Source organism: Notechis scutatus, chromosome Z (genome assembly GCF_049901735.1).
Source record: "Notechis scutatus isolate UNSWTSFEM ecotype Mainland chromosome Z, rNotScu1.2, whole genome shotgun sequence".
Taxonomy (NCBI): domain Eukaryota; kingdom Metazoa; phylum Chordata; class Lepidosauria; order Squamata; family Elapidae; genus Notechis; species Notechis scutatus.
The window spans coordinates 102,588,004-102,659,377 of NC_142025.1; the positions used below are offsets into that span (position 1 = coordinate 102,588,004).

Sequence of the window (71,374 nt, forward strand, 5' to 3'; positions counted from 1 at the left end):
GCATACTAATCCATAAATTATATGCTGTTCAAAAAAATAAAGGGAACACCTAAACACAATGTAACTCCAAGTCAATCACACTCCTGTGAAGTCAAACTGTCCACTTGGGTAGCAACACTGATTGACAATCAATTTCACATGCTGTTGTGCAAATGGAATAGACAACAGGTGGAAAGCATAGGCAGTTAGCAAGACATCCCCAATAAAGGAGTGGTTCTGCAGGTGGTGACCACAGACCACTTCTCAGTTCCTATGCTTTCTGGCTGATGGTTTGGTCACTTTTGAATGCTGGCGGTGCTTTCACTCTAGTGGTAGCATGAGATGGAGTCTACAACCCACACAAATGGCTCGGGTAGTGCAGCTCATCCAGGATGGCACATCAATGCGAGCTGTGGCAAGAAGGTTTGCTGTGTCTGTCAGCGTAATGTCCAGAGCATGGAGGTGCTACCAGAAGACAGACCAGTACATGAGATGTGGAGGAGGCCGTAGGAGGGCAACAACCCAGCATCAGGACTGCTACCTCCACCTTTGTGCAAGGAGGGACAGGAGGAGCACTGCCAGAGTCCTGCAAAATGACCTCCAGCGGGCCACAAATGTGCATGTGGCTGCTCAAACATTCAGAAACAGACTCCATGAGGGTGATGAGGGCCCGACGTCCACAGGTGGAGGTTGTGCTTACAGCCCAGCACCGTGCAGGACGTTTGGCATTTGCCAGAGAACACCAAGATTGGCAAATTCGCCACTGGCGCCCTGTGCTCTTCACAGATGAAAGCAGGTTCACACTGAACACGTGACAGACATGACAGGGTCTGGAGACGCCGTGGAGAACGTTCTGCTGCCTGCAACATCCTCCAGCATGACCGGTTTGGCAATGGGTCAGTAATGGTGTGGGGTGGCATTATTTAGGGGGCCACACAGCCCTCCATGTGCTCGCCAGAGGTAGTCTGACTGCCATTAGGTACCGAGATGAGATCCTCAGACCCCTTGTGAGACCATATGCTGGTGTGGTTGGCCCTGGGTTCCTCCTAATGCAAGACAATGCTAGACCTCATGTGGCTGGAGTGTGTCAGCAGTTCCCGCAAGATGAAGGCATTGATGCTATGGACTGGCCCACCCGTTCCCCAGACCTGAATCCAATTGAGCACATCTGGGACATCATGTCTCGCTCAATCCTCCAACACCACGTTGCACCACAGACTGTCCAGGGGTTGGGGGGATGCTTTAGTCCAGGTGTGGGAGATCCCTCAGGAGACCATCCGCCATCTCATCAGGAGCATGCCCAGGTGTTGTAGGGAGGTCATACAGGCACGTGGAGGCCACACACACACTACTGAGCCTCATTTTGATTTAAGGACATTACATCAAAGTTGGATCAGCCTGTAGTCTTTTTTTCCACTTTAATTTTGAGTGTAACTCCAAATCCAGACCTCCATGGGTTGCTAGATTTCCATTTATAATTTTTGTGTGATTGTGTTGTCAGCACATTCAACTATGTAATGAACAGAGTATTTAATAATAATATTTCATTCATTCAGATCTAGGATGTCTTATTTTTGTGTTCCCTTTATTTTTGGGGGCAGTGTAGCTCACAAATTACAGTGCCTGAGTTCTCACATTGCATCAGTTCAAATATGTATATTCAGAAAGATATTTTTCCCATTAAAAATTCAATTTTAACATTAAAATTAAACACCAAAATGATGTATAGGAATCAAATCATTTTCTTCTTGGCTGCTTTTTAGTGTCTTTAGAATTGCCAAGTTCTTCCTCACAGTAGGCACAAAGATTTTAGTTCAGAATTTAAGGTGTTTTAAAATTTGCACTATCAAGATCCTGAGGGATTAACAATACATGTTTCCTAAATCAACCCAGAATATCAGATAAGATTCTTGAATTTCACTAGTAAACTTTAGTTATTATTCTGTGACTGTGCATTAGCAAAACCAGCATATCTTGAAATTGTTCTTCTAACATAAAATTACTTTATAAAACTAGTGGCCTTCAAAATACTGAGGCAAATACTGATTGTATTGTTTTGAGTTGTCAGTTAAATCCTATCCTGGATGTTGTGTTTGAAATAGGCTATTTATGGGTTGTTGTTATATTGTTCAGAGTAGTTTTTGTGAGATGAGTAGATGAATTTGATTAATAAACATTAATAGCCAAACCATCAAACACTTGTTCACATAATCATTTGTCTCAGTGTTACAAACAATACCATAATGTTATCAAATTTACTCTAAAATTGGCTTAGTAAAATTTATTGCTATAAAATAACTTCTTTCTTTTATTGATACAGTTGAAAGTTATAAAAGAAAATGTGGGGGATGGGAGGGGGAGAGGGAAAGCATAATTCCAATTCTATAACAATAAAAATATGCCATAAAATGAAGAACAAAACAATCAGCAGGTACAAATTATATTTTTATTTTTAAATTGGCATAAACCAGAAGAGAACTGGCACTACATTTGATTCTATGGTCCCATTGAAAAAGGCCAAATGATTTTGAAAGGGTGTATAAGCCCACAGTGAAGAAATATACAAAGAGAACAAATGAAAACCCCAAAATATAGTTCAAAACAAATAATTAAAGTCATCAATTTAGACATTGCAGTCTAGTTTGAAAATCTAAGATGTACAGAAGACATGATGTGAATAACAATGGCTACAGAGATGCATTTTAGCAGTTTTTTTTTTTTCATTTTATCTATTTAAATACAGGTTTAGGTGCTTTTCAGATATTGGAAAAAATCAAAGATAAAAGTGCATAATTCAAAGAAGGCAGAAAAAAATAAATCAAGCAATGACAAACCATTTATTTCAAGGAAGGGGTGAAAAAGCTAGAAGAGTTTTTTTAAAATCAGCTATTTTATTGTAACTTTATTTGGTCCTCTAAAAATATTTATTCACATTGTTACTCTGCATCTTCCTCATGAAAAGATAGCCTCTGCAGGATTGTCCACACGATTTTTGCCTAATTCTCATCAGTCAGAAAAACAGCTGCTTCTAAGCTTGTGCTTACATCTTAGCACCAAGAATGTGATGACCTCACTCCCTTCAGTCATTCCTCTGGGCACCCTTTAAAACTCACCTCAAGGATAAGTGGTCCCTAGGCACCTACAGTCCTCTACAAATTGCCTTCTGACAGGAAAGCCTGCTACCATTCTCACTGGCCTTTCTAGTGGCTCCAACAGAGTTCATGGAATTATGCTATGGAATGAGGAAACAGACACTCCTTCCTGGAACACCTTTTTCACTAGTGCAAGCATTTAAGGGAAAAACAGGCTAGGATTTTTAGGAAATAAGACTTTAAAACGTTTGTGCTTCTACAACATGAAAAGAATGACTTGATAATTTGATCACTATTTCTATATTGATTGGAATAATGTATAAGAGCTTCTTAATGTTATGAGGCAAGGAGCTCAAATCAAACCAGCAAACATATGCTAACTATGAAAGGTAGAAAATCAGAGTAAAATACTGGAACATCGCTTTACTTAAATTTGGAGGAACTATACACTGAGGTAAAAGGTTCTCCTTAATTCTTGCTTAATGAATACCCTTGCTTGCACCCCTTGTAAGAGATAGTTGCCTTTTATTCTTAACTGTATATGCTTTGTAGTGCAAAGAAAGTTAAGGAAAAAAAGTCCCAGAAACAGTAGAAATAATAAAGAGAGAATGCCAGCCCTTTACATGCCTCCTCTATGCAAGGGGAAAAGCAGAGATCAAAAAGCTATATCAAACAGCTCTGGAAGGGCAAAAAAATTCAAAGTAGTAAGAATTTATCATATTGATCCTTTACAATGGAGAAGTAACAAGAACAAAGCCAGAAAGAATAAGTGAATGTGCCTTTGATAACTGTAGCATATTTAAATGTTACAAATATCAGCTTTCGGGATACTTTCTGCTATGTGACAGAGAGCAGGTTGTACATTTGCTGAATAGGAGGGGTGGGGTGGGGTTTTGGGAGAGCTTTAAAAATAAGAGAAAGCAGTTTCTACTCAATGAATGATCTAAGAATTTCACACTTTCAGTAATCCTGTTGCCTTTGTGGTTCAATCACATTATCCAAACAACGTAAATTTCCAGTTTTGTAGCAGTTCTGATATTTTTTTAATAGCAAACTTCTATAAGAAATTTGATTTTGGTCCATGATATCATCCCATGCAGCAAAGAAACTGTCAACCTGACAGCAAAGAAGGAGAAATGGAATATTTCTACTGAAAGGACTTTGTTCCCCTGATGACTTCCTCCAAGGGTCAGGTCTACCAGGAGAAAGAGTGGAAGAGAGGGTAGACTGTAACCATTGCTTGGCTCAAATGGCACACAAAGGAATGAGGGAACTGTTTCTTAATCTGCCTATGAACTGACAAGATTTGAATCCTGGTTAAAAGCAAAAATCCTCATACAAGGAACTTATGAAAAACAAAAATGTGGTCCCAAAGATAGCACCTCTGTAGAAAGTATGACTCTTTTTGCTAAGGCTGATACAGAGAAATTTGGGGGATTTACCTATTTCCACATATTAAATACCAACAAGAATTAGAAAACTGGAAAAAGGAGAAGGAAACTGATACTTGGGCTTTACAAGGGCTTTTATGGAGGTTCTTAGTTATCCTGATTATAGTTGTCCCAAAAGTGCTTTAGAAAAGGCGGCTGAACTTTCTTGATGTCTTCAAGCTATGCAGGTTAAGTGTTCTAGTGGCAATTCTTCATGAGCATTCTTCTGATTACTGTCTAATCATGCCACGTATCCGAACTAGAGATTCACTCTGACTGAGTCGTGGCATCTAAGAGGAAATGCTAACATTATAATCAAGCCTGCTAAACCAGGGGTCCTAACCTCACAGAGCACTACTGGGCCTTTCATTCAGAACCGGGCCATGGAAGTGGTGGGTCAAGTGCAAATGCACAGCTCTACTTGCATGAGTAGTGAGTGAATGGTTCAGCTCCATTTGAGCGGAAGGCACATGTGCCCACCACTCATGCAAATGGGGCTCCACACACACTCGCTCACCGCTTGCGCATAACGATTTCCTCTCCCATGCCCATCCCCGCCTATCCACAAAGGTTAAGGATCATTGTGCTAAACCAGTGATGGCTAACCTTTCTGACACCAAGTGCAAAGCGTGTGCGCGCACACCCCTAAAGCATGTACGCCCCCGCACATATGCCCCACCTCCCGCATGCACGCACGATCCCCTGCGCGGGCATGCATGACCCCCGCGCACACAACCCCCATGTGTTCATCCCACCCCTGCACATGCGCACAAGTCCCATGTGTGCGCGCCGCCTCCTGTACATACACGGCAGAGACCCAAAGACCAGCTAGCTGGCGGGATGTCCATGGTGGTAGAGTTGAGGTGGGGCAACAGCTTGCATGCCAAGAGAGAGGGTTTTGTGTACCACTTCTGGCATGCGTGCCATAGGTTTGCCATCATGGTGCTAAACTATTCCATCTGTATAGAGTACCTTTATGCTAGAAACTGCTGGAGCTTCCATATCTTCCATATAGACTACACATATGCTCACTGCTTTGAGTCCACAAAAAACTCTCCTGCTTTTAAAAAATACTTTCATTTCTTTCAAATGAATATTTAAAATTCATGGAAAGTTAGATAGAATAAATGAGCAAGAGTCAACATTGCAGAGATCCTGATAATCTTTTTCAATAAAATGCTCAGATTTTCCCCAAGTTACTGAAAGTGTGACATTCCTCTCCTTCCCCACCAGCCAAATAAACAGCTTTTCAGCCTTCTTACACTACTTCCTAATCCATGTAGCAATTGAAGTAGGATTTATTTCATTAAGTATCAATTTCAGAAAATATAGCTCCAAGGAGAGGGAGGAGAAGGGCACAGTGCTATGTTCCACGAAGGCCAAGGAAAAGGATGGAAGGGCAATTACATGATACCCCTCCCAAGTTCGTATGCCTCCAAATCAAGGCTAATTTGGTCGAGAAAAAGATGAGCATGTCAAAGATTCATAACATAATAAATGATGGGTAACAAGAGAGAGCAAAGAAGTGATAAGGGAACAAAAACCCCAAAGAGCCCTTGCCCTGCTGGCTTTCAGGGTAGCACTACAACAGAGCTCATATAGCCTCCACATAGTTAGCTGGAAGCATGCCTGTGTCACCGGTCCGTTCAACGGTGCCATACATCCAGCCATCATCAATTTGCTGCACATTGATTATGGTATCACCATCCTGGAAGGAGACCTCATCTTCATCGGCTGCACTGTAATCATAGACTGCACGGAACCGTTTCTGGGAAAGGGAAAAGAGAAGAAAGTAAAGTATAAATCAATCCTCACAAATAGATATTTCCAAAACGGTGGAAAAAGGAGAGAATGATTTTTTAAAATATATATTTAGGTTCAATGAATTTTATTTGGTAATATTTGTGCAATCTAGGAGCTTCAAGAAAATGCAGGATGTAGGGCTAAGCGGCTACAGATAGAGGCTGATAGAAGAGTTTATTTCTCTGCCCACCCTAGTTTTCAAATAATCTGAATCTCCAAATATTAGGGAAGTAGAAAATGAAATTCAAGCAGAAAGAAACAGTTTACCGCTTTTCCTTCTTACAAACTACAAATTAACAAGATCTTCCCGTCTCCTAAGGTTTCTACATTTTCCTGTTGCTTACAGCACACTTAGTATATTTTTACATTATGTCTAAGAATGTAAGCATATCAACAGGAAAGTGGAATTAGAGATAAATTCACATCTCTCAGAGATAAAATACAGGAAGGCACCCAACCTGTAAGCCAAATAAAACCACATAATTATCTGCCTGGACAGCCACTTATTCCAGGAAATTTTAAATATGCTCTATGTCCTCCTCTATAGTCCTCCTCCTCCTCTCCTGTGCTATATGTTTCTGCAGATTGCAGCAAAGGATTTTTAAGTCTTCCTGCTCCACATTCTCTAGTGTTTGCTTAACTGATTATTTGGAAACAATCAGACGGTGGAAAAAAGAATATTGCGCATTCTAATGCTATGCCTCCTTTTACCAGTGCTCCAGCAACCTACTGAAAAGTATGAAAAGATAGATTTAAATATTTGGCTCTTATTAGCTCCCATCCTAAGTAAGGTTTCTGGCTTGTTCTGGTAGATGCTAATTTTTATGATAACCCCCCTATTGTTACATACAAACAGAATTCATGTTAATATATTATACTTAAAATTTTTATTTTCTATATTGTTTACAAAACTGAAATATACAAAATTAAAAACAGGCAAAAATTAAGCACAACACCTAGAAATGCTACACACTATCCATTTTGGAGGAACTTTCGTCTTACTGTTTGGTTTATGGATGAACTGTGCTCCACTGTGCAGATCAGCATGAACTGAATGAAACTTGAATTAAAAGTTTTACTGATTATCTGTGACTTTTCTAACTAAACAAGCTAAGAATTAAAAAGATGAAACCATAATTTCAAGATTCAACTGAAATCAGAGAATCAATAGACAGCTGGAGGCTAAATATCACAGTATTTTGAGCTGCCTTCTGTAGCTTTCACATGCAGAGATGAGACTTATTCCTTTCCAATATTGTACATTAATTGCTGCAATTAAAGTAATTTTGTTTAATATATATCTTTTCTGACATGGAAGCACCTTTCCTTCTATCTTCACCTGAACCTTAGAGATATAGACCACATCATTGGATAGTGGTTAAGATTTAAGACTACTTATTTCAGAATAAAATCTGAAATATTTACAAGAAATTGTATATACAGTAGAACCTTGGGTCATGAACGTTCCTGTTCGCGACTAAATCGGGTGACGACCAACAATTTGGGAAAATTGTTGCTTCTGGTTCCGAACAGATCCTCGGGTGCCGATCAGTACAGTTGCGACGATTTCCCCTTCCGTGCATGCACAGTACTATAGGCGCATGCGCAGATGGTTGTGCTTCCTGCCACGACCAGATCAGGTTGTGACCGTAGTCCTGGAATGGATTACGGTTGCGACCCGAGGTTCTACTGTACATGTCAATGCAGGACCATACTTACTCCTCCTCCACTTGGGGCACTACGCTGTATTGAGACTGGTGCTGCTGGTTCCTTAAAGACATAGGACTGAGAGGCTGGTTGTTGTGATGGCTGCTGATGATAAACTAGAATTGGGGGGAGGGGGAACAAAGACATTATTAACCATTGATTATAACTTGAATCTGCACTGGATAACTATCAATGCAAAATTCCTGATGAAAAAGTGTCTGAGATGCAAAATTTACAAATTGAAAAGCTTTGAGATAACAGAATCTGGTAAAGGAATAAGTACAGCCTTTTGCTTTCATCTTTGTTTCTATTTGTCATTATGTTTTAAAAACTGCAATATTAAATAATTTTGTGCTATTTATTTGTGGAATAAGTTTACACGCCATGCTGCAAATTTCTTCTGGCTGTTTTTTGAGTCTCATGTCATGATTTGGGGGACAATAATTTGTAATCAAATGGAACAATTTGTATGCTATTAAAAGTTAATAATGTTAAGCCTTAATTTTATATTGGTTCTTCATAGTCTATGCATGAATTTGAATACTAGTCAGTGATTATAATAAACTGAATAGATTAACTGAGAATGTAGCTTATAAGAAAATGGAAACTATTACCAATAACACTTCTACTTACAATTATTAGTCCTACTATTTTCATATTTTTGGTGACAACTGTTTATTTTGCCTAATATTACAGATAATCACTCCAGTTTTGCACACAATATTGGCAGGCTTCATCTACAATAATATTCTTGCATTTTAATATCAGATAGATAATCTGTGGGAGTAAAATGGCGTATTTAGCATCAACTAGCATAGTCTTTCCAGTTATGTTACCTTTTTCCCTGTCACTCTGCTACTTTTCTTTTAGCACATGCTCCATCTCCCACTTCTCAGTGTTATGGAACTGTTTCATTTCACTCATGTATCTTATGATTCTTCTAAAAACTGAATTTTGATGTGATATAATACTAGCATGCTTAGGATTATGAAGACTAGGATTCAAGTACCTCTTCAATTATCAATAGTAACTTTGGGCTGCTACCTTTTTTCAGCTCAATCTATCTCACAGCTAAATTAAATAAATGAGGCTGTATCCCAGAATGAGCTCCTTATATTGCATTGTAAGAAATAAATAACTATAAATTATAAACACCGCTTTATAACTATAAGCTGAACAAAGGCAATACTATGTTATTTGTGCAAGACGAAATTATTGCAAGGCAAATTAATAGTTATCTTCGTGTAAATACATTGATGGGATTTGCAACAATATCTTTTTTCCTCTTGCTCATTACCAGGGTTACTTGGCTGGGCATGATGAGGTTGTTGATGTGATGGAGGTGGCTGTTCAACTGGTCTCCTGTAATTGGCACCTTCTTGAGAATTACGGCGTTCCAGCTCCCCTCCCTCCATTCCAGGAGCACCCATCTTACTCTTCTCAAATTCCTCATGATATTTAATCTACAAAACAAGGAAAATATACTATCAGCAAGAGCACTGTGACAAATGGAAAAGCCTTATAATGTATTTGCCACATTAGTAGAAATTTTTCTGACTTCTTGCTGACCTTTATTATATCATGCATTTTTGTTTTCCCTGTCTTAATGAAAATTCATTAATTACAATTGGTTGGTTAACTTCCACTGAAAGTTGCAGATGAATACACGAATAGTTGAAGGATTGAGAGTCAGGAATTGGGTTACTGAGGAGTAAGAATACTAAAAGTTAATCAATTTTTCCTTTTTTACTAATTCTACATTTGTTTATCAAAAGCTTAACATACCAAATTGCTTTTGTTACATATTCTCTACTCAGCATTCATCAGGAAAATGTATTATGACGTTCAGCAATTGTTTATCAAATTCCAGTATAGTCTTGGGCAGTTCCAAGACATAAACCCCAGAAGCAGTCAACTCATTTTTCACAAACACTGGTTCCCTCCTTAAAATAATTCTCTTTAACCTTTCTCTCCACGTGATGAATTACTGTAATAGACAGTGTGAACCAGAAGATGGAAATAGAAAATGGGTTCATTCCTATACAACACAGGTTTGATTGCGTCACATGACGCATCAGGATGTTTTTTGCCTTTGACATAAGAATTTATTTGTCATTACACTCGCTAGCAGGTGCAACGAAATGAGGTGCTCTTCCACAAAGTAAAACTGGACAAACACCACTAAAAGAAAAAAATTGAACTAAACACAACCAACCATACAATAATCTCTATGCAATTTAAAAATGTAAATACCCCATTTCTCTCAGCCATTTAAATTCCACAAAAATCTTATGACCCTGCATTCAAACTCAAAACTGCACTTGGATAAAAACTGTTCTTAAATCTGGTCGTCCTTGTTCTTAATACCCTAAATCTCCTTCTCGATGGTAATAGTTCAAAGAGCTGATGTCCCAGATGAGAGGAGTCATTCAATATATTAAGTATCTTCCTCTTACATCTATTCCTATACAGTTCTTCCAAAGAGGGGAGTGAGAAGCCAATGATGTTTTGGGCCGTCTTGATCACCCTCTGAATTGCCTTTTCTCTGCCACTGTGCAGCTCGAGAACCATACACAGAGACAGTAGGATAATAGACTCTCAATTGAACTCCGATAGAAGGTAGTCAGTAGACTCTCAGCCAGTTGTTGTTTCCTAAGAATCCTTAGTAAATACAACCGTTGTTGTGCCTTCTTAATTAAAGCAGCGGTGTTTGCGCCCAAGTCAGGTCATTTGTAATGATGGTCCAGAAACTTACATTCAACCACCTGTTCCACACGAACTCCTCTATATACAGTGGCTGAATGTCTGCTCTTTTTTCCTATAGTCCACTATAACCTCCTTGGTCTTCTTAATATTAAATAGAAGATTGTTATTCTTGCACCAGCGGGATAGCTGTAGTACCTCATCCCGATATGCAGACTCATCATCCCCAGAAATAAGTCCTACAAGCGTAGTATCGTCTGCAAATTTCATTATCCTATTGTTGGGATGTTTATTTGTGCAATCAGATGAATAGATGGAGAACAGTAGTGGACTAAGGACACAACCTTGTGGAGTGCCAATGCTAAGTGTCTTGACAGTAGAAATATAATCATTCAGTTTAACTCTTTGTGGACGATTTGTTAAAAAATCCAATATCCATAAACAAATAGAATCTGGAAGATCTAGATCTTTGAGCTTGGCTATTAATCTGTGCAGTATGATGGTATTGAAGGCAGAACTAAAATCTGCAAACAACATTCTTACATATTTCCCCGGTGTTTCCAAATGGGATAAGGCCATGTGAAGCACAGTAATAATTGCATCCTCGGTTGATCTATTTTCTTTGTAAGCAAACTGAAGCCCATCAAAGGAATTGGGAAGGCAGGAGATAATATAATTTCGAACTAGCTGCTCAAAGCACTTCATTAAGATAGAAGTTAGTGCCACCGCCTATAGTCGCCGGACCATTTGTGGGCATCTTTTTGAGCAGTGGAACGATGGTGGAAGCCTTGAGACAAACAGGAACCACGCATTGTATCAAGGATCGATTAAAAATTTCAGTCCATACCCCAGCTAACTGATCAGCACAATCTTTTACCACCCGACCAGGAATTGAGTCGGGCCCAGCTGACTTTCTGGAATTAACCGCCTTCATTGTCTGCCTCACATCCTGCTCATTCACAATGAAGGGGAGGCTCTGCTGAGTAAATGATGGCAAAGGGACAGTTTCAGTTTGATGGATCTCAAATTGGACAAAAAAATTGTTCAACTCCTCAACCACCGCCGCACTACCATCCGAAGAGACCTTTTTTGCTTTATAGTTCGTTAGTTGTTGAACCCCCTGCCAAACCTGCCTCATGTTATTACTGAGAAAGCAATCTTCAATTCTCCTCTTATATTCGGCCTTAGCTTGCTTAATACCTCTCCTCAAGTTCGTTCTTGCAGCCAGGGTGAACGTGGCCTGTGTGTGATGCATCCAGCCCGTGGACCGCCAGTTTGACACCCCTGCTATATAATATTGTGGAGTGTAATCAACTTTCTTTCCCCATTAAGCTACCTTTCCTAGCCAGACTGATTGACTGTTTGTCTATCCATCTTTCCTCCCTCCTTATTTTTCTGAGGAATATCAGTTATAAATATTACTTAGCCATTACTTATTTTTACAATAGGAACTTGAGAAAAATTATGATAGGATCAAGTTTAATAAAGGCATGGTCATTTTTGCTAGTTAAATCCACAAAAATCAGGTCTACCAGAGACCATCTGCCTTTGATTTCAATCCCTGAAGTCATTCTTGTGAATGATGAATTCCGTCATTCCACAACCTCAAGATTTGGGGATGTCATGCAAAATAAACTGAATCCCTTGAGGAATCCCTTCCCAGGCCCTCTGCTCCATAGTCTATTGACTTGTAAGTTTTAAATTAGGTAATTCGTTTTTTGTTTTGCTTTTTTCCTCTTTAGTTATAGATTCACTCAAATTCTCTATACTACAAAAACCCCAGGGCTGCAATGGGGTGTATGAAGACATGTTCTTGTTCTCCATTTTAGTCCAGTGTCTCGGTGAAATGTTAAATGAACAGGAACGTATTTGCAGTATTTGGAACTTTATAAACAATATCCACAGTACTGCCTTAATAACAAAATTCAGGAGTCTGCAATCAAGATGTTTTAAGAAAAGGAACATAATGAAGCTGACAAAGGAAAAGCTTTTAAATATCTGAAACATGGAGACAGAAGATGAAATGTGCTGGGCAGCTTACATTGCTGATTTGATCTTGAGTTTTCTTGATTCGCTGTAATTCAGGTGTGTCAGCCACCACACTAAAGCCCTTCCCTTTATTCTTTTCAAATTCCTCCTTATAGCGGACCTGTTTATGAGAATGAAGAAACAGACATTATTTATATTATGCCAGCACAACTGTGTATGAATTCTAATCTACAACCCACCTGAATGTTAAAAATGATTATTATTATGGGACTGAAATTGCCATTAGAAATACTTGCTGAAACAAACTGCAACGGCTAATACTTGAATAAAAAAAGTTCTAAATATTATGTGAAAACCCTAGTTTGGATTAATGGCTTTATATGTTATAACAGATATAAAGTGCTGACCTCATGCCTGCAGGCTGGTAGGAAGTAGATGGGGAAGATCAGGCTTAGATTCAATACCCAGCAAGTCAATGTTATGGGTTCAGAAGTCACCCAATTCAGAAAAATGTATCCTTAACTATAGATGGGATCATATCTATGACATTGATGTGCAGCTCTTTTGGACAGATAGCTCTTAAGAGTCAAGGCTGATATCTTGATGCAAATTGTGAAAAAGAGCGCAATCCAAAATTCAAATTAAGATTGTTCAACCTTTTTACTTGTGTAGGCGACATTGAGTGAAGAGAATTTGTCCCGGGTCATGTGGAAATTATAAAATATAGCTAAGGTATATAAATCACATAATGTTAAAATTTACAATCTTATGGGGCCACATTATTAACTGTCATGAGCCGAGGGTTGGACATGTCTGATTAAAACTATCATGCTTACTAATCTTTAAAAAGATTAAAACGCTTTTTAAAAATCTAAAATAATGGAGTTAAATTGCTAAATTTTTTAAATTAATAAGCCATGAACTAAGCAACGTTCCTTATGAAAATAAAAATACAGGTAGTTCTCAATTTAAGACTGTTCATTCAGCAATTGTTCAAACTTATTGGGACACTGAACAAAGTCCAGGCCCGGGAATTACAAAAGTTTGTTTATTTATTCTTAAATTTGTTGTTGCCCATCTCACCACAAGATGACTCTTGAGGTTGCAATACTTCTTCAATCACTTGATCAAAATTTAGGTACTTAACAGCCCACTGCTATCTATGATCAATCTCTTTACCCACATATTATCCTCCCCATCTATGCTTTTTTGGCTCCCTGAACTACACAGTCCCTGCCACCTTACCTGACCTTCAGCAGTTGGGAGGAGTTGAAGGAAGGCAGTCCCTTACCTTGGAAGAACCCAGACTTGGAGCTGGGATAAACCAAGGCTGAAACGGCTTGGATTGGAGTGGGTCCTTGGCTAACAACCTGTTCACACGGGATTGTTGAGATAAGCCATTGCTAAGCAATGCAGTCAAGTGATGTTGCATTTTATGACCACATTACTGAACGACACAAATTCTGATCCTAATTGTGGTTGTAAGTCAGCGACAACCTGTAGTTGGCTTTAAAGTCTTTCAGGATGCATTTTAAACTTCTCTCTAGCCCACTGAAAGCTTCCCAATGAACCATTCCAGATACTGATTAATATTTGAGTCCAGGAAAGGTCAATCAAATGCTACCATCTGCTGAAACTGCTAAACATTTTTAATATGGCAAATAGATACAAACCTATTTACAAAAGCAACACATTGTACACTCCTTTTTTGTAAATTAACATGGCTTAGTAAGAAGATGGGCATGCAAATACATTCAAATCAAAGGGTTTAATCAGTTCCCCTTGGCCTTGAATGTGCAATAAACTGTTATTTTCTTTCAACCAATTCATGTAGAAAAGAACTTTACATGCATTCATTTTGAAAATGGATTTAACATTGTAATTTGACAAATTAAAGTTAAGAGACACGCTGAATTATATTTGCAGATATCAGACATTAAAATCAAGGTTCTTTACAGATACAACTTCCCCATACTCATGTTTAAACATTCATCTTTAAAATCTTCCTTACCTCTACGTGTCTCAATCTAATTTGAAGAGGAAACTCATACATATATACACAAAGAGTCACTCTATCCATAGAAGCTGAGTTTAGGACCCTCTTGGTCAGTAACTAAGCTAGAATGTCATATATGCCTATAAAAGGTGAAATCATCCAATAAGCAAAATTTCCCCATATTAGTATATCATGTAAGATATTCTAAAGTTAATAATGGTTCCATTCTGGTGAGTTGTAGATTTTCTTGAAGACATCTGTCCAAAATATTAGGAAAATTAAAACATACACACCTAAATGCAAATTTTAAAATTATTTACCTAAAATATTCTCAGTGTACAGAACAAATTTCTGATGAATGTAAACAGATTTGCTATTGCTCTTTGTGGAGCTAGCAAAGGGGAAATGAGGGAGGGAGGGAGGGAGGGAGAGCGAGAAAGAGAGCGCCTTGTTCTCAGACAGCAAAAAAAAAAAAAAAAAATCACAGCTGCAAGCAGTTTTTTAAATCTAAATTGTGAAACTGACAGGAGTGCATGTCAATACAGACAACTAATACCAGTTTGAGAGCCAGTTTAGTATGTAGTTAAGGCATCAAACTAGAAACTGGAAGACTATGAATTCTATTTTTGCCTTAGGCATAAAGAAAGCTGGCTGGCCTTGGGTCAGTCACTTTCACAAATCTCTAGGAAGGAGGCAATAGCAAACCACTTCTGAAAAACCTTGCCAAGAAAACTACAGGACCTATTCAGGCAGTCTCCATTGGTCATGACTGAATAGAAGAAAAAAAATGTTTAAGAAACCCAACTCAAAAGAGCAATTTTAACAAGAGGTAAATAAACTTTTGGTACATATTAGGGTATCCAGAGTCTGGAAACAACACAAAAGTAGCTCCAGTAGAAACACTTCTTAGTGAAAGATGTCAGAAAAGTACTGTATGTTTTAAACATGTTATTGTAAGTTTAGCTGTTCCTATAATAGGACAGGGAGAGTAGGAAAAGTGAAATCTTTGGATTGGTTTAAAAATATCTGAACTTTACCATTTTACACAGGAGGCAATACTATGATTATTTGCCATAGGGACAGCATTATTTTCAGAAATATACAAATCAAATGTTGCAAGCATTCATCTTTGGAAAATATAAAAAAATATATAACCATATGTTATCAGTTCACACTGTTTTATCCAATTTCTATTTAGACTCCTATTTGCTTTCAGTTTTATCTCCTGAGGAATTTTAGGAAACTTGGAAAACTCATATGTTGTTGCACAACCCATGTTGTCTATCAGTACATCTTTTGTTGCCATCAGCCTGAACCACACATACCAAAAGTAAGTTATTTTCCTTCCAGATATATTCACCTCTAAACAAAATTCACTGATCTCGTATCTGTAAAGTCTACAGTTTCAACCCATGTTTTAGGGGCTCCTATACCCAGCTTTCTTATAGAAAGGATGCCCAGCACTCAGAAAAAATACTCCAAATTTTTCAGGAGTATAACACCTTATATTCAATACTTAGTGCCTGCCTGCCAGAACAGCATTTAGTGCTACGGTAAACGATTTCATCAAACCAGGGAAAGAAAATAGACACTTCTTTAAATCAAAATATATCAAAGCATTAAAGTTTAGCAAAGAAAAGGATTTAAGTGATATAGCCCTAAGGTATATCTAGTTTATCATAAAAGACAAGCGTCTTCTGTAAATCATTACAACAATTAGTAACTGGAAAGAAGAAACATACACCCTTTGGGTGCTTTATGTTTATTTGCAGATTTCTTACTATTTTTATGTATCTTTCATTATAATCATAAACTTAAAGTACATCATACATGTAGCAAACAAAAATTATGTTGTAACTGAAAACATATACTACATTGTTAATGAGAGAATTATTATTCTCATTAACTAATGAATTATCAATGAAATATCTTCTGAAGGTATTTCATAAGACATTCTACTCTTTCATAATTATGTTTCAAGTATTGAATCCTTATAGAATCATTGTTTCCTTTGTCCCATGCTTTAACATGGGAATTTAAATTTCCCACATTTTGAGCGTTACAGACAAGATTATGGAAGCATATTGGAAGTGAGCTACTATATTAATCATAAGAAAGAAATATAACCCTTACTGAAGTTACACAAACTATATAGAAAAAGGGAGACATTCCTTTGCTGCAGAAGCAACAAGTCTGTTGCAAGCAAGCAGAGGAAATACTCAGACAAGGCTGGCTTTCAGTTTTCTTTGTCCTTTTATGGGCACTCAACTGGAATCGACTCAACTCTTATGCTTGTAGAAGGCTAGACATAAGTGAGTCAAGCAAGCTGGATAGTTCTTTCTCATGCCTTGCTTAAGCAATAGCTGGGCTATTATAAGCTGTTAAAAGGAGGGTGGTGGGAGTATAATGCTGAAAAGAAAAATGGGATTAACTGGGGGAAGTCAAAAGGGCGGGACAGCTGCCATCAACCCCTCAGTGAGGTAATTCAATTCACCAGCTAACAAACAGTTTCCTCCATTCCTTCTCTTCAAAGCAGCTTCAGTTACGAAGCAGTAGAAGTCTATCAAACCTCCCATTTTTTTAATCAGGATTCACAAATTTTTACTCCAATTTAAAAATAAATGGGAATACTTGGGAACTTTGACACCAGTATGCAAATTCAATCTACCAATTAGACCATCTTAAGTTTCATTAAAAAAGCAAATCTGATTCTTAATCATATGAAAAATGATTCACATTTAAAAAACAAGGTGGAAACAATAATGATTTCCTGCAATTTAGCCTAACCCTAAGGGAAGCAAAAGAACTCAGCAAAACGACACATACTGGACACATGTTCAATCAGCTACTTAGGCCATTGCCTCCAATCTTTTCTAATTCAAAGTTTTGCTTAAAAAAAAAAAAAAGGAAGGAATAAAGCATACCCATATCTGGACTCACCCAATACTGCAGAGAGTATAGGACAGCAAAAGTAAAGGTGGCAAAAGCAGCTGGATTACATTGGGACTTCCCAAAACGAGGCAGCTTCCTGCCAGTATTAGGGTTTCCTGGCGAACAGTGGATTTGCATTGTGCTGCTGTGCCAGATTGGGAAGGGTGAAGTTTCTAGGACCAGTTGTAGCTTCACACCATGCCATGACTTAGGGTTTCAGAGCCACAGTGCACCAAAAATCCCCTGACCTGCAGCATGGCAAGCAGCCTCAGAGTAATTTTCCCAATAAGGCAGGGTGCCAGCAGCCAAAAGGGCACCACAGAGGAATGGGCAGTTGGGGAGAGTTGGAGGCAAGGCAGTCTCTTCCATTGGAAGAAACCAGGCTCTGGGCTGGGATGGACCAAGCCTGGACTGCTGACATTTGGCAAAGCTCAGTGATATGGTGGTGTGATGTCACACTTTATGACTATATCACTTAGGAATAGAAATTCTGTTCCTGAGATCATGCTAAAAATACTTTCATTAGCGAAGACCATTTATTTTCTAGGACTTACCTGCCAATATGGAATCTGTAATTGAATTTAAATGTCCATTGATGTTAATGAATGCATTTATGGGACTCAACACAATTAGATCTTTTTTCCCCCTCTTTTATTATTTTTATAAATTATAGAGTGAACATACCTAATACTTCTTTCTCCTTCTCTTTTCCCCACAACAGCAACCCTGTCAGGTGGGTTAGGCTGAGTATGTGACACTGGCCTTGAGTTATTTGTAAAATAATAATGGTGAAATAAAAATCTGCAGTACAAAAAAGACTAACTGTATTGGTTCCTCTAAATGCATCTATTAATATCAGTTGACTGTACTGTCTGATTCTATACTGTCAGATACCTATCCTAGGAAATAAATGGTTGATTATCACATGTTTGCATTGTTCATTTAACTGTATTTTATTAAAGTACTTGCACAGAAAATAAATGTGTAGTAAATCACTCCAAATTTATTTTGCAGCAAAGATGGTCCATCAGGAATATATAGTGGATATATAGTGATGATTAATGGTTTGAGAACTCTTTTAAATATTCAATATTTCTTCATGAATATGACCCAAAATGTAAATGTTGAGACACAAGTCTAAAGCTAGTTAAAAAGAATTAAACAAATAAGCGAAAAACATTATATCATACATTCATTGATTTATTGAGGGAAGCTACATATTTGATTAAGACAAAAGTATGTGAACTTTCAGTAAATGGTGTGCTCCCATCCCCATGTCAGAAGTATCTATTTGAGATAACTGTTAATATTCTGTATATTGGCTTGAAGGAATTTTAGCACATTCCTCCTAGGAATGTGTTATTCCTCCTAGGGATGTTTAATTCTTTTTAACTAGCTTTAGACTTGTGTGGAAAAATACTACATCTTGGATCATATTCATGCAAAAATATTGAAAATTTAAAAGGATTGTTCCTAGCTTGATCTTCCCACTTAAGGTATAGATAGATAGATAGCGAGAGAGAGAGAGAGAGAGAGAGAGAGAGAGAGACAGAGAGACAGAGAGAGAGAGAGAGAGAATGAATAACTTTGTCACTTTGAATGTACACTAATTGGCATACATTAAAAGTGAAATTTCATTGCATACATATTTATGTAGAAATATTGAAAATTCAAAAAGATTCACAAAACTTTAAGCACTGCTGTAGTATTCTTTCTATGCTGCTACAAAAATGTATTGGTGCTTAAAATTGGACATTCTCTCTCACAAAAGAACAAATACAGAATTCTCAAGTTTCAGGTGCTGTTTAACCTGAAATTATTTCCTATTTTCTCTCCCTCAAAATGCAGTTTTCTACATTTAGTAAACCAAGACCACAGGAAATAAACATTCTTATTTTACAGTCATCTGTGGGCTGCAGGCGTTAAAATTAATCCAGCTGGAGGACTTGTTTACTTACACAGAAGATAATTGTGTGTTTTTGGCAAGCTATCGGAACTAGTTACGCCTTCTCAGCTACTCAAAATAAAAAAGCAAAATTGTCAGAAGTATGTAGTAGGAACACTCAGCATAGTTACTTCAGTTCCAAACGTTGTTATAGGAAAGGTCCAATAACAGCTATAGGAGTTACCAAATGGAATAACATATAACCAATATTTAGATTCTAAACCCTCTTCATTTTATATCCTGAAGTTCTTATTAAAATATATCTAACTGTTTGCACCAAAACAAGCACAGCGATTATAGTCAGGTGTTGATGCTAACAGTCATCTATTAGTCAAGTAGAAAAATGTTACCTGAACTCAGCAATTTGTCCTGTGCATCACTTATATATCATGTATTTTCAAATTCAAAACAATCTAAAAATACAATCATTATATAACAAAGCAATGTGTAAGAAAAAGTCATTTAGCATCTACCTTACAGACCAAATGAAAATATGAGGAAGCGGCCATGAAAAACTGGCTGTGTACAGCAGTGGAAAATAAAAGCACAAATACAAACAAAAGCAGTCTTTTACTAATGCTCCAGTGAGGGGTAAGGTTGGTGAGAGATAATGTGAATTGTTTTATGGGATTTCATATTTCTGTTGTTTAGGAGGAAAAGTTGTAATGAATTCGCTAATAATGTAAATACTTAATTACAAATGATCAGGCACATTCAACAATCCTCCCTAAGCGTTGGTTTTGACCAATAAAGAGAAGTTAGGGTAGCTTTGCTGAGCTCTGCAATGGTCTTCCTCCAAGACACCGTAACACTTTACATGAATCATTAACTCCTCTAGCCACCAAAACTAGACAGAGAAAATGGAAGTAAAAATCAGTTATCTTAAGGTAACAGTTAATCTTCCTATAAAAAGCCAGCACTGGGCACTGATCAAATCAGGGAATACACAACTCATATTTGAACAAAGATATTTTGCTTCTCATTAATCTATCAGACACTACATAACCAATAGTATAGGAGAGGTAAAAAAGAACTATTTCTCAGTTATCTGTTTCGTACAACTTATTTTATGGCACATATATATAATCGCTTCTGTAATAAAAGCATCTCCAGAACATGGTGGCTTGTCATAATACTCACACCCTGGATCTGCAGTGAGGATACTCAGCTAGAGGAACTTAAGTTCAGTCTTTTTCCTAAAAGCAGATCTGTATGAAGTTTAACATGTTAAGAGCAGAGCACTTATAAAAACATGAAAATTAAAAATATTTCCATGAGATTGCAAACAATGATCAAAAGCATGTACTCAGTCCTCTTCCAGGGTTAAATCAAATTAGCAAACAGGCTTGTGGGGCATGAAATCCAATCTTGAAACAAAATAAACATAATATGGAATATCAAATATGATTATAAGGCAGGTTTAAAGGAGAAAGAACTAGAGAGAAATAATTGATCAATTGAACATTGGTCTTACCTGAATGTTCTTTTTCTTTCTGTGGTGAGAGAGTCCAGTGAGTGGGGATGACTCCTGTCCTTGCTGATTGGACTGAGTCTACCTAAATGATTAAGCTCCACCTGCGCCGTTGGCCATGCCCCAGCTTTCGGCGAAGAACTTGACAGACTGGACGTGTCTCTGTAGATTCAACGAGAAAAAACACATATCATCGCTCCCCCAACCCGACGCCCTTGACCAGTCATATAAAGGGTGGACCTGGACTCTCACCATCGAAAGAGAAAGAATATTCAGGTAAGACCAATGTTCATTCTCCTTTCTGTGGCTACGAGAGTCCAGTGAGCGGGACATACCAAAGCTGAACTGTCCATGGGAGGGCTCAAGTCTGGTCCTGCTCATGCTGCTGTCCATGAACACTTTGCAGAACCCTTCTGCCAAACACTGCATCAGCCGATGCGAAGGTGTCCAATCAATAATGTCTGATGAATGGAGAGTGCGAAGACCACGTAGCAGCCCTGCAGATTTCTTTGATAGGCGCCTGTGTGGCCCTTCCGCCGCTGTAGCCGCACTCCATGTAGAATGCGCAGTCACACCTCAAGGAATCGGAAGAGACCTACTTTCATAATCTCTGGAGGTGCAGGAACAGATCTATCTGCCCACTGTCGATGGCGTGACTTTGCCACTCAAGGTGGCCAGTTGAAATGACACAAAAAGTGCCTCTACGAAGAACTGCTGTTCTACAAATATAGATCTTCAATGCTCTGCGAACATCCAAAGTATGCCATGCCCGTTCCAAGGTGTGAGAAGGATTAGGGCAGAAATTTGGCAAGATAAGCTCCTGAGCTCTATGAAACCAGGAATTGATCTTGGGCACAAAAATGGGATCTAATCTAAGCATAACTCTATCCAGGAGGAAGATAACAGAGATCTTCCCTAACAGACAGCTGCCATTTCAGAAATTCTCCTGGCTGAAGTGATCGTCACTAAGAAAGCTACCTTAATGATCAACATATGTAGACTAATGGATCTAAGAGGTTCAAAGGGAGCCTGTGTCAAAGCCTTGAGCACCTTAGGGAGGTTCCCAAGTTGGGAACCTATGGACCACTGGAGGCCTAATATTGGACGCTCCTTTCAGGAACCTACGAATAGTGTGATTGAGGGACAAGAACCTCTTCCCGTGAATGTGAAGCAGAGAAGAGAGGGCCACCACTTGCCTATGAAGGGTATTGGCTGAGAGCCCCCTGTCCAGGCCATCTTGAAGGAAATCTAATATAGAAGCATCCATAGGGTGAAGGCCAGCCCTGCCACACCACTGACAAAAGGTCTTCCAGGTGGCATCATGAATATATCAGTAGAGGTTTCCTGGCCACTTGGATCATATGAATTACCCTCTCTGAGATATTGTGCTCTCTCAGAGAGCCCTGCTCAAGCACCATGCGGTCAGTTGTAACCACTGAGGCTCTGGATGAACTAGGGCCCCCTGATGTAATGATATCTTGTCTGGAGGGATCCTCCACGGGTTGGTGATGGATAGATTCACCAGGTCCCAGAACCAGAGACGTTGGGGCCAATAAGGAGTGAGAAGTATGACTCCACCCCCTCCTCCAGGATTTTTCAGATTACCGCTGGCAGCAGCGGAAGAGGAGAAAAGGCATACAGAAGGCCCTGAGGACATCTGCTCCTGACAGCGTTGGTCCCTTCCGCACCTGGGGTCAGGAACCTGGTGAAGAATCTGGGCAGCCTGGAATTGCTTGGAGAAGCAAACATGTCCCCTACTGGTTGGCTGAACCTCTGTGTCAGCTCCTGAAATAAAAGAGGAATGGAGACTCCACTCTGAATAATCTATCCTGGCTCTGCTAAGCCAGTCTGTTTGCACATTGTCAATACCAGAGATATGTTCTGCCTGAATGGACAAGAGATTTCTCTCTGCCCAGTGTCCCAGGCATTCGGCCTCCAATACTAAGGACCTGGACCTGGTTCCACCCTGCCTATTTATGTGGGCCTTGGTGGCCACATTGTCCATCATATTCAGGACATGAGACCCTTGTACCAAGGCACTAAACCATTTGAGAGCCAAGCAGACAGCCCTCAACTCCAACCAGTTGATATTTCTCCCTTGTTCTAGTGCTGACCACTGGACTTGTGCCATCTGGGACTGAAGATGAGCCCCCCATCTGAAGAGACTGGCATCAGTAGTGATGGCAAGCCATGGAGGCTCTTTAAATAGGTGGCCTGTGCAAATCGCTTGGGATTGCCACCACCTAAAGGACTGTTTCACCAATTTGGGGACCCTGACCTTACATGAGGAGTGACTCCTTCCGCCTTTTGATAAGGCAAGAGGAACCACTGCAGTGTCCTTGAATGCAGCCGTGCCCAAGGCACGATGGAAATGTAAGACACCACCTTTCCCAGTAGCTGAGATAGTAGGGCCAAAGGTACGGTATCTGCCTTCTGAATTCTGCCTGCCAGTGCCTTCATATTGTCCCGGCGGTCCTGGGAGAGATAAATCTTACAAGAGACCATGTCAATATTGGCCCCCCAAATACAATAAACACGTAGTGGGGATGAAGTGGCTTTTCTTAGTATTGACTGAGAAGCCATGGGCCTGTAATAGGGAAACTATCATTTGAAGATCTCTCAAAGTTGTGCTCTCCGAAGATGATTGAATTAAAATATCATCCAGGTAGCATTGCACCCTTACTGGAATAGCAGCTGCCTGAGCCAACGTAAGGAGGCTCTAGTAAAAAGGATGCAGCAGATGAAGCTTTGACTGCCCACGTAGCTGCCTGATAGGTTCCCTGAAGAGATTGTTCAATCCTCTTATCTTCTGCTTTTAAGGCCTCTTCTGGATCCGCTGGATTTGAGGAGAAAGCCACCAAAGCCACCACCGGGCTATCTAGTGCTGGCACCTGCAGAGATCTGGTAAAATAACGACACTCATTAGAAGATAACATGGACGCTATCCCAGGGAATTCTAATTGTTTGTTGACTTCAGGATTAGCCTTGGAGCCAGAACCACCTCTGTGCGCAAAGTTGGCTCATAGAAAAACTGATCCGGAGGAGCTGGGGTATCTCCTACTGTCTCCCCAACATCTGCCTCTGGCCCCAATTGAGCTGTGTTCTTTGCCTTGAATAATAAAGAACGAAACAGAGTAGGCTTGAACAGACCAGTAAAGGCAGATTGATCTGGGATCAATCCTTCATCTTCAGAGAGATCTGACTCTCTCCTATCCTCCTCTGCTGCCATAGAAGAATGACTGTGCACTGACGGATCTGGTGAAACCCAATCCTGCAAAACTTGCCTAACTCTGAGGTGAAGGGACGGGTCAGGCTCTGACATGATAGAACCATAAGAAGCCACAGATTCAGGCCTTCTTAACAATTGGAGACTCTTAACAATACCTCTCCTGATAGCCTTAGATATAATGGCTTCCATATGAGCAAGCACTTCTGGCTCAGAAAACTTTGGATCACGAAGGCCTGCAGCAGCGGGTGTAAATGTGGCCTCTACACCTGTTCTGGGCCTTTTAGGGGGTTGCTCCCATGATTCTCCTTGAAAGGCTATCTGAGGAGCCCTCTCATAATCCCTGCCTACTGCCATTAACTGTGGATCTGCAGATTCCAATGTGTGAGGCCTACATCCAGGGCAGGCCCAAGCCCAGGCTCAGGCTCTGCTTGCAATTCAGGGGCCTGGAGAGCAGAAGCCGAATCATCCGGGGGAGGAGATCTGAGACTCCTCCTACCAGCAGTCCGTTGGCTCTTTTCCACTTGCTTCTCCAGAGCTCTCTGCCTCCTTATGGCGTCCTGTTCTTCTGTCTTGGAAGGCTTTTTGGAAGCATGGGCCTTCCTTGTCTGCCTCCAGGGGAGTTTCCCTTGGAAGAGGAGGGACTGCAGCCTCCTTCCTTCTGAGGCTTGCCTGGAGTCTGTGCATCCACCATCTTGACCTCTTCACCGGCTGAAGCAGGCCTCTTTAGGCCTAAATGCTGGGCTGCAACCATGCCCTGCTGGTTCTCTACCTTCAGGCCATAGGCGGGCTCGTTACTACTTCAACCCCTGAAGCAGCCTCCAATCCTGCTCAGTAAGCTTTACATGACTGCAGGAGGATCCTGGGCACGCCACGCAATTCCCTGCCTAAGCACTGGCACCTGTGGGCGATCTCGCGCCCAACAGCTCTTTTGCGGGCCGATCTTGCCTGCCGATCACCCGGACTGCTACCACAGCCCCTAGTGCTCCACTACACTTGGCTAGTGTGCTGGTAACCCTTTTGCCAAGCCACTAGGCCGTTCCCAAGGAACTATGGCCTGTGGCACTAACCTTCTTGATCTTATCGTCAGTTTGAAGCAGCAAACACAGAAATAACTCCACTTCTGCAAAATTGAAAGTGGAGCTCCAAAGGAACACGTCCGTCCTGTCTGGGACTGAGTTGAAAACTGGGGTGTGGCCAACGGTGGAGGGTGGGGCTTAATCAATTAGGCAATCCAATCAGCAAGGACAGGAGTCATCCCCACTCACTGGACTTTTATAGCCACAGAAAGGAGAAAACATAAGTGAACTATGATAAAACTATATTTATTTAGCTAGCACAGGGATAAGCAATAGAAAGTGGACTTTACTCATTGTTCTGATCTGCCTTCATAGCCCACATATAAAAGAATATGACTTTTCACTGCTTAGTTCAGAAGGTTATCCACATACCTTGGAGAAAAAAAATAACCAAAAGCAAGTTAGGGATAACAGGGAGCACCAGGGAAGCTTTTTAATAAATAGTTGTTTTCTGACTTGCAATTATCCCCATCAATGAATTTGTGCTGGTAAAAAGCATCAAAACTTCAAAGCATAATCAGGAGCTTAAGCATTAATGACTTTGTCTAATCATTCACCAAGTTTCATCTTATAATCTGGGTTTACATTTAGAACAAAGGGGATAGGGGAACAAGGGAAAAATAAGTAAGTTTTATATGAAAAGGACACTATAAAAACAGAGCAAGAAATGCATATAGAATAATGCATATTAACAAGCCTATGATTACAAGTTCTATGGCCAACCACTTCTAAATGTTCTTTTAAATCAGGGAAAGTTATTAATGGCAACAGTATTGAGGCTTGATCAAAAAAGACAAGAAGTGAAGTAACTATGATCTATATAAAAAGAACTTTAGAGTTGTAGTAGCATGTTGTTAGATCTTGTAGAATATTCTTCCATTGCTGCAGGGATCAACACGCTGAAAAAAAGAAATCTCTATAGAATCTACTTGCTTTATAACTTCTGCTTCCTCCTCACTGAGCAGAATTCTCTTATTGTTAGCACACTATAAAGGAGGAAATGAGGGTTTGTGAGAAAATTCTACCTAGGTTATAGAACACACCAGCTTAGATATGACTTTTAAGTGGGAGGTTTGGGGGGGGGGGAACTAAGTATATTGGCAGTTAGTTCTGTATGAGACAGCTATTTGCATATAACAATGAAAGACAACCATTTCCCTAATATATGCAGTAAATTTGATAAGAGGGATATAGGTAGCCTTCAGCTTATGACCAAAGTTATAATGTTGTAGAGAAAAGAAATCTATCCTCACACTTATCCCAATGTCACATGAATACAATTCAAGCACCTGGCAAGTGGCTGCATTTCCAACCAGTTGCAAAATCCTGCAGTCATACTATGACAATATATGACTTTCCAACTGATTTCCAGCAAAAACAGTCAATTGTGGAAGCTGGAATCACTTAATGATCATGTGATTCCCTTAAGAACATAGTGCAAAGAGTTGCAAAATCAGGTCTGGTCACACTTTATAACTACACCCAATTCTGACAAAATATCCATTCTATTCCCAATGGTGGTCGTAAGTTGAGGGCTACTTTATTATGCAGATTTCAGCATGCATTCTTATCTTTATTGCAAAAGAATATATAATACAGATGGTTTGGCTTGCTTAATGCCTAGTATTTAACAACACCCAGATAAATTTTGTATGAAGGTTTAGGAATAAAATCTGATTTTATTAATACTATAAGGAACTTATTTCTGCATTCTAATGCATACTTTGCTTTCCTAGCATGCAAAAAGTTTTACAGTCTTTTATCTAATTTGCTCTCTCCTCAACACTGAATGATGGAATTCCTTTCAGGATGAATCTTCTCAATCCTATTACTCTATGCTATTTCATCTCTGCACATATCACCCTACTTCTTCATAACTTAACTATCTGCCATATTCATACCTTGATTCAGGGGTGGGATCCAACCGGTATAACTACCGGTTCGGTGATTTTACATGCTGCACACGCGTGTATATCGTCGTTATCTAGCTGCCTGGACAGCTGAGCAGCGCTGTGCGCGGGTGCGCAGCGGTTGAAAAAGCACTTTTTTCCTGCTTTTTCAACCACAGCTGTGTCGCGCAAAGCAGCTGTGGTTGAAAACACAGGAAATAAAGGTCAGCTAAGAGCCCGGGCGGGCAGGTGGGCCAAAACTGCAGCAAACAGTATTGCGAACAGTTGCTGGGGTGCATCCACAGTTTCGTTGTACTTGTACAATGATAATAAAGTTCTTCTTCTTCTTCTTTCTTCTTCCTTCTTCTTCTTCTTCTTCCTTCTTCTTCTTCTTCTTTTCTTTTCTTCTTCTTCTTCTAACATAGAACCAGTTCTATGTATGCTCTCTGTTTGCTGCTTTTCATAGCAACCACTTCTACAGAAGTGGACAGAACGGGTAGAATCCCACCCCTGCCTTGATTCATCTTTCTTAGTAGGTATATAAGGACTTTCACAATTGTACTTTCATGCTCTGGATTCCTGAGCTAGTGTTAAGATACTATCTTTCATGTGTTGCATCATAAGTGTTATCTCTTGTAGAACTGACAGTTTATATTTTAATTCATTTCTGTACTTTTTTCCTTCCAGTAATATGGGAAAAGTAAACAGCTTTTATTTTTAAGCATCAAGCCATGCTCTCTTTTTAAGATATTAACTTCTTCACTAAATTCTTTTTTGAGTATGGTTGGTAGAATGCAATTGCTAACATACAGCAACCTGCAGAATGAGAATAAACAGTTGAAAGCCTTACTTGACTTTGAAGTTCACTCTGCTGCTTAAGGCGCAGGTTCTCTGGAGTGTCAGCCACCATTGTGAAGGACTGCTTTGGATAATGTCTGCAAAAGAAATAAATAAAGCAGAATTAACAGTGTCTAATCTTAATCTGAATTGGCCAATAAATATTTAGGGAAGCAGTACAAATACTTCTCTTTCTAGGTTTCCTTCACTTTTTGTCTTCTGATAAATTATAAGCACTCATTAGCAATTCAACATACTTCTATCCATCACAGTAAGAGTATTTACAATTTATTGATGTTATTTTTGGTTCCTGAAAGATTATGTAATTAATTATAATTATTAGTCAAAATTTAAATTTGAAAAATCTCAACTTTAATCTATTAAAAATTAATTCTATATACTTAAATGCAATACTCACATTGTTCTAGTAATATATTTTCTATGAAAAATTCAGCTATAAAATTTCAATCCTTATCACTGAAATCACATACGTAGTGTGCTAAATTTTGTACTATTGTTCAGCATCAGCCTTATTTTCTTTTGTATAAGATTCCATTTTCATGGGTACATAAGATATCAATCTGATAATAAATGAACCAACTGGAAGGATTCTGCACGAGAGCATGTTATAGCTTGATTTATTATATGCATATCTTTGTTCTATGACTTATGACAGTGCCAAAATGGTGTATGCATGCTGCATGAAAAGAGACGGCTCATAACAACAGTGACTTGGAGAAAATTAGTTCCTTATTAACCAATATTAGATTAATACAGTTATTACCAATGGGCAATTAAAACTATGATGAGTTTACAAAGAAATTTAAAAAATATTCTTTTAAGGCACTGCAGGCAATTAAGTAGGTCAGAAGGATATACCCACAAGCACTATAAAATTGTTTAGAATCACTTTCTTTTTTTAAAAAAGGGAAAACCAAACTTCTAACTCAATGCTACAAGGTCAAGCTTGACAATAAGCCTTAATAAATTAAACAGTAAATGAACAATATTTCAATGGCAGGAAAGCAGTTTTACCAACAAAACAAATAACTATATATGTGCACATTATTTTGTGTAACAGTTTGTGTTATTCTTGTGCAAGTTTGAACTTTTTTCCCCGGTTATCTAAATCAGGCAATATAGTTTCTACTTTCCTCCCCAGTATCTTCCTACTGCCTCACCTATTCCTATCTTTCCCTTATCTTTCCATTACTATTTCCAATTTTCTTGCTAACTCATTGTCTTAAAATGTATGTTTTACAACAAATTAAAATAAGTATATTTGATTCAATTTACCCAAGAATGACAAAAAATGAGCATAAGAACTTTGTAGCTAAATGTGAAAAATGCCTGTGAGCTTTTTCAGTATAATATCATCAGGTTTTACGAATGAATAAACTCTGTCCTAGTACAAAACAGTAAAGCAATAGAACTTTAACTCCCTCCTTTTATGGGCTACCTTTTGCTTTTTTGGACTATGAAAAGCTCTGTGTTTTGTTGAGAATTACTCTCCATTCACTGAATAACAACCTCAACTGTTTAAATTCTTTGTTCTAAGGAAGTAGCTGGCTTCAATATGAATTTATATTTTTTTACAAGATTTATAGACTATTCTTATCAGAATTGGTTCCAAGCAAGTGTCACTGGGACACTGTCAAATATTTAAAAAATCAAAGAGATAGGCAGCAGATAAATGAACTGTGGCAACTAATAGAAATTGAAGTGTATTCTACAAACACCATATCCTTGAAAAGAAAAACATGATCATCCTTTTTGGGGTGGGGGGGTGGGGGAATACAGTGCCTAAATTAAACATCTACCTATCAATTCATTTGCTTTTCACCAGTATTCTCAATAGCAAGCATTTCTAGTTTAAAGAAGACCTTCCCCAAACTCTTAATATTTTAAAACAGAATGTTATACTCTAATATCTCAAATGAAAAAGGGCCCTCAATTCTAATTCAGAATAAACTACATACATTGTTCTGTGTATATAAAACCAGAATATATGTATGGCAATATATTTAATATATAATATTATACATCCAAATCAAATATATTGCTTTTAATTTACGGAAGCATGAAAATGCTATTTTTAAGTTCTCTTAAGGAGTTCTGCAATATGAATACAAGGAATTAACCCTAACTCTTAAATAACAGGAACATATAAAATCTGCTATTTTAAATCCAAGTCGCTCTTCCTGCTCAAAATTTACCATTGAGCCAAATCTGATATACTATAACGAGAATATTGCAGCTACTGCCAAAAAGATCGCCAGGAATCTATTTTCCATCTTTCTAAAATTTCGAGTAGATCTTTGCATTGTACAGATATCTTCATTCCAGTTTTATCACTGGCTAACTATAGAGAAGAAATATTATTGTCTGTACCATAAACATATTGATACCTCAAACTTTAATTTCTTGCAAGTAACCTATCTATAAAGAATTGCAAGGAATAAAAACAGGGTACCTGATAAAGACATTAACTTTTATTTTCCAAAAAAATGGGTACAAACACACTCATATATATAGCTAATATTCAAATTATCCACATAGTAGGACCCTGATTCCAGAAGTCACAATTTAAATCCAAATTTGGCCTAATTGAGTTTTAGGCCACTGAATACTGAACTCACACAAAACAAGCTGATATTTTGCAGCCAGAAAGCTGCCGGTGATTGTCTAGCAACCTAATGAACTTTCCATTTTTTTCATAATTTTTACCTTTTTTTCTTGGCTTCTCAAATTGCTAATGTTAGTGCTTTCCAAGCACTAACATTAGCAATTAGACTAAAACAGATCACGAGCCTATGCATCTGAAAAGAATGGCATACTTCATAAGAGACCTGGACAAAATTATTTTAGATCCAATCCTGGAAACTTAAACTGCTACTACAACAGCTGTGAAGCAAGAGACAAAAAGAAATCTAGTACAGAGAACAAATCTCAATTACTCCTTTCCATTTTCTTGCTAGTACTGGTAGAAATATAAGCAGCAGAAAGTTGGCATTATTCCAGGCTTCTAAACTATAACTGCAATAAGTTCACAGTTCACAAAACCAATTCAATAATACTACTTCATAGCATTTCTAGAACATTACTCCCAACTTCCATATTTATAATTTTCTTCAAATCCCTCCTCATACCATTTTATGTCTGGTTTTTTTTTTTTTTTTTTTTTTTTGGGGGGGAACCTTTGAGACAATGTTGTCTCCTGTTGATTGCCTAGTCCAATTCACGTAATTTGTTGACAACATATTTAGAAGTGTTTTAACATTGCCTTCTTCCTTAATCCTTCATAGCGAGTGACTGGTCCAAAGTCATGCAGATGTTTTTCATACCTAAGGGAAGACTAGAACTCAGTGTCTCCTGTCCAATGCCTTTAACCAGGGATCCTCAAAACTACGGCCCGCGGGCTGGATACGGCCCAAAGACACAATGTATCCGGCCCACACAGTGATGGGATTAAGCCCCGCCCCTTGCCTCCCACCCATTCCCTGTGTGGCTGATTTTTCCCATCGCCCCTCCTACAGTCGTAGGCCTAATATATACTGTACCTTGAAGACTGCAGCCGCACTTCTGTGTACTTCTGCTCACCGCTGCTTGCAAAGGTAAGGGTGTGAGTTGGTGAGTGGGCAGGGAAGGAAGAGCTGGCAGAGGGGTGATACTGTCAGCTGAAGGACTGATGTGTGCAGGGAGAGAGGGGAGCACATGGGGGACGATGGAATCAGAGCCCTTCCTGGGTGTTTGCAGAAACTGCCCTGCCTAAATGGGGAGGGAGGAGAGCATGTGAGATAACTTGGCTTTGGAGAGAGATATAGACAGAGAGAGACTTGTTGATTGTAAGCTTCTTGGGGCTGAGAAGAATTGCTGCAAAACTTGAGTTTCCTGAGTTTTAAAGGAGCCTGAAGCTGCTGTTGTAATAAGTTAGGCAAATGGCAACACTGCTAAATTGGCCATGCCCTCAGTCACATGACCACATAGCCATGCCTCACCAGCCAGTCCGCCCCCCCCCCAACAGTCTGAGGGACTGTGAATTGGCCCCCTGCTTAAAAAACTGACAAATTGACTTTAACAATTGCAAAAAGCTGGGTTTCTCTCCTCGCCTAATCCATCATTATTTTCAGTCTCCATTGACACTTCTTCTTGATACTTCATGACAACTGGAGAAGGAAGAAAAGTGATTTGCAGCTGTCGCTATGGTATTATACAGGTAGCTTATGAAAATATATTTCCATCTGAAAATTTGAAAGCCAAGGGGAGGGGGAGAAAAGAAAATTTCTCTTTCCTAACCTTTTTTCTGAAAAAAGAAAAACCAAACTTTTTTTCATTAATATAGAAAACTTAAATCCATTTCCTGTGTGGAAAGGATACAGGACATGGAAAAAAGATGGTCCCATTGGGGATTAAATCGCAATACTTATAACTTTGTAATAACTTTTCATTTTTTAAAAGTACAAATAATCTTAGAAAAGTAACTATTCAGATTATTTAGACATCATCCCAAAACAAATGGTCAGATTATGGCTTCTCAGTATATATGGATCAAAACAATTATTTTCTTTTTCTTTTTAAGGATATAGCCTTTTCCAGTTATATTAGTAGAAATCACAATGTGGTAAACGCCAGAATATCTTAAACAAAAGCACAAAAAGGGTCATTCATTTGATTAATGATGTTAACAAGAATATAAATAAAGAAGCAGTGCTATCCACATTTTACTAAATAAAAGTAAAAGTTTTCCCCTCAATCCCAAGCAATCAGTCACATGGCCCAATCACTGCAGCATCTGCTGATTTGGTGACATCACTCCTCCTTCTCTCAGCTAGGTGTGAGACTGTCCTTGGTTCCCAGGAGAAAGTCTTGAGAAAGCATTTTATTTTGACTACACAAGCCCAGCTATCTCTAATCCCCGCTCCCTAACCCTCGCTCCAGTGTGGCATACTGAAGCTCCAGGATGGCTTCACTCAGATCAGCTTCAGGGCTGACAACCATACTTATAATTTAAATCAACACTTAGCTGTTTCATTATCATATATTTATAAATACACATATACACACACATTGATTTCTTCCTAGAATGCTAGAAAAGGATATCGCCTCTTTAATCAGCCAAGATCACTATTCCAACTGTACAGATCCCTATAAAAACAAAATACATTTTACTGTTTTAAAATAGTTGTTTTGTAAAAAGGAACAGTATGTCTTCCTCCCAGGATAAGGGAGGTCAGAGGAAATAGCTATACAGCGAGGTTACTTGCTTCCTGTCAGTTAATACAGCATTTCAAGAAATAAAGAGACCTGACTCACATCTTCTCCTATTCAAATAATTTAATCAATATAAAATCTTCTATTTCAGGGCATAGGGTTTAATTTACTGAACAATACTAATAAATCCAACTTTTTCTATTTTTTTTCTTTTAAACAACATTGTATTTTAGGGCTTGAAGAGACCTAAGGTATTTACTATATGTGTGTATGTATGTGTGTCAGAAATCTCACATAAGAACCAGCTTAAAGACTGTGACACTGAAGACTAACAAAAAACCCTTCTATAACTTGAAAATTAAAAAAATGATTACCATCATAGTGTGCCACCAAACTTATTAATTAAAAAAATATTCCTTAGAAATATTTCTCCAGAACTGCATTCTGGCCATTGATCTAGCAATACCTCCACCTATATCCAACTCCATGAGATGACCTCAACCCTAATTATCAGCCAGTTACAACCTTAACAAAGACCCAATTTTTGAGGGAGAAAAGCAAACACCTGTCTAGATCTAAATTCACTTTCAAATAGTAGCAGCATTCTTGAAGAAGTAGTGAAGTAGTGAACTGCTCTCAAGAAACAAACCTATAAAAAAAGATTATATTTTTCCATTTTAAAAAAGTACCACACCAAATCTCTATTCATTCCATGTATACCACTTTTCCAAAATTGTCAACCTCCAAGCACCTAAAGGTACTGGTAAATCTAAATTTTAAGGGAAAGCCAATCAGTGAATCTATTGAGCAAAATAGATTCTATTGAACATAGTCCACGAATACAGATAGTCTTTCACTTGCAACAGTTCATTTAGTTCAAAGTTACAGCGGCACTGAAAAAAGTGACTTGTGACTATTGCCGTGTCCTCATGGTTACATGATCAAAATTCAGACACTTGGCAACTGGTTCATATTTATGACATTTGCTGTGTTCGGAATCATGTGGTCACCTTTTGTGAACTTCTGAAAAGCAAAGTCGATGGGGAAGCCAGATTCAGTTAACAACTTTGTCACTAACTTGAGTGATTCATTTAACAATTATAGCAAGAAAGGCTGTAAATGGGACAAAGTTCACTTAACAAATGAGTCACTTAGCAAGAGAAATGCTGGGCTCAATTGTGATCATATGTCAAGAACTACCTGTATACCTCTATACATGTATGCTCAGAAACAAATCTCATAGAATATATCACCACCCACTATCAAGGATCTACCCCACAGCCAATTTCTTGGGATGTCATGTCAACAAGGGACCAGGAATATATATGCCCTCAGGCTACAAGAAGGAGAAACTATAACAGAAGTGAAGCCCTAGCCTAGCTGCAATGGTCTAATGAGGCAGGGCCAGCACAGCCATCTCCTCAAGTATCATTTCCACTTCCTTGGCTAATGTAGCCAAATTCAGCAGGCAGCTGCTCCACCCTTTTGCTAGCCTTTTGTTGTACAAACAAGTCATTCTATTCCCATCTGCTCTGTCCATGTGAAGCAGGCTGCAAAAAAATCACTTGGAGGACCATATGTTGCCCATGGAAGAAAAGCCTGAGACCAGAGGTGGTATTCAGCAGGTTCTGACCAGTTCTAGAGAACCGTTAGCAGAAATTTTTGAGTACTGCGGAGAAGCAGCAAATCCCACCTCTGACTGCAGATTTTACAGTATCCTTTCCCTGCCACGCCCACCAAGCCACGCCCACAGAATCGGTAGTAAAAAAAATTGAATCCCACCATTGCCTGAGACCCACTGATCTAATCCAACTGACAGATTCTATAATAATGGATGACTATATCTATCCAATCTCTATTCCAGCAAAACAAAGCCCATATCCTGGGAGAATCTTGTAAACAGCTTTAACAATAGGAAATGATACCTCATGTCCAGTTATTCCCACTTTAAACTGGTTTCTTGTTCTGTCTTCAGCAAAACTGTGATCAGTTTTCTTAATCACAAGGGCATATAGCAATTTGCACTGTTGACAGAATAGACTATGAAGTAAATCCTTGAGATTGCACTAAATGTGCCCCCTTCACCCTACACCATTGAGGAAAAAACTGAGAGGGCATAAAAAGCAGCAGCACCCATTGGAATGTTAAGTTCAAATTACTATATGGCACCATGACAGCAGAGAGGAAGCATAACTTTCATTGTATTGCTTTCACTGAGAAATAAACTTAAAACTGGGCACAAAGCCAGAAAATGGACAGAAGAAAGTCTGTATGAAGCATATTTGAAGAAGCACACTTGCTTCTGCCAGTATAAACGTAGCCATTTTTCTTCTTCAATCCCTCCCAAAAGATAGGACATTCATTGTTCAATTCCAGATTTTATGGAAGTTGTTTAGAAAAGAGAGCCTTGTAAGCAACATTGAACATAGTTGCAGTCCATCCCCACAATATTATGTCAAACCATGAATATATTGGGCTCTGCCGTAATATATTTTTCTTTCTTTATATAAAAACTAGCATTTGAGATTTTATATTTGAATTCAGTGGTTTGGGCAAAGAACATTTTAAACCCAAGTATAATCTGAGGCATGAGTAGCAAAAAGTATCCTAGGGTCTATAGATATTGTAGATATGTAATAGAATTTAATAAATAAAGCAAAGGCTTCTAACTCCAAAACAAGAACCTTGTTTTGCATTCTAAATTAGACTGCTGTAAATGAGCGATATGTTTTATAGGCATGCTTCAGTTCTACTACTGAAAATAATATTAGCATATGCTCAGAAACCTTTTTTTTCTACAACTTTCTTGCTACATAAGCCACAATTTCACACTTGTGAAAGCAGTCATAAGTCACTTTTTTCAGTGCTGTTGTAACTTTGAATGGTTATTAAATGAACTGTTGTAAGTCAAGGACTATCTGTACTGTGTACCCTGGTCAAGCATCGCTTATAAACTAAGCAATGAATAGAAGGAAATGAACTTCCAATAATCTTTTCAGCTATCCTCACCAACCTTCTGCACAGCCTTCCTGTCCAAACTAGTAATACCTCCAAGCCACACAGTAATACAATATGCTTTCAATTGTCCCTCCATAGAAAGTGGTAAAGATAAAGGAAGATATACTCTTCTCATTCAACACAAAATGCAGGCACTGCTGTGGCTGCATCACCAGTGTCTCACTGTTGAGCGACCAAGCTATTCTGTTTGCCAGCTGCACACCCAAAAATTTGATACTACTAGCCACCTCCACAGTTGAATTGTTAGCGTGTTTCTCACAAAATAAGGCCGGGCCTTATTTTTTTTTGACCCCCGAAAAAACGGCTAGGCCGTCTTTTCGCGGGTGACTTAATTCCCCCCCCCCTGCATCCTCGGGTGGGCAGGCGGCAACAGCTTGGATGTTGACCTCGGCGTTGGTAGGGCACTTCGTATCGGGACACCTTCCGTCACCGTTGCTTTCCCTTTTCCCTTGCTGCCGTGGCATTTAGAGCAACGCCGCGGTGTTTGGTGCAGCCACGTGCGGCCAGCCAGGGCTCCTCCCTGCAACCGGAGCCCGGCGGAGACACTCGGCTTCAGGCACTCCTGTCGCCGCTTTCCCTTTGCCTTCGAAGGTAAAGCCAATTATTTTAAAAATGACGCCCTACTACAACAAAGCCTCCCCTGCCCGAGAGGGCAGCCCAACCCCATGTGGGGAGGTGAATCTCCCAGGGCCGCAACACAGGATCAGCCCACCTCGGGAGAAGCGCCCAGCCGCCATCACTGCCTGGCGCCGGGCAGAGCGCAAAGAGCTCTGCCTGGGGTGCCCAGCGCAGCTGACAGGCGGGCCCTCCTTCCCGGCAGCAGAGCTCTCACCAAGGCAGAGAGTACCTCCCGCCGGACCCTCCGCTCATCCCGCCAGGGCTGCTCCAGAGCCATGCGGGCTGGGCAGAGCCAGGAAAGCGAGCCGCGGGTGCGCGCCCGCCTGCCAAGCAAAAGAGCTGGGCCGACCTGAGCTTGGCTTCCTTCCCAAGTCCCTCCAGCACGAACCCGAAGGTTTCACCAGGAGAGGCTGCCCGAGGCAGTGATAGCGCCCACCCGTCCGCGGACAGGGAGGGGAGGTGATGGTAGTACTGCTTCCCTGGCCGTCGGAGAGAACCCGAAGCCCCCCGTCCTTTCCACCCCTCGCCCAGCCCGTCCCCGTCCCCACGCATCTCCAAATGCTCCGGCAACTTCAAACGCTGCAGTGGAACAGGCATCAGGCAGAGGCGCTGACTCGGCGGGGCTCAGCTCGGAGGACGCGGCGCAGGCCGTCGCCTTGCCTCTCTGTCCATGGATGGGTGGGCGCTATCACTGCCTCGGGCGGCCTCTCCTGGTGGCTCCCTTCGGGTTTGGGATGGAGGGACTTGGGAAGGAAGCCAAGCTTGGGTCGGCCCAGTTCTTTTTTGTTTTTCCTCCATTTAAAACCAGGCTGTTTTTATTACAACAGATCATCAAACTTACTGCGTCCAGCTGGTAATTGCCCTCACTATAATCCCAAATAAGGCCCACTATCTGCACAATATGGTTGGTAGCAAACCTTGCACAATAGTCATGGGTCAGCAGGGTGAACAACAGCAAACTTGAGACACAGCCCTGAGGAGAACCTGTGCTCAAGAACATGATTGTTATTTCTAATATTAGTCCCAACTCACATATACTGAGGCCTATCAGTGAGAAATGGGCAGTAATGTGAAAAAAATAAAGCATGATTTTGCAGTGTGCTTTAATAGCACAGAACAGAGCCTTGGACTCACTTAATGACCACATAGTTTAGCAACCAAAATTCTGGTCCAAATTGCAGGCTTAAGTAAGGACTACCATACATACATCTGCAGGCAATCTACTTGAGAAAGAAAATATGACATAAATCAATTTCCACAATTGAAGAATGGTTGATAATTGTCAGGGATGGCAAAATTGACTGTTTTAAATAAAGAAAAATTATTTGTTGTTGTTTCTATTTAAAAATACTTCTATATTTTTTCAATTTTTAAAAACTTTAGATTTTGATGATTAAAATGATTTTATTATGGAAATGGCTTGAAACATTTAGAAATGTAAAGCAAAACATTGAGGCTGTAACATTTTTGTACTGTACTGAATTAAAAAATCAAAAGTCACTTTTTTTGTTTACTTTCTGCATTCTTTCTTTTCTCAATGTTTTTATTTATATTTTATTTTATAATAAACTTTAATAAAAAAGAAAAAGAGAAAGAAAGTATGACATATACTTAATTTTTACCTCCCTAGAATACTATTAGATAATACAATTTTGAAACTCATATTCTGATTGGGTGCTACATAGCTAAATGAATTTGATTCAATGCTTTGCCAAAGTACTTCGTCCGTTGCTGTTCTTTTGGCTTGATTCAAGTCCAGCTTGCAATGCTAAACCAGTTACAATTTGCTTTATCCAGCTTTTTCTTTGTGTCCCGCAATAAATGTTCCTCCATGCTGCACACTGCACGACTCCCTGCGTGCATCTCCCCCGTGCTACGTGACATATACCTGACAATCAGCTGGCTGGTGGGGGCACATACGCATGCGCAGTGGGGCTCTTCCGGGTGACCTCTCGCATGCCAGCAGAAGTGGCTCTGCGTGCCATTTCCAGCACATGTGCCATAGGTTCATCACAGATCTATGCAGATTGTACATTTGGAAGATCTTCAATTTTTGGACCTACAGCTATAGAAGCACCCATGATCTAGTTTGAAATAGAAACACTGGTAACATTGGTGACTAAAATATTCACATTTTACTATATGTGTAAATGTTAGCAGGGGTGGGATTCTACCGGTTCAGACCAGTTCTATAGAACCGATTGTTATGATTCATGCTCCATATTTCTGCTTCAACTTATATGTAACTGCTCTTCATTTAAAAAGTTCATTCTAATTGTAACTTGCTCTCAGTTTTTCTTTTTAATAATAAAGCTATATCTCACAAAACATTCTGTTCCTTACTGCTGACTAAAATTTGCCTTGCAGTACTTCCTTATACTTGGTTCTTCATTACTTTCCAAAACATGTTTAAATATGTTCATCTTGTAGCTCTTCTTCCTTCTGTGATTACCACTTTGCTTTAGCACAATTGTTCCTCAGTCTGGAAACTTCTCTGCAATTTTTTTCATTGTATTATTGCTAAGGAACTATTTTTGAATTTTTTTCTTTTAGTGAAATTACAAACTTTCCTTTTATATTTTGTTACAAACATATTAACCAACAGCAACACCAGTATTTTTCTTTGGCAAAAGACATTATAGTGGTATCACTGTCATTTAATATATTTGTCAGATTTCCAAGTAACCTCCAAATTAAAAAAACTCAGACTGTCATCTTCTCAAATATCCATTTTATTAGAGATGTCATATTGGCACATGTGAGGAAAACCCGAATTTGAGATTTCCAGATTTTCCCTAGCTCAAAGGGAATCCAAAATCCAACCCCTGCACCCATGGTCCAATTATTACTTCATTCCAACTAGAAACTATCCCCAGGCACTTTCCTCCAGGTGCAGAGTAACATGTCCTTGACTCTCTGAGAAAGGAATGTTGTTATGGGTATTCTTCCATTGCTCCTTGAAATCCCCCTTCCAAATTCCCAGTCATTGAATGTGGCAGCCCAGAAGCCTAAAAAAAAATGGCTTCCAAGCTGACAGTATTATTGCCATTAATTTCATATTTATCAAGAAAAAGAAAGCTTAATACAATCCATTATAGAGATTTGGAAAACTAAAATGCACTGTATAACACTAAAAATGCCATGTGAGCATTCTTCAATCAGTTTTTTCTTCATATTGCTTATCTGCAAATGATTTAAGATCTCAACTAAGATCTATAAATATATAGTTCCTTACAAAATTGTTTTGATCTATGCATCTCTAGAATTATGGGGGCAAAACTCTGAAAAGCATACTTACGCATTGCAGTATGGCTTCTTCCCATAGCCCTTGTAGTTTTTCATGTTGAGAGTCATCTTGCAGACTTCGCAATGAAAACATGCTTTATGCCAGTACTAGGGAAATATAAAACATTGCAAGTGGATTAATTAACTAAAGAATGTATATTCAAAGATAACAAGTCTTTGTACCAGTCATACATTCCTGATGGATATTTTAGATAGATGCTCACTGTAAGAACTTTATGTTGCTTAAATGTAAAAACAAAAACTGAACAAAAATACAAACATGTATTTTTATTTTATTTAGTTAGTTAGTTAGTAAAAACAGTAGTAAGTTCTTAAAATAACTACTTTGTAACCACTAAACTTATTAACTCTAACATAGTGGTCCTCAACCTTTCTGGCATCAGAAACTGGTTTTGTGGAAGATAATTTTTCCATGGACTGAGGTTGTATGCATTTCTCCTGCAACCTAAATCTGACTAAAGGCCCACAATAACACTTCCCAAATGGAAGTTATTTTATGTAATCTTACAACAAAAATACCATTGTGATATTTAAGAAAACCAAGTTTCCATTGGTTTGAAAGATATCTTTTTTATCATGAAGATGAATAGCAGAGTTAGTTCATGCTAGCATTTCTAAGTGGAAGATTTTATGTCTTCCAAAATAGGAACAGAAATTTCTGAACTGAGAAAAGATGGCACTGAATTGTCACCTGCAACTATTCTGATAATAGAAAGAATATACAAGTAGTCTTCAATTTACAACTATTTGTTCAATGTTATTATGGCCTTGGGAAAAGTGATTCACAATGTGTCTTTGAAGTTACAACCAGCACACCACTGATCGCTATTTGGACACTAGACAATTGGTTCGCATTTACAATTGATTGCAGCATCCTGTGGGCATCATCTGCAACCTTCCCAATTGTTTCTGACAAGCAACATCAATTGAGGAAATTTTATTCAATTAATGATCAATACAATACAATAATAGATGACAAAATGATTACATGATTCTGAAAAAAATGCATAATAGCTTGCTGCAATAATTTTACAGAAAACAGCTAGGAATTCTTCAGATAAATGGTTACAAATAGTACTAATTCCAAGATGCTGATAGAACAAAGTACTAGATTTAGAAGAGGACATTTAGGGCAACCCTTTCTGTTCATTCTGTATCATCCCACATCCTCAACAAACTGTAAGGGCAATCTTCAGGATTAGGAGAAAGAAGGTGGCAAATGAGAAATATTCAAGGTAGCGTGTATTTTAGACCATTTACTAATTTACTTTGTATAACATACTCCAATAATATTATATAATTAATCTGTTTCCATTTCTTTTCAAAGGTTCCATTTAATGTCAAAATGGATTAAATGTACCTATTTACTTATATAACTTTGGTTTTCATTATTTTTTATAATTCTTCTACAGCACTTTTGGAAGGGGGGAAATTGGAGCAGAATCATAAGTATAAAATTACCCATTAAAATCTTGATAATGATTCTGCTTGTTGAACTAACTTTGCTTTCATGACAATTATTTTAGAATTCTATGAAAACTATCAGATAACATGTGAAGTAAATTAAAAGTTTCTCAAGAGTATCTGTTCCCATATGGACTCTTTATTGACAGATTCCATCAAATATTTTAGTTTCTTTCATCAAGTACAAAACAGCAGCTTTCTAAACAAGACTATCAAGGAAGAATTGGTAGACTACTATTTAATGATCAAGAACAATAGTTAGATTTGCTACTGTTCTGAACACCCACAATCAGTGATAATTGCAAAGTATCCTGGAGTCAGCTAATAATATGGGAATTCACCACACCCAATTTTTAAATACAGCCTAGATGACAAGAGCATGTAATGACTCATCAGTATTAGAAGAGAAGTCTGCCTCATTTTATTGCCTAGAGCAACAGATTTGTACCTTCATATGAGTCTAAAAGCCAATTCCTCCTGCAGTTCTGTTTTATTTTTTTAATTTTCACTGAATCTTTGATATAACCAAAATCAATGTATACCCATATGTTAGTGTATGTTTTCAATCACCAAACAAATGCAGGGCAACTAGAAGTCTCAAATAGCTCTTAAAAACCAGAGCCTTCTTATCCTCATGATGTACATAATTTGAGTGACTGCAAATTTAATCTCAAATATACTCAGCAAATTTGAATACTGTTATCAGATAATAAGTCATTCACATTTATTAACATGTAGCAAAATACTGTAGCTACCAACAAAATAGGGCAAATGTATTTTCGTACAGCAACCTTTCCAACCAAAAAGTAGTATGACACAGGCCAAGTTCACACTAATATTTGCTTCAAAGTGAAAATCATATTTCAAGTTCCTAAATCTTCAATTGTTCTAAAAATGATTTGTGTCCCAGAGTTGTGATGCTCCAATTGGTGGAGGTTTTGAAGAAATTAGACAGCCATTGTTCACAATAGTTTAGGATCTCCTGCTTGAGCAAGGGGTTGACCTGGAAGACTTCCAAGATCTCTTCCAACTGTTATTCTGTTTATTCTAAGATGAAGAGGAACCAAGGATATATTATGTATGAATGTTGTGACACTGAATGTAGCCACTGTAGAAAATTATGTCTAGTGCTCAACAAAAAGGAGACCGAAGAACAATCATATATAATCATAGCTTTGACAGATTTTTTTCATTAATTAACTTAGTATTTATATAATACATGGAATCATAAACAGTCTATAGTTTTACACAGAGTAAAGTAAAACATGGTCAGCTAATTTGCAGCCCAGCATGCAATGAAAATCCAGTTTTAGAGTTGAGATGGAACATTCTTGCATACCTTTGTAAATCAATATAGATACTAGGTACATAAATATATCTAAATGCTATATTCACTATTGTTACATCAGAACAAAATTTATATTGTAGTTCTATAGAATAATACTTACTGTATAGCATAATTAAACAATAGCCAGTGTGGCTTAACAAATGGCATGTAGGAACTTTAATTTTAAAAAAAGTAGTACCCAAATTCAGCCACTATATTCATTTAGTAAATCTTTGTTCATTTTCCACATACAAGATGGGAACAATATAAACACTTAATACATGGTATAGACTGTTAAATTGTTCAATCAATTTCTTGTAACTGAACAAAAATGTAGAAGCCATTTTATAATTTTCAATGCAGATAAATTTGAGATTTTCAGATCTTGCTTCAGTAGGGCGCTTTAATTTAAAAAAATGCAATTTATCAGGAAATACAACTTACATGAGCCACTATTTAGAAAATAGGCAAAACAATTATCCACATATGGAATGAATCCATTAAATTAGAAAGTGGACTAACACCACCTATTAGAGATTCCATATAGTTACTTTCAGATACAATTCAAGAGTTGTTATAGTTGTTATCTATAAAGCCCTACATCAGGCCTGTCAAACTCCCCACCCACAGGCTGGATGTGTCATGCACTGCCCACACCCTATTTAGTGAAGGGGGAAAAAGTCCAATACCCCACGTGATGCTGCTGTGACAACATGAGTTTCACACCTCTGCCCTACATGGAATAGAGAGCCTTTCTAGCATAGCAGTTAGGATGCTGACTTAGAAAATATGAGACTGAGTTTTAGGCATGAAAGGTGAAGTTAGTGACATTGAAGCCAGGCACTCTCTCTTAGCCCAATGCACCTCACAGGATAATAGGCAGGAGTTTAGGTATGTTTGCCATCTTGAGTTAAATATTAAAAAGGCAAAATAAAATTAAAATAGGGTTTAAATATTTGGGGGAACTTTATTTCTCTAATTCTTTCTGAGATCTTGCAAGATAACAGGGTTGGCATGCTTGGTCCCACCTATTAAGCAATGTTATCTCATGAAACCAAGAAAGGGTGTCTTCTGTACTACAGTACCTGCCTTTCTGAACAATATTACTCTCAAAGCCATGATCCTACAGTCAATCAAAAGACCCCTGAAGACTACTGGCTCTTTCCCCAGGCCATGTGCTGGGAGAAGTATAATCCTGAATGGAAGATATATGTCCCTGATTAAATGTTAATACATTTTTCTCATCCAGGCATGATCATATTTTCTTTGTTAATATTAATATATTGTTTTTCTGTTTTTAATCCTTGCAAGCGCACCCACAATTTAACTGATAATAATTTAACTGATAAATATTACATGGAAGTAAATTTCAGTTTCTATCCTACTGCTTTTAAATCACAGACTGGACTTTGGAAGCTGACCAAATGTGCTTTTATGTCATAGTTTTTGCATTTTTGAATACTAAACAGAGTTTTAAAAACAATTATTCTAAACATAATGCTCGCATTGTGTCATTCAAATCTATTAACATATGGCACATTTATACATAAATTTCATGTTTATATTATAAATAGAAAAAATACTGCACAGTTCAGTTAAAATTTTCACTTGTGTAACTGGCACAACCTCTCCCTTCCTCTTAATTACTACTAAATGTCTTCCACAACATAGATTCATTTCTAATCATGAGTTAGTCCTTATAACACAGGTGTCAAATTTGATCACATCATGAGCTGGATTGTGACGTATTGCGATGTTTTTGGCCTTTGCAGAGCTGGAGTGGGCTGCGCATGACGTATCTAGCTTGTGTGCTGCCAGTTTGGCAGGCCTGCCTTATAACAACTTGTGAGTATAAGCTGTTTAAGAGAGGTCTACTGCAAAAGTGGTGAACCTGTAGGTTCCCTACTTCTATCTTATAACAAATAAATCTAAATCAAACTTCATTAAGATTTAGCTCCATTACTATTTCAGGAGTATATAATTAGTAGTTGTACTTTGACAGAGATCTCCTCCCCTTAATAAAGGCATAGTAAATAGGGAAACAAAGTTGCCACATCATCTATGAATCTAAAAAGTCAAAACCTTTTTAAAGCCAATATATAATAAGATGAGCAAGGCATACAAGTCTTTGTAGTTATAAACAGAAAGTCCCTACAATACTTGACTCAGTTTTTTTTAAACAGCAAAAAAAGCCATTTTTAAAAGGATCTGTTCTTATAAACTCTCTAACATTGCAATAACCATAGATCCAAAGGGAGATGGCAAGGGAATAGAATCTAATACAAAACAGATGATGGTTAATTTTTCCATCTTTTTAGCTATTGATACACAAAGCTCTTTTTTAAATTATGGTAAAAAGTGGTAGAAAGCTTCTCTTGACAGTGCTTCATTTAAAGCCACTTTTAAAATACATAAGAAAATTATTTAAAGTCATAACATTTGCTTAAACAAACAACTGACAATGTGGCTCAAATGCTTGTATTTTTACAAATCAAAACTGGAATGTCTTCCAAAATCAGCTATTCTGTATAACTTTTGCTTCATTTGTTTGCTGGAAATAATTTTAAAAAATCATTTTGTAATCCCTCTATTTAAAATAAAATGCAGGTAATTTGATAAAAATACAGTAAAAAATAGATATTTTCTAGGCAAGGTATCAATACCTTAAGAAAAATTAAAAACAAGGCTTTTCTAAGCCTTAGGTTTGACTATTTGCATAATTTATTTTATTGAAGTTACATTATTGCAAAAGGATAAAGTGAGAAGCCTTTACATTATAGATGCTACATTTATAACCGCCATAACAATGCCAAAAGTGTTAAGTACTTAGCAAAAGCTTTCCCTGCTTTTAACATTCCTTCCCTAAATCCACAATGTCTTTATTTCCAATGCAATATTTCCCAATTCAAACTGGGGTCAACTTAACCCACAATTTTGAGAAGCTGAAAATATAAATTCCATTAGTTTTCTTTACCACTCCATCCTCCCTAAAGTACACTTCCAACAACATAACTGTTGAATATATTTCATGCTTTCTTTGCAGGTCTATTGTACTTGCAGTAAGGCACACCTGTCGCTAGAGATCAGCAGGCTTCTCAAATTCTCTTCATACTTCCTCTTAGAAGGTTACAAAATTGACTTCTTTTCTGTATAATCCACGACAAGCAGATTCTGCACCTTAGTAGCTGCCCCCACCACCTATCCTCCTCCAAAGCATAAAGCTTTCAACGCGTCATCAACCGCCCTTTCTACAGGTGATACCACACACTTTATATTGTCCTCACACTCATGAAGTCGCTTTTTAAGTTGCAACCATGGCCCTACGGAAACATTCGCAAAAAACACATGTAATTCCACTAAGCCAGGATTTGCCACTCCACACCCAGAAAGCCTGTTTCAGCTCCGCCAAGTCTAGGAAGCGCTGGGTTCCCCTGGGTGACCCGTCCCCCATTCCCTCCTCTACGCAGCCCGCCTTTTGTTCAGGCTACCTTGTACCTTATCCTCCCACGCCCTGTTCCTTCAACCGCTCCCCGATGGTCACTCTCTAAAATGCCCCCTTTGTGCTTTCCACACGCTTTCCTTCCCTCAGCCTGGCCTGCTCTCTCCTTCCGGCAATCCACCACTTCGGAGACTGCCAGCCGGCCTCTCCCTCTCCAATTGGCCCGCCTTCTCTTCTCCTTCCACGCACACACGCTCCGCAACCGACCATCCCGCCCTTGACATCTTCGCCCCGCTCCACCCCAACCGTCCCCCGCTATCGCTCTCCCTTCACACACACACACACCCCTCCCCACACGGGCAACCCAGCAACAACCGTCTCCCTCCGGGCTGCCAACTGCCGCTGCTCCTGTTCCCCCCGCTTCGCGACCTCTACTTCAGTTCCCCACAAGCACCCCCTCAAAATCCACTACCCCCGCCCCGCCCCCCAGGGGGCTTGCGCCTTCTCTTCACGACACCCACCTTGTCAAGGCAGTTCACCTTCTCGGTTGGGTAGACGATTTTGCCGCAGCGGGCACAGCTGGGATTCATGGCGACCGAAGCGAGGTGGGGAGGGAAGGGTCTGTAGCTCTGTATGTGCGTGAGGAAAAAGAATCCTGCTGCTGCCGCCGCCTCGAAAACTGCGCCCTCGGAAAGGTTCTGCAAAGGCAGCAACGGAAAGGAGGAGAGGCGAGTAAGCAGGAAGCCACCCCGGCAATGGCTGGTGGCAACTGAGGAGGAAAGGGGCGCGGCGAGCCACTCTCTTTTACGCGCGAGCCTCCTCCTCCTTCCTCGTCAGCGCGAGCAGTCGACCGCGCGCGCGCACACAAAAGGGGTGAGGAGGGAGACGGCGTCGCCAGACGGGTCTACGGCGAGGGGGGTGGGGTTTAGTGCTCACGTGCGAGAGTTGGAAGTGGGGGGGGCGAGAGCCTGAAATAACGACGAAAAGGAAGTTTGCAGAGGCGCGCGCGTGCGCGCGCAAAGATTTCGAGGGTCGGGGAGTGAAACTTAAATATAGGCTGAGAACCGGGACCACAACGGTGGCTACGGGCAGCCTTCCCTCTGAATGTTTCCACCTTGAACTTCCCAACTATAATACCTATTATCTACAGCCAGTTCGGCCGAGTTAATAAAAAAACAGGCTTAGAAAAGCTTCCTTGCGTCTACCTAGAAGTGGGAAAACTCCCTTGAACTTTGCTCCGGAGTAGATGGGAGCTCCTGTACATACCATTACTGCCAGATTGCACACCCAATGGCAAAGAAGTATAGGATTATAATTTAAGTTGCTTGAAGAAGAGCTCCTAATGGAGTTTAAGGCTGCCTTCTACTAGAGTGCAAAAATGAAAAAGGAAGCAGTATAAACAGTACCAAACCAAAAACCACAGAGGTAGCTATTTCCTGGTTGCTACAGTGCTTTGCAATAGCTATGCCTATGCCTCATAACAAAATGTTTCTTTTCCTCCTACATGTCAGAACTTCCCCATGTTTTTGAAAATCTTGTGTCTTCTGACAATCAGTCATTCAATAGATAGAAAGACAAGAGCGAAACAATTTGCTTCACTTGTTGAAATTTACCTTTTTTTAAGGCATAAGAGTGGCTATTTACTGAGTTTCAATTTTGGAGCTTTCTGAAGAAAAAAAAACTGAACAAATTGTAGTCTAATGTTAAGATCTTTTCCCTGCCAAAGCAAGCTATTCCACTAAATTATCAATTTTGTCTATTCTGATTACCAGAGTCTAGGACTAAATTCATTTTAAGCAACTTTAATGTTAGATATTTACATATGCACCTCTGATTGGTTGGTCCACAGTGGCAGGAAATTAAAGAGCCGCCACTGGTTGTAGCCACAGCAGCCCCGCTGTAAAAGCTGCCGCGGCTGCTGTCTTTATTCTGAATGATGCAATAAACAGGAGTAAACAATCGGAGCTTCCTGTGTGTTCTCTCGCCCACGATTTAACAGTGGCGATGAAGGTGGAATTCGAGAGAAGCGGGATTGTGAGCAACGTGGCTATCTAACTGGTCAAAGAATGCAACACGGCCGGAAATAATACGCCACCCGCACAGTTCGACCCGACGACCAAGGATTGGGATTCCCACATCGATCGATTCCAGATGTTCCTGGAAAGCCGCAACCTGATGAATATTACGGAACAGAAGAAATGAGCCATCTTCCTCACGCATTGTGGCCCCGCCATATTCAAAATGGCTAAAACTCTCGCTGCCCCAAGCAACATAAAAATGATGGCCTGGACAGATTTAGAGAGAATTTTAAGGGCCCATTACACTCCCCCAGTATCAAGTTTAGTTAAAAGACACGAGTTTTTCTGGAGAGACCAGAAGGAAGGAGAGAGTATCAACGATTCCATCACGAGCCTGAGGAACATTGCCAGAGCATGCGAATTCCTGAACGTGGATGAGGCGATGAGGGATCACATAGTCCTGGGACTCAGGGACCTGACACTGCAGAGTTGTCTTCTAACAAAACCAAAAATAACACTGAAGGAAGCTATCGAAGAAGCATCAGCAGTAGAAGCATCTCACAAGTCCGCCGCAGCCATGAGGAAGGTGAATAAGACTCCACAGCCCCCCCCCAAAAGGACAGTGCCACCATTCACTACAAGGACCTCGAGTCCAAGTTGGGGTCGGCAGACGACAAAGAAGTGAATCAGCTACATCCTGAACTGCACCAGAAAAGCTGAGAAAAAAAGAGGAAGGAATTTTGGTGTATGGGTTGTGAAGGAAATCACCCTAGATTGGAATGCTGTTTCCAAGATGCTATCTGCCAACATTGCAAGCGGAGGGGGCACATCGCCAAGCATTCAAGCCAAACAGCCAAAGGCCAAGACAAGGTACCCCCCAAGGAATCGGGAAAATCAAACCATGGGGGCCAAAACAGCAGAAATCGATGGAACACAAGTCAACCACAAAGAGGAGCGAAATGCACCAGACCATGACTATGGGCCACTCCAGCATGCCAAACACCAAGAAAGTCCATGTTCACGTCATGATAGAAGGTAAACTATGTAGAATGGAAGTGGATTCCGGGTCTCTCCTATCAATGGTGTCGTGGGACACCATCAAAAGTATAATCCCCCAACTAACAAAGGCCCAACTGAAAAGACAAAAAATAATCAAGGGAACAAGATTCCCGTCATTGGCATAGGAGAATTCAGAGTGACATTCCGAAATTACTGCAGGATTCTGCCTTTAACCGTGGTTGTCCAAGTCTGCTGGGGCTAGAGTGGTTCAAACCATTCGGGATAGAATTCACTGGAATCCACAGCATCACAGACAGTGAGTGGGAAGACAAACTGATGGAGGAATTCTGAGACGTGTTCAACGGAAAATTGGGCAGGTACTTGGGGTCCCCTATTTCCTTTAACCTAGACCAATATATAGTCCCGATCAGACTAAAAGCAAGGCGAGTCCCACTTGTGCTTAAACCAAAAATAGATGAGCATTTAGACAAGCTCATTTCCCAAGGAATTCTAGAACCCATAGACCATGCGAAATGGGAAACCCCCATCGTCACACCTATAAAGCCAGATGGATCTCTGTGCATTTGTGCTGACTACTGGCCTTACAACAGAGTGCGTACCCTGTCCCAGTGGTGTAACACCTCTTACATTCCCAGGCGCAGGGGAAGATATTCACAAAGTTAGATCTCGCACAAGCCTACCAGCAATTACTGGTAGATGCTGAAATGGCGGAAGCACAGACAATTGTCACACACCGAGGGGCTTTTAAATGTAACTGCCCACAATTTGGGGTTGGCATTGCCTCGGGACTATTCCAGAGCCTCATGGAACGATTACTGCATGGAATAAAGGGGGTGGTGCCTTCGACGATGTTATCATCTCAGCCGAGGACAAAGAACAATTACAAAAACGTTTAAGGGAAGTCCTCAGCCATTTCAAAGAGGTGGGGCTTAAAGTAAAAAAGGAAAAATGCCAACTAGCAGCCGACAAGGTAGAATTCCTGGGCTATTTGATAGATGGGGAAGGGATCCACCCCACAGACAGTAAAACCAAAGCAATCAAAGAAGCCCCCAGACCAAAAAGCAAAATAGAATTGCAAGCCTTCCTGGGACTAATTAACTTTTACCATATATTCTTACCGCAGAAGGCAACAGTGGCGGAACCTCTCCACAGACTGCTTGACAAGAAAGCAGCCTGGGTTTGGGGGCATAAAGAGGCAGCGTTCCAAGAAATAAAGAACTTAATCACATCAGAATGCGTACTGATTCAGTATAACAAGACTTTACCGGTAAGATTAACTTGTGATTATCAGCCACATTTTGCTGAACGGGAAGGAAACCCCAATAGCATTTTATTCAAAAACATTATCCAAACCGAAATGAAATTATAGCCAATTAGACAATGAAGCGTTAGCCGCAGTCACTGGAATCAAGCGATTCCACAAATACATATACAGAAGGAAGTTCACATTAGTCACAGACCACAAACCACTTTTGGGCATCATCGCGGGGGACAGAGCCACTCCGAACATTGTGTCCCCCAGAATGACTCGCCTACGACTACAAATTGATGTATAGACCAGGGAAAGAAATTGATCATGCTGACGCATTGAGTTGATACCCCCTGCCCATTGAGGATGAAGATCCAGCACCAGTGACCACCACACTCCTGATAGAGACAGTTCAACAAACGCCAGTCGCAGCATCCAATATCGCAAGAGCAATAGTGAAAGACAGAACTCTGTTGCACGTTTTGAACTGGGTAGGGAGGGGGTGGCCTAAAAAGGAAAAAGCCAAAGAAACTAAACCTTTCAGAAACAGACAAACTATCCATACTGTGTATTGTGGGAGGATCAGGTCATAATTCCGGACATTTTAAGGGACGATATAATGGAAATGTTGCATGCAGGGCACCCAGGGATGGTTAAAATGAAATCCCTAGAAAGGAGTTATGTGCGGTGGCCAGGGATGGATAAAGAAATAGAGGCCTGGGTATCCGGCTGCTGGGTTTGTCAGGAAAACCGACCAGCACCCCCCATAGCGCCTATCCATGAGTGGGAAACACCCAGGGAATCCTGGTCAAGGATACATACCGATTTTGCAGGGCCAATAAAGGGACACACATTTTTTATTGTAGTGGACACATATTCTAAATGGCAGGAAGTCAGCATTATGCAGTCCACAGTGACAGAGGCAGTCATAAGGAACCTAAGGAAACTTTTTGCAAAACACAGCCTTCCGGATTTAATAATATCTGACAATGGGCCTCAATTCACAGCCACACACTTTGAAGGATTCCTAGCACAAAATGGGATATGACATGCCCTCTGCACATCCATCGTCGAATGGCCTTGCAGAACGCATGGTCCGACACCTGAAAGAAACACTTCAGAAACTAGGGCCAGGGGACATGCAAGCGAAAATAGATAAGCTATTAAGTATATAGCACGTAACACCTAGCACAACAACAAATAAAAGCCCCACTGAACTACATATGGGAAGGAAACTGAGATCACCCTTAGACAGAGTACACCCCAATTACACACCAGAAAGACCACTAGATTCATCCAGCAAATGCTGGATGTTCCAGAAGGGTGATTCAGTCTATGCTAAAAATTTAACAGGAACTGCTATGGATACCGGCAATGGTGCTACAGGTAATGGGGCCCCATTCGTAAAGAGTCAATACAACAGATGGCAGAAGCTGGAGAAGACACATTGATCAACTACGAACCCGGGGGACAAAGGGATACACAGATATAAGCAGGGAGAAAGGGGAAGCTCCTTCACATATAGGCATTAGAAGCAGAGAGGAAGGGGGAGACCCTGACCAAACAAAGAATAACACAGAACAGGCCCTGACAACTAATAAAGCACAACCCAACAACTAAGAATAGCACCGAAAACACCGACAGGTCATAGCAGAGACTTACCAAACACACACAGGCAGCGACAAACCAGGGAAGAAAGTGAAAGGGCGGCATCTAGTGAAAGTAAAATGGCCACCATAAGAAGATTCCAGGAGGTTCCAAGGAGGGGAGCAGGAGAGGTGATAAGTCCATCCAAACAGCTCGGAGACCAACCCATGACTGAGCTACGCAGGTCCAGTCGCACCCATAAGAGCCCCGCCTATTTGCGGGATTATGTACAATAGGCGGAACAGGATTGGGTGAGCCAGACCAGGTGAGGAAGGGTGTTAGATATTTACATATGCACCTCTGATCGGTTGGTTCGCGGCAGCGGGAAATTAAAGAGCCGTCACTGGTTGTAGCCGCAGCAGCCCCGCTGTAAAAGGAGCTGCCATAGCTGCTGTCTTTGTTCTGAACGATGCAATAAACAGGAGTAAACAATTGGAGCCTCCTGTGTGTTCTCTCACCCACGATTTAACATTTAACTTTCCAGATGCACTGTACTATAATGCCCATTTCCCCCTATCAGATGAAAAAGTGTTGAAGATATGGAAGGAGCTAAGGAAAACATCTGGAATTAACAAACCTGAATATGGTTTTAATATATGCAAAGTATTTAATTTATTGTTCTGTGTTTCTCAAACTCTTTTTCTAGTCAAGTATACTTGTTATTCCCAAAACAAGTACAATACACTAGCTGTGTTTTTTCTGTATAAGTCTCCAAAAGAGACTTATAAAGTCTCCCATTTATCTTTTTGGAAAATTATGTTATCTAAATGTCATTTTACCAATCATAATATTACTTAGAGACAGAGACTTTCCAAATGCCTATTCTTACTCCACATATCATATGAATCTATAAATGGGGTTTGTTTGGTTTTTGTTTATGTCGGAACCAGACATTGATGTTTAAGCTAGTTTAGAGTTTATGTGTGAGCTAGTGGTGGGATTCAAATTTTTGTACTACTGGTTCTGTGGGCGTGGCTTGGTGGGCGTGGCAGGGGAAGGATACTGTAAAATCTCCAGTCAGAGGTGGGATTTGCCAGTTCTTCAATCTACTTAAAATTTCCACTATTGTTCTCCAGAACTGGACAGAACCTGCTGAATACCACCTATGGTGTGAGCTCAGCTAACGTGGTTTCTCCATAAACTATGCTTAAAACATAAGATATAGTATGATGTGTGAATTGGCTGTTATTTCTTGCAATCAGTATGTATGTTATAATTTCACTTCATTTCCATATCTAAAATAAACAAACTCCCTTTTTTTAAAAAACAGGTTCCTAGACTGAATTAATGAACATGGGATAGAATGAGGTTCTGATTATTTAAAATCATTATGACAAAACTAGGTTTCAAATCCATTTTGTCCTTTCTTATCAATAACAATAAATATGGACGGAATTTAGAATCTCCTGTTAAGAAATTAAGTTGTAAAATGTAGCATACATCCACACGAGTCTCTAACACTAAATTAGCAGCTGAAACCTTCATCGCTCCCACAAAGATAATGGAAATGGTATTCTATGGAATTTTATGGTATTCTATGGAATTTTATGGTATTCTATGGAATTTTATGGTATTCTATGGAATTTTAAGGTATTCTTGTAACCTATATCATGACTGCCAAAGAATCCATGCTTCTTTTTTTAATATTGGCATTTGAACCCTTTCATGTGTTATATTATCTTATTCCAAATCATTTGATCAATCTTCCCAGTACAAATATATTCATCTCAGTATTGCCAACCTTCTAGTTGGCAAAATATTTCAATCAGCCCCTCTGGAAATGTAAAATAGAGGAAGGAAGATTACTAATTCACACATAAGTGCAAGAATATCCAAAATTAATTGAGTTTTGCTCACCGTGTTTACTGAATGCATATAAAATATATGTGTGAAGATATGTTTTTGCCCGAGTTATAGTACTGAAATGTGGGGTCTAGTTGAAGTCCTGTGCTATTTTGGAAGCCATTGCTTTCTTTCTCTACTTTCACTTCTCATCTAAAAATGAAAATCCTTAGGTAATTATTTTTTTGTCTCCAGACATATCTTAGCTTGTAAAACTAGACAACTTTCTTCTCATGCGCAATTTCTCTTTTCTTTCAGCATGGGAACTTCACTGCAGACTGCCCATTCCCTTCCCTCAAATGTTCTCTATAACTTGGCTTGGTTTGGCTTTACCAGCTTTTCATTATTCTCTTGTAAGGGGATTGAGTCTGAATGGAATCTTGCTATCATAATGAAATATGCTATAATAGTGATGGCTAACCTTCTCGGCACCAAGTGCCCAAAGCGCGCGCACGCACATCCCCAAAATGCAATGCGTGCACACACCTCATGCATCCATCCCACGCCCCCCCACATGCGTGTGCAACCCCTGTGGCCCCTTGCACATGTGCACATGACCCCGCATGTGCACCCGCCCCATGCATGTGCGTGCGATTCCCAAGCCTGCAACCCAGCCCCACATATGCACGGGAGAGACTTGAAGACCAGCTGGCCGGCAGGAGGCGCATGTATGCACGGCAGAGCTGAACTGGGGCAACAGCTCCAATGCCCAGAGAGAGGGCTCTGCTTGCCACCTCTGGCACACGTGCTATGGGTTCACCATCGCGATGCTATAACAATTTGGGAAACAAAAATGAATATTGTGTGATTGATGAATCACATCTGAAATGGAAACAAGCCTTAATTTTAGAATGCAAATCTTCATTTCACAGAAGTTTGGTCACATGGAAGGGAAAAGATAATCATGAAGATTCCCCAATCAGTCATTGTGGACTAAATACAATTTGCTTTAAAAACAACATAAGAGCAATCTAACATTCTCCATTAATAAAACAATCAAGGCCGTCAGCCAATGATGGACATCAGCACCCTCTGCTGCTATATACTAGTAATGTTTTTAGATACTTTGAATAGCATAATAGTTTTGTTCTAAACCTAATATCCATGAGCCTAATGTAGTCTCCTAAGCCTTCTTTTTTATATAGTATCGTCTTACATATTCTTCCTCGATAAAAGATAAAGCCAAGTGCCTTTAGATTAGAAAAAAGCAGATTTTATACTCTATAAGATCAGAGATGAGTTTGCTAGTTGAATGCCTAGAATAATACAATGTACATTTTGAATTATTTTTTTCAATTTAATTCTCTTTATATTGTTCTTATATTTTCACATATTTCCTGTCATACTCAATTTGCACACTAAAAAATATTTTATGAAGAGTGTAAATTTTGATCAAGTCAGGGTCAGTGTGAAAAATCACTTTTAAATTGCTTTGCAATATAATAGTACTCTCCCATTCCCATAATAGAGAAGCTATTCCAAGTATAATTATAAACTATCCACTTATAAGTACTGGTATTGTTATCATATTTTCACTGTTTTGACTGAGGAAAAATGGAATGGTACCAGAATTAAATAAAGAAATGGGATTAATCTTTTGATTCCCCAGAGCTCCCTTTAACCATAATTGTTCAAAAGTGGCAGTGGTTTCCTACCAAGTGCTTCTTCTGAAACACAAGAAAATTATAGTGTAAATTGGACAAATATAATATCTCTCTGTCTCTTTCTCACTCATTCTAATTCACCTCAAGCAAGTTCCCTCTGGTTCCATTTATTAATTACTCTTAGAATGCTGTCAAAGCCAAATAGAGTGAGCTTGGTATTTACTCACAGTCGTGTCCATTATTGTTTCCTAATTGAGTGGGATCTGTTGTTACAATTAAAAGAATACTCCCTGTATTTTTTGATGCTACCTCCCTGACAGCAGGCATCCAACTTTGAAAGCAAATCTAAAAATATCAGCTCCAGGACAATTTACACCAAGCATTTTCTTGGTTCTAGAGGCAGGTCTGAAACAAACAGGGCAAGAGGAAATAGTAATTTAGTTATGGGGCAAACCTCTTTTGCAGAATGAAACATCAGAACCATCCATATTTATAAAAAACCCACTGCATGTTAATGGTATGTGGAAATGACCTTGGGAGACAGGAGGAAGAGCTATTAAGTTATGTTAACAGTCATGCAAAAGATTTGTGCTTCTTGTCTAGACTACTTCAAAGGGCTGAAATTGGATGAGAATTGTTTCTGATATTTTGTATGGTATTCAGTCCTTAATCTGTTTTGCTTGATGTCTGACAAAGAAAGCTTTAAGCTGCTCTGGCTGTTGAAAGTATTCTTCCCTTCTTTAGAAATGTTTTTAAAAACAAAGCACACAACAGATGGACTTTCTCTTTGTAAGCACAATAATCCAGCCAGTGACTGTTCCTTAGATTTTTTGAACCTAGCCAGCTGGTCTGATCAGGCAATAGGTCATGCTATTTAGTGAGAAACTGATATAAATAGACGAGGAACATAGGTAGCTAGCTGAAGTTCTAAAATCATGTCTCTAGAAAAGAATAGATTCCATGGATATTGATAATTCATAATTCTAATAAAAGTGGCATAGCTAGTGCTTCTGTTATTAATTAAAGTCAGAATAGAGGTGATGTTTATGTTTTATGCCTGGATATCTCCAATACTGAACAGTTGAGGATGGAAGCATACATAAAACCAAGCGAAATAATGCTCATCCATCTTGCAACATGGAACCAGAATGAAGCATATTTCCTTTAATGATGTATCATAAAGTTTAGAAACTACTGTACTATTGCTACCTTAGTAGCAGTTTCAGTTGACTTTTCCAAGATAGAAAAAGCCCAATTTGTAGTTTTCTTCAATTTGTTCTTCCTAAACCTGGGATATGAGCACACATAATCCAAAATGGAAAACAGGCCTATCTATGGGTATTCAAAGTATCTAATGAAGTTTAATTTCAAATCAAATTGTTTATTAACTTTTTGGGAAAGTTAGCATTCATAACCCAAAAAAATAAAACAATTCTACATTATCAATATTACTTAGCCTTGCAAAGACAAAGATCTTTTCTTCAAGCAGACCTACCCTAGGTTGCAAAAATCTGGACAATGGCAGGATGCCAAGGGCACACAATATGTCTTTATGTCTTTGCTACTAGCAATATCAATATTTGCAGCCTGCATATGATAAGATTTATTTCCAACCTTTGTCCATTTTATCTTTGTTTAAAAGGAAAAAATTTCCTAATCAACCCCTGTCTTCTTTGAAACAGCAGTAGTTAGAAAAACAGAAACAGGTTTTACTTGATCCTGTAGAGTGATTTTAATACAAGCAATAAATAATAAGGCATTGTAAAATGCACATATGCAAATGCACACAATACAAACAGTGAACAAATTTAGCCTGAAGAGGGATCTGGGGATAGTTAAAACCAGTTTGTCATGAACTCTCAGTTTCAAGGTGGTATACCTACATTTGAAGACTGAATTATCCAATGTACTACAGATTGTATAAAAATTGATGCAGTGTCTGACAGAAAATGACAAAATCATTTTAAAATGGAATAAAAGTGAAGAAATTATAAGGAATTTCAGAGAAATTATATTCCATCAAATTGGTGTTGAATCTTAGAACTAAGGGCATTTGTTTGTTTTTTTTGCTTATTTATTTATTAATTAAATTTATCTGCTGCCCATCTTGTATCCAATGTCTCTAGGCAATTTATTACATGAAAAAACATTAAAAATGTCCATTATAAAATAGCAGATGAAAACATCAACAATCATAGAGACAACATGGCAAAGAAGGGTGCTAGACAGATCAGGAGGGATGGGGGGGACCGGCGGGGGGACACACCGGGTGGCATTGAATTAACTAACTAACCACCTCCAATATGATCCTCTGCCCATGGTCTTCAGGCTCTTGCAGAAAGTCAAAGTTTGAAAGGCCATACTTTATTAAGCCTTAGAGAGGTTCCCATATCAGTATTTGCTAATACTGCAGCTACTAAATACTGAATACTGCAGCTACTAAACAATCTCTGTCATAATATAATACAAACCAATCATTCTTCGTAATAATCAGAATGCCTTTCCTAGTGACAAATGTAACGTTAGCTACAAAACACACCTATTCTTTAGTAACAAATATGGGTTAGGTGACCATGGTGATTGAAGCTACACTCTAAAATTATGGCCACCTTTATAGAAGCTGCTTAGAAGGAAAATGTGAGCTACTATCTCAACTTTCTCATAGCAATTTCTCTCAGAGCATTGGAGTTACTTCAGCTTCAACCATAACAATACAAGAGCATACAATAGATACAAACTCAAGGTTAACCGCACCAAACTTGATTGCAGGAAATACAACTTCAGCACCAGAGTGGTCAATGTCTGGAATACTCTACCTGATTCTGTGGTTTCTTCCCCAAACACTTTAACCTTAGACTGTCTACTGTCTACCTCACCCCTTTCCTAAGAGGTCTGTAGGGGGCGTGCATAAGCGCACCAACATGCCTAGCGTCCCTGTCCTATTGATTCTTTTTATTTTTCTTATATGTATCCATTTCATGTATTCATAACTATGTTTATCCTTATACCTATTATCTTGTACGCGATTGACAAATCAAATACATTAAAATTAAATTAAAAACTTAAAGTGATGTATGAAATTAATCCATTTATTTAACTGTGGCTCGGTATACTGTATAAACTCATAACATTACAATAAGATAACTCTTGACTTACAAGCATTCATTTAGTGATTGTTTGAAGTTCAACATCACTAAAAAGACAATTTAGTTGCAAATCAAGAACTACCAGTAACCAACTTAAGCATGACATATAAATACAAGCTGAATCTGTGAATAGGGATTAATCAATTCTATAAATCATGGTTAAATAATGACTTATCTGTTGGGAAAGCACAATTTACTCTCAGCATGAATTGTGAATATGACTGCTAGTGTTTTTATTTCTTCATCAGTTATATTTCTCTACAGTAGCAGTCCCCAACTTTTCGGGCTCAGCTGACCGTGGAGGTGGCAGTGGTGGGAGAGAAGGGATGGTTTCACGCATATGCATGAGCTGCTTTCCCAAACACAGCTTTGCGCACACAAACACATTCACCCACTACTCCCATGGCCAAATTCCAAATGGGCCCTTGCTGTATAGTATATCACCTCAGTTTTCTCCAAGTTGCTACCTTTTAGATGGCTACGGTATGTTCACACAAATCACTAAATCAGCATTTCTCAAATTGAAACAGGGATCACTAGTTTTTTTTAAAGCATATAATACATGTGCAGAAAAAGGAAGAGTCTCAGCATCATCAAAGCATAAAGTAGGCTTACACAATCACTGCAGCAAGCAAAGCTTGAGTAAATATTGAAAGATGTCTGAACTCATTTTGTGATGAGTAGACAGTTCCCACTGACTGGTGATTTCTGATATTTGTATACATCATAGTCCTTCGAGTGTATTGTTTCAGTTCTAGATTTTTAAACAGAAAATCTGGTAAGGATGAAGGGTGTGATAATAGAGCATATCTAAAAAGCATAAGTGTACTGTCCAGACAGTATATAGTTAATGGGGAATTGGTATAGTTAGTTAGGAATTGAAAGCTGTCCCCTTAAGGATCATGGTAAATGTAGTTAAGGTATCCTGGGAAATGTAGTCCATGTCATGTGGCCACACCTGTAATCCTGATTGGTCACTGAATTGACTCTTGGTGGGTTGGGGGAGGTTCCTTCACTCTTGCCTGAACCCAGCATCATGTTGCTGCTTCACCCCCTTGCTTCACCATTATCGGAATGAAAGGAGAACTATCCTTTTACACCAGAAAGTCAGCTATGCAAAGAGTTGGACATTGAGATGAAGCTTGACGTAACCATGAGTTATCTTGAGGATGCCTGATGAACCAATAAAAAGACTTTGTATGGATGCTTTGTGGAGTTAATCTGTCTGCTTTATAATCAGATATTGATTGTAAGGTCCAGAACAATAAGGTTGGAGTAAAATCGATACTCACTCTATGACTTTGAACAAAAATGATTAATATAGTCCATCAAGAGCCAGTGAGTAAAAGATGTCAACGTTTTTGCTGGTGAGTCGCTCTAGCTCATTTGTGAGTTTACACACTGCACTGATTTCGCTAACATAGGTAGTCCTCAACTTATGACAATTGAGCCCAAAATTTCTGTTGCTAAATTTGTTAATTTAAGTGAGTTTGCTCCATTTTATTACCTTTCTTGCCATAGTTGTTAAATGAATCACTGCAATTGTTAAATTAGTCAAATTGTTGTTAAGTGAATCTGGATTCCCCACTGACTTTGCTTATCAGAAGGTCAAAAAGTATGACCCTGTGACCCCAGGATACTGCAACCATCATAAATATGAGTCAATTGCTAAGCATCTGAATTTTAATCAATAAGTGTGAAAACTGGTCATTTCACTTTTTTCAGTATTAAGGTAACTTTGAATAGTCACTAAACAAACCGTTGTAAGTTGAGGACTATCTATACAGAATAAACTACAACTGGCCAGTTTCAAACATGCGTGGAAAGAGAACTTCACGAGGACAGTGGTGTCACCCAAGCAGGAAAAGCCCAAAGGGAACATCAGGCCAGCCATAAAACAAACTTGCATAGGAAAAGGAATCAAATAAAAGGTGTTAGGGCAGGGGTGGGCAAACTTTTTGGCTCGGGGGCTGCATTGACTTTTAAAATTTGACAGACGGGCCGGGTCAGCACAAGATTTTTTGGGAATCGCCCCCACCCTTCCCCCTCTTTCTCCTTCCCTCCCCTCGGAGGCTCCCTCCCCTCGGAGGCCCCTGAGTCAGGAGTTGCTACACGGCGCGGCTCCGCGCGGCTCCAGTCCCGCGTTGCCTCGGGAAGGAAAGGCAAAAAGGAAGAGCCGCGGCGGTGCTTTGCAACGGGAGCAGCGGCACCGGAGGCTCAGGCTCAGCGGCTCCTGGTTTTGCCTTTTCCTTCCCAGGGCAACGCGGGACTGAGCCGCACGGAGCTGCGCCGGCGGTAGCAACTCCTGACAGCCCCAGCCAGACACCTGAGCGGAGCCCGGGCGAAACTGCCTGTTGCTGCTGCCGGAGCACTGCCGGGTCGCCTCCACCAAGCAGCCTGCCCGCCCACCGGGCTTCCTCTGCCGCGCGGCTCGGGGCCAGGCGCAAGTGCCCGCGAGTTAAAGGAAGCTGAAAGTTGCTGGGAAGTTGCTTGGGTGCTGGAAGCAGGCTTTTAAAGTGCCGCCCGAGCAAAGTTTAAGCCTGGAAGCCCTCAAATCTGAGCAACTTCCCAGCAACTTTTGGCTTCGCTTTTAACTTGCGGGCACTCGCGCCGCCCGAGCCACACGGCAGCCCGCTCCAAGCAGCCCACCCCACCTGCCGGGCGGAACCCTTCCCGCTCCTCGGCGGGAAGACGCCCAGCCTGCAAACTTTGCCTTTGCAAAGTTTAAGCCTGGAAGCCCCGGAAACCCAAGCAACTTCCCAGCAACTCGGCTTCCGCTTAACTCGCGGGTGCTCGCGCCGCCCCGAGCCGCACGGGCGGAGGGAAGCCCGGAGTGCCGCCGGGTCGCCTCCTCCAAGCAGCCCGCCTGCCCGCCCGCCCGCCGGGCTTCCCTCTGCCGCGCGGCTCGGGCCAGGCACGAGCGCCCGCGAGTTAAAACGAAGCGGAAAGTTGCTGGGAAGTTGCTCAGGTGCTGGGAGCAGGCTTTTAAAGTGCCGCCGAGCAGGACCACCGAGCCGGGAAACGGGCACCAAGGCAGGGCAAGGCTCCACCAGCAGTGGCCTAGCTTTAGGTGGCTCCAAGCAGCCCGCCCGCCCGCCGGGTGGAACCCTTCCGCTCCTCGGCGGGAAGACGCTCCAGCCTGCAAGCTTTGCCTTTGCAAAGTTTAAGCCTGGAAGTCCTGGAAAAAAGGGGGATCGGCGGGGACTCACCTTCGGAGAGGTCGCACTCGAAGGTGATTTCGAACTCCCAGCCGAGGCCTTTGCAAATTTCTTTTCTTTCCTACCCCTAGATCGCTCCGCACTGTTTTGCAGCTTTGGGGGCCACGCGGCACAGGGCAATACGCCATGCCCAGCGATTTTTTTTCAGGGGCGGGCCAGATTGGACAGACCAATGGCAGCGATTTTTTTTCAGGGGAGGGCCGCATTGGACAGACCAACGGGCCGGATGTGGCCCGCGGGCCGTAGTTTGCCCACCCCTGTGTTAGGGATACAACACCCTAGCAGAACGTACAACGGCAGTCTAGCAGACAGAGAGTGTGTGTGAGATAAAGCGTTGTTGTAGCTTTACACTCAGTAAGACAGATACACTGTGCAATTAAATAGTTTTTATTGCAGCAAGAGTTATAGCATAGTCAAAGCAGTCCATATGTCATACACTAAGTTCAGACAGTCCGAGGGTTATTCAGTTTGCAAAGTCCAGTGTAGAAAATAGGTCGTTCAACTCACAAACAATCAGTCCAGTGATGAATCTCTTTTGCAGTTAGAGATATGAAGCAAAATCAAACCTTCTTTTCTTCTCTCAGCAAACGCACGCAGTAATCACCATCAATCCTTCTCTGTCAGCATTCCAGTAAAAGCGGCGAACAGTGAGCTCTCTTGCTCCCTCTTATGGCGATTTACAACCGCACCCAAATACTTGGCTTACAGTTTAAAGTGACACACACATTTAAACTAACAAACATATATTATATTTAGCCAAACTAAGTTAGGTAACCAATGTTATCCCTAACAAAAGGTATTAAAGAAGCTCCTTAGACAAAAGCCCAAATAATTAAGAAAACTAGGGAAACAAGAAAACCCTTACAAACACAAGACATGCCAAATCAGCAAAACAAACAGACAAAAGACACAAAATATATTACAAAGGAGACAGACAGGAGATTGCCACAAAACAAATATAAGAAACCATTAAGCTAAAAGAGATTAGGACGAAACCGATAAACCAATCAAACCACCCTGCAAAGTTTGCCTTCCGCACCCCGCGGAGTTTACCCTCCAGCGGGAAGAAAGACAAACCCCTGACAGGATTTAAAACATTAAGAAATACAAACACAAGCACTCACACAAAAGGAGAAAAGGGTATAAAAATCAGGGACTTACCATTCGAAGGTAGCTAGCCCAGGAACGCAGACTTCTTGCTATCTCTCACCTTCCTGAAAAATAAAAAGATCCAGCTTTCAAGCAGTTGTCTGTATCCTTGCACCGGAGCTCTCCCAGCGGGAAAATTGAATCCTCAGAAGAAAGGCATTTTGACAGCCTTTCAACAATTGGCGACCATGAAGATTTTCCAGCCAACCCTGCCACCGGACCGGGCCCAGGGATCCAATCCCAGCTGGCGTGGACCTTCTTTGTCCAGGGACAACATCCACGGACCCAGCCCGGAAGGCATAAGGGTAGTAAAGGGAGTCCTTGGGCTTTTCCACTCAACAGCTGCTTGAAAGCAGGTGAGTACCGCTTCAAATTTTAATCTTACTAGGGAGGGGAGTGGAAGCGTGAGTGTACCAGGTGTATGATTGTGGGTTTTGTCTGCAGAAACAGTGGGACCTCACCTCCTCTATGATTGCCAGCCGCACCCCAGCCAGCTGCTAGCTCAAACACAAGCCGTGACCGGCTGGATTTGGGAATGCAAGGGGTGATCACGGAGTGTGAGTCCTTCTGAAGGACGTAAGAAAAAACCGAGCGGGCTGCAAAAGGAACTGGTGTTAGGAAATAAATAAAAAGCAGGAAGAAATAGGGCCCGTACCGGCTGCTGGCAAACAGAATTGGAAATAGTTTGTCTAAAAAGCAGACTAGGTCCTTCCAGATCCCCACCTTTAAGGGAGATCTGAAAACTGACGGCTGAGTGTGGGGAGGGGCCTGTACCGGTGCTGCTAGGGGGCAGACAGTCCTCCAAGATCCCTGTTTTTAGAGGGGGTCTTAAAACTGACGGCGGAGTTTCCCTAAGAGAAAGGGGCCCGTACTCCATGTGTAGGGAAACCGGAGTCCTTTCCAGGCCTTTTTTGTCTGAAAACTGACGGTAGCCCGGCTAAACCAAAGTAATCCCCACATCAGGTAGGGAATATGGGAAGTTGTAGCTCGAGGGCAATGGAAGAGACCCCCTTGGATAAATTACTTGAGGCTTGGGATGAAAGGCAAGTGCCTGTCCTAACTGGAATGCATAAAAAAGAAGCAAAAAGAATTTACAAAAAGTGGGCTTTATTGCGGGATGACACGGGTAGACAAATTTGGCCTGATAGCAGTACTTTAGATTATAAAACCCTGAAAGCACTTAGAACACACATTAAGCCCAGCCAAATACCCTATTGGTACTGCTGGGCTGAAATGGCTAGGACCAAAGACCTGACCGAGGGAAAAGATCAGGAAAAGCCTGAAACCCATTCCCTGGAAGGAAAGACTGAGGCACGGATTATGGCTCCCCTTTTAAGCAAACCAGTGCTAGGCAGAAATAGGGGACAACTAGAATACATTTTTACCCACACTCCCTTCTCTGCCTCTGACCTAGTCATCTGGAAAAAGGATACCCCAGCTTTCAGGGCTGATCCTCAAACAGTAATTCAAACCCTAAAATCTATCATAGACAGCCATAATCCATCCTGGGGTGACATGACTCAGCTGTTACAAGTCTTTCTAACTAAAGATGAACTATTAAAACTGTTTGAAAAAACAGACCAAATAGCCAAACTACCAACTATCCCTGGTCAGGCAGCCCCAGCCCGCATGGCCAGTACATCGCCCTGATTGGGACTATAATGATACCAATCATTGGGACGAATACACAAGAGCAAAACATAACTTACTAGAAGCTTTAGAGGAAATAGGAAAAAAGCCTTTAAACTGGTCTGAATTTCAAAAAACAACACAAAGGGAAAAGGAAAACCCTGATGCCTTTTGGGTTCGCCTGTCAGAAGCAGCTACTGCATATGCCCACCTAGACCTTAGCTGCCTGAAGGACCAAAGGATTTTAGCTTCAGCCTTCATGGACCAGTCCTCCGTGGATATTAAAGAACATTTCCACCGCTTCGTCTCTAACTGGCCAACCTTAGACATAGCAGAGTTGCGCAGGATCGCTAACTTTGTCTATGATCAAAGAGACAAGCTGAAAGAGGAAGAGAAAGATAGAAAGAGATGAATAAAAAGACAGGAAGACTTAAAAATGTTTGCTGTAATGCAACATGATGCTAGACAAACGCCAGGTAAAACCCCCTATAATTCAAAGAAATGCTGGCATTGCGATAAAGCAGGATGGTCGCAAGGCAAATGCCAGCATTGTTATAGGTGCGGACAGGAAGGTCATTTCAGCAGGCAATGTAGGCAACACCCCTCCCGCAACCGGTATCACCCACCACCTAGAAACATGAGGCCAGGCAATAATCCAGTCCATTACACTGAGCAACAAAGTTTCAGTCACCAGGCACCACCCAGCGCTCCCTTTCCTCCAATAAATAATAACAATAGACATCAATGGGAGCAAAGAAGAGAACATGATTTACCCCTTTCCTGACTAGAACATGACAATGAAAGCACTGAATTCATGGCTACCTTTAACGGGCTGCCTATCCCCCTAGAAAACGGCCCAGAAGGGGAACCCATTGTCACCATTCTTATAGGAGGAAAGAAATACAATTGCTTAGTTGATACTGAAGCCACCTTCTCATTAATTACTGAACCACCATATAAAACTTCAGTGGCTGAAGGGGCTCAGGATAGCATAATGGGAGTGGGGGGGGGGAATAATCCCTGTAAAATTTACCCACAACGTACCAGTAGAACTAGGACCTTTCACAGTAGACCATGCATTTACTATTTGCCCCCAGTCCCCACTATCTCTACTACGAAGGGATCTCCTATGTAAAATGGGAGCTACCATAACATGTGGAAAACAGGGGCTGCAATTGGAAATCCCAGGAAAAGGCACACACAAGACAATCATGCTGATAACCAGCAACACAGGGCTTCATGAAGATTTAAAAAGTCTGCCACCCTCCTTATGGGGCTGGGATGCATCAGAAGTGGGACTACTTAAAGGAGCAACACCTGTTACTATCCAAGTGAAACACGGACCAAGGAGTCTAACACGTGCGTGAGTCACGTTGGCCGCCCCCCCATACCCTACAAGGCCTAGATCCTCATTCCCTTTGCTTATATAGGGGGGATAGGGTTCTCTCTTCTTATCTTACAGCCCTGCAAAAGAGACTACAGACCCTCTGGACCCAGAGTGCGCTGACACAGACCTTACCCCTGGAAGAAGCCCTGCATCCATATGAGCCAGGAGATTGGGTGTGGATCAAGTTCTTCACCAGAACCTCCCCCCTACAACCCAGGTGGAAAGGACCCTACCAAGTCTTACTGACTACACACACCGCCATAAAGATTGTAGAACGAGACTCTTGGATACATTGGACACATGCAAAGCCAGCAGTCATAGACCATAGCCAAACTCCACCACAATCAATCCCACCCATCAAACTCAAGAAAGATCGAGACACATATCAATGGACGCTTGCAGCATTCTTCAACACCGTTGAACCACACCACTGTGAGGAACCAAGTGCAAACGTTGCATTACACAAAACTGGACTCCCAGGTGCTGAGTTATAAACTTTTTTATTTTTTTTTCTCTCACCTTCTCCATTTTTTCTCCTTTTTTACCTTTTTTTCATCGTTTTTTTTTTAACAAAAAGGACTTTAACCATACCTGTCTAATAATTTTTTGATACTTGACTTTTTACATTTTTTTTACATTGCTATTAAAAAGGGGGGGGGGGAGAGGAAGGGAAGAAAAGGAATCTAGCAATGGGGAACATGAAATGCAATATATACTATGTATCATTATTTGTAACAATTGTAACACTTGTAACACAAGCAACTGCGTTCCTGGAACCAAAGCTTATCCCAGAGAAAGGAAACGTATGGGAATATTTAGCAAGAGAAATACTCAACACCACTAACTTTTGCTTAGTAGGAGGGAAATCAGTCAAGGACATCTTAACCACATGCCTAATGGGAGTAGCAACTAGGCCACATAACATCATTAACTACACCACATTTAGAAACCTTCCTGACTCCTACGAAAGCATTTTTAGCTGGGGCCACTCTACAAAAACCAAGGACCACATCATGTACACCCTACACATCGCTGCAGTAACAACCTCTGAGAAATGCTTTAATGTCAGTGGGTGCAGCACACCTCGGGTCGCAGAATGCACCAGTCTTAGCAACACAGAACTACAATGCAACTACACAGAGACCATATCATTCTCATATAGTTACCTGAAGCTCCCACCAGGGTGGTTTTTCCTTTGTGGCTTAAAAGCCTACTCATACCTTCCTGCAAATGCCATCAATGGCCCCTGCACCTTGGGAAGGTTGACCATGCTTATGCCATCCTTACAGAGACGACACAGGAAAGCCTTCCAAACCTTAGACTCAGACTGTGACTCCAAAGTCTCCCTTCCCACCAAAACAGAATATGTCTCATTGGCAATATCCCTGGTAGGGGTACCTGGATTGGCAGTGCGAAATTCTATAAATTTGAATAGATTAGCATGTACCCTGGCAAAAAGCTTGAATTCGACCTCCCATGCCCTGGATGCCCTTAACAGAGAACTGAGGAAGGTCAGAGAAGCCACCCTGGAGAATAGGGCAGCAATAGACTTCCTCCTCTTGAAGCATAACTATGGCTGCGAAACATTCCAAGGGATGTGTTGCTTCAATCTGGATGAAACCTCAGAACTCGTAGGGAGGGACATCCACCACCTGAAAGAGCTAGCTCAGAATATTGGTCAGAAGCAATCATTCCTGGACTTTTCATGGCTCTTCTCAGGGATGCCAGATTTCCATTGGCTCAAAATCCTTATAACAACCACAGTCACCATTTGTGTCTTTGGAGCCCTCATGTGTTGCCTCTGTCGATGCATACCGCCCTGCCTAAAGGCCTGTATTCCCTCTCAAAGGAGAAAATTAAAAGGAAGAGAAGGCAGCCATGATGATGATCCAGATTGATCACGAATACCAAGTATACCCAGACATACAATCAGAGACCACCCTCTAGAGAAAAAATATATATGAAGGATTGTGGAAAGGGAACTTGACTAGGACAGTGGTGTCACCCAAGCAGGAAAGCCCAAAGGGAACATCAGGCCAGCCATAAAACAAACTTGCATAGGAAAAGGAATCAAATAAAAGGTATTAAAGAAGCCCCTTAGACAAAAACCCAAATAATTAAGAAAACTGGGGAAACAAGAAAAGAAAACCCTTACAAACACAAGACATGCCAAATCAGCAAAATAGACAAAAGACACAAAATATATTACAAAGGAGACAGACAGGAGATTGCCACAAAACAAATATAAAAAACCATTAAGCTAAAAGAGATTAGGACAAAACCGATAAACCAATCAAACCACCCCACAAAGTTTGCCTTCCGCACCCCGCAGAGTTTACCCTCCGGCGGGAAGAAAGACAAACCCCTGACAGGATTTAAAACATTAAGAAATACAAACACAAGCACTCACACAAAAGGAGAAAAGGGTATAAAAATCAGGGACTTACCATTCGAAGGTAGCTAGCCCAGGAACGCAGACTTCTTGCTATCTCTCACCTTCCTGAAAAATAAAAAGATCCAGCTTTCAAGCAGTTGTCCGTATCCTTGCGCCGGAGCTCTCCCAGCAGGAAAATCGAATCCTCAGAAGAAAGGCATTTTGACAGCCTTCCAACACATGATACAAAGACATAACATAACTGAGTTAACATAGTACATTAAACGGTCAAGCATGTTAAATATATTATGACTTAATCTAATGCATGAAGCTGGTGTCTACAGGTGAAACTCAAAAAATTAGAATATCATGCAAAAGTTCAATTATTTCAGTAATGCAACTTAAATGGTGAAACTAATATATCAGATAGACTCATTACATGCAAAGCAAGATAGTTCAAGTGTGATGTGTCATAATTGAGATGATTATGGCTTACAGCTCATGAAAACCCCAAATCCACAATCTCAGAAAATTAGAATATTGTGAAAAGGTTCAATATTCTAGGCTCAAAGTGTCCCACTCTAATCAGCTAATTAAGCCATAACACCTGCAAAGGGTTCCTGAGCCTTTAAATGGTCTCTCAGTCTGGTTCAGTAGGAATCACAATCATGGGAAAGACTGCTGACCTGACAGTTGTGCAGAAAACCATCATTGACACCCTCCATAAGGAGGGAAAGCCTCAAAAGGTAATTGCAAAAGAAGTTGGATGTTCCCAAAGTGCTGTATCAAAGCACATTGATAGAAAGTTATGTGGAAGGGGAAAGTGTGGAAGAAAAAGGTGCAAAAGCAGCAGAGATGACCGCAGCCTGGAGAGGATTGTCAGGAAAAGGCCATTCAAAAGTGTCGGGGACTTTCACAAGGAGTGGACTGAGGCTGGAGTCAGTGCATCAAGAGCCACCACACACAGACGGATCCTGGAATGGGCTTCAAATGTCGTATTCCTCTTGTCAAGCCACTCCTGAACCACAAACAATGTCAGAAGCGTCTTACCTGGGCTAAAGAAAAACAGACCTGGTCTGTTGCTCAATGGTCCAAAGTCCTCTTTTCTGATGAGAGCAACTTTTGCATCTCATTTGGAAACCAAGGACCCAGAGTCTGGAGGAAGAATGGAGAGGCACACACTGCAAGATGCCTGAAGTCCAGTGTGAAGTTTCCACAGTCTGTGTTGATTTGGGGAGCCATGTCATCTGCTGGTTTTGGTCCACTGTGGTTCATTAAGTCCAGGGTCAACGCAGCCGTCTACCAGGAGATTTTGGAGCACTTCATGCTTCCTTCCGCAGACAAGCTTTATAGGGATGCTGACTTCATTTTCCAGCAGGACTTGGCACCTGCCCACACTACCACAAGCACCAAAACCTGGTTTTCAATGACAAAAGTGGGATTACTGTGCTTGATTGGCCAGCAAACTTGCCTGACCTGAACCCCATAGAGAATCTATGGGGCATTGCCAAGAGAAAGATGAGAGACATGAGACCAAACAATGCAGAAGAGCTGAAGGCCACTATTGAAGCATCCTGGTCTTCCATTACACCTCAGCAGTTCCACAGGCTGACAGCTTCCGTGCCACAGGCTGACATGCCATGCCGCATTGAGGCAGTAATTGCTGCAAAAGGGGCTCAAACCAAGTCCTGAGTACATATGCATGCTTATACTTTTCAGAGGTCCAATATTGTTTTATGTACAATCCTTGTTTTATTGATTGCATGTAATATTCTAATTTTCTGAGATTGTGGATTTGGGGTTTTCATGAGCTGTAAGCCATAATCATCACAATTATGACAAATCACGGCTTGACCTATCTTGCTTTGCATGTAATGAGTCTATCTCATATATTAGTTTCACCTTTTAAGTTGCATTACTGAAATAAATGAACTTTTGCATGATATTCTAATTTTTCGAGTTTCACCTGTATATTCAGATAGCACACTATTTTGCGTAAAAGAATTTTTTTTTTCTGAATGAAGTGCACTTGGCAAGTCCCAAAGATGCTTTTCAACAGGCAACTGGACTGAGAATCTCTATAGACATTTACCATTGGCAAGGTTCACAAAAATGATAAATCATAAATGAGTGTCTATAAAATCCATGTCTGGATTCATACTGTTTAGCCTAAGTGGATTATAATTGACTTATAATTCAGTTATAACCTAAATGGCAACAGTACCGACAAAAAGTGACTTATAATCAGTCCCCCCCCCCCCCTTAAGACCATCAGGGCATTCCCCATGGTCACGTGATCAAAATTCGGGTGCTTGGCAACCTGCATGTATTTTCAATGGTTGCAGTGTTCTGGATCATATAATCATTTGTGATCTTCTCAGTGAGCTTCTGATTAAGCAACATCAATAAGGGATGCCAGATTTGCCTAGTAATAAAAATCATACAATCAGGCATGATTTGTTTAATAACTACCTTGGTTAGCAATGGAAATTCTAGTTCCAATTGTGGCCATAAGTTGAGGACTAACTATAAGAATATATGAGCAATGTGCAATGGAGGGAAGAGATGAGGTGGAAGCAACTAACAAAATTGGTGTTTCCTTGGAGAAACTGCTACTAGCAAGTGGGGGCT

At 40.3% G+C, this 71,374-nt stretch overlaps 1 protein-coding gene across 2 annotated transcripts; it reads right to left on the reverse strand.

The window, feature by feature from the left end:
- Positions 1-2,406: 2,406 nt before the first annotated feature.
- Positions 2,407-47,293, reverse strand: LASP1 (LIM and SH3 protein 1). Of its 2 annotated transcripts, XM_026669646.2 has the most exons (7): positions 46,982-47,293; positions 40,223-40,317; positions 28,091-28,175; positions 12,756-12,863; positions 9,309-9,474; positions 8,024-8,127; positions 2,407-6,269 (listed from the first exon to the last, which is right to left on the reverse strand). In XM_026669646.2, the coding sequence occupies exons 1-7, from the start codon at positions 47,048-47,050 to the stop codon at positions 6,096-6,098; spliced, it is 801 nt and encodes a 266-aa protein (XP_026525431.1). In that variant the 5' UTR covers positions 47,051-47,293; the 3' UTR covers positions 2,407-6,095. The 2 variants fall into 2 exon arrangements, with proteins under 2 accessions (XP_026525431.1, XP_087802685.1); XM_087946559.1 differs by lacking the exons at positions 28,091-28,175; positions 40,223-40,317; positions 46,982-47,293 and adding an exon at positions 21,299-23,943.
- Between the last annotated feature and the right edge of the window lie 24,081 nt (positions 47,294-71,374).

What these genes read in the sequence shown, in the direction of transcription:
- LASP1 (XM_026669646.2), bottom strand. Translation starts at nt 47,050, where the DNA reads ATGAATCCCAGCTGTGCCCGCTGCGGCAAAATCGTCTACCCAACCGAG. An exon ending in CTCAAGATCAAATCAGCAAT is followed by an intron (nt 9,475 to 12,755) that starts GTAAGCTGCCCA and finishes CTTGTTTTGTAG; the next exon opens with ATTAAATATCATGAGGAATT. An exon ending in GTGCCCCAAGTGGAGGAGGA is followed by an intron (nt 6,270 to 8,023) that starts GTAAGTATGGTC and finishes TCCCTTTCCCAG; the next exon opens with AAACGGTTCCGTGCAGTCTA.